General features: G+C 43.3%; 1 protein-coding gene across 2 annotated transcripts; it reads right to left on the bottom strand.

Annotated features, from left to right (window-relative positions):
• Positions 1–3968: 3968 nt before the first annotated feature.
• Positions 3969–43800, bottom strand: ZDHHC9 (zDHHC palmitoyltransferase 9). Of its 2 annotated transcripts, XM_074392017.1 has the most exons (11): positions 43590–43800; positions 43154–43221; positions 41655–41956; positions 29491–29651; positions 23562–23720; positions 15161–15298; positions 14178–14224; positions 13324–13428; positions 11698–11801; positions 11211–11307; positions 3969–7179 (listed from the first exon to the last, which is right to left on the bottom strand). In XM_074392017.1, the coding sequence occupies exons 3-11, from the start codon at positions 41819–41821 to the stop codon at positions 7063–7065; spliced, it is 1095 nt and encodes a 364-aa protein (XP_074248118.1). In that variant the 5' UTR covers positions 41822–41956; positions 43154–43221; positions 43590–43800; the 3' UTR covers positions 3969–7062. The 2 variants fall into 2 exon arrangements, with proteins under 2 accessions (XP_074248118.1, XP_074248119.1); XM_074392018.1 differs by lacking the exon at positions 43154–43221.
• Between the last annotated feature and the right edge of the window lie 17148 nt (positions 43801–60948).

Raw genomic sequence — 60948 nt, 5'->3', positions numbered from 1 at the left:
GACCATATTACACATTATTCAGCCAACAACACAATCAAGTGGGAAGGAACTGCCTCCCCTCTAGACTCAGCCAAGACTCCTCCTCCAGGAAGGACCTAAATAAATGGAATTCTATAGCACTTGATATGTAGGCTTCACCTTTTCCTATAACTTCACAGTGACCAATATAGCATTTGTATACCATTGCCGCTGGGACCTGCCAGAGATAGCGTCAGAAAGAGCCCAGAGCAATGGCCCTCACAAAGGGACAGCCAGTTTGACTGTGGGAACCTAGCAAGGCAACTTCCTGACTTTCTGTGCTAAAGAAACCACACCATCAGTTCAACCTAAATGCAGGGGTCTGGAGAGAGACTTAAGAGAGTTCAGTTTAAAACAAAAACCCAACAACCATTCTCATATCAGGCCCGACTATGTGTAGTCAGTCCTCTGTATGCTGAAAATGGAGAGCTTATCAGTACTAATTCATCCAAAATGGCAAATAATCCAAAAAATCACGGCTGTTCCTCAGCTTACAAGGGTTGGTAATGCAATTTCTCCTGAAGTTAACCCTAGCACACAGTCAGTCTTCACCAAGTATTTACTGAATGTTAAATAAATGAAAGCTTCATTTCATTCAAGTGTCATGTGCAGTTATTCCAACTCTTTTATCTGTCTACACCTGCTTGACAGAGGACCAGTGGGCTATGCCAGAAAACTCTCTAGACTGGGAGCCAGTACATCTGAGTTCCGGTCTTGGCTCTACCAGTGACTCTGTATGTGACATTGGGTAAGTTATAGTATTTAATTTGAGGGAGAAAGAGAGAGAGAGAAAAGCATAGACTACAAGATCAATATGATCCCTTAAGCTGTGCTGTTCAACAGAATCTGTGTTTTATGACAAATAATCATCATGTCTCCTATTTGGGCACAAAACTCCAACCCTTTTAACCAAGTTGAAACAGTTAAACAGCTGAAGATGGGCAGGGGCTGGCAGAAACAGCAGTGAGAAGGCAGGCGGGGAAGGGAGCGTGAAGAAAGTGAAGGGCTTGGAATGCCAGGGAGGTAATTCTACTCTGGGTTCTAGAGTTGTAAAGCAACTTCCAAATCAAGCACCCCTCATTTCCCAGCCCATGGTGAAGTGTGAGCTCTAAGGTCTAATTTATTAATCAATCAGAAAACCCCTTAACACCAGAGGAAAAATAGGCAAAAGATTTGGACAGACAATTCACAGAAGAAATACAAATGGTAATTAACCTAAGGCAGAGGAGAGGTACAGAAAGTGTTTAACTTCACTATTAACTAAAGAAATATAGACTAACACTGAGATAAAGTTTACAACTATCAAATTACCAAAGGTTTAGGTCAGGCCTGTAATCCCAGCACTTTGGGAGGCCAAGAGAGGCAGATCACTTGAGATCAGGAGTTGGAGAACAGCCTGGCTGACACGGCAAAACCCCATCTCCACTAAAAATACAAAAATTAGCCAGGTGTGGTGGCACAGGCCTGTAGTCCCAGCTACTCAGGAGGCTGAGGCAGGAGAATCGCTTGAACCTGGGAGGCGGAGAATACAGTGAGCCGAGATCGCGCCGCTGCACTCCAGGCTGGGTGACAAAGCAAGACCACATCTCAAGTAAAATTTCCAGAGGTTTAAATGAGATGGGTTGACTAGACTCTTCTCTGATATACTGCTGGCAAAATCAAGGGGGACAGCCTTTCAGTAAAGCAATTTGGCCATATTTATCAAGAGCTTTTAAAAGAGCATTCTTTTTGACTCAATAATTTCACTTCCAGGAATCTATCCTGAAAAAAATAATCACAGATACACCCATATTTAAGGAAGTTTATCACGTCATTATTTGTAATAATGAAAAATTGGAAACTCTTAAATGTCTGACATTAGGAGGGTTATGTACGTGTTACAAAGTCATTGAGAAGTATTTTCTGCTGGGAGCAGTGGCTCACACTTGTAATCCCAACAATTTAGGACATGGAGGCAAGCGGATTTTTTGAGGTCAGGAGTTTGAGACCAGCCTGGGTAAAATGGCGAAACCCCCATCTCTACAAAAAATACAAAAAATTAGCCAGCTGTGGTGACATGTGCCTATAGTCCCAGCTACTTGAGAGGCTGAGGCAGGAGGATTGCTTAAGCCTGGGAGGCAGAGGTTGCAGCGAGCTGTGATCGCACCACTGCACCTCAGCATGGGTGACAGAGTGAAACCCTGCCTCAAAAACAAAAGAAGTATGTTCAAATAATTTATAATGGTATGGAAAATACTAGGTTAAAAAAGAAAGTTTACAAAACTATATTTATAGTTGAATTCCAGTTATGTTTTAAAAAATGTGCACAGAAAAAAGGACTACCACAAAATGCACAAAACATTAATGGTGATTATTCCATCTTGGTGATGAAGTTATAGGTGATTTTTTTGAAATCTTACTATTCTGTACTTCTCCAATTTTCAACAATGAGCTTTAAATTTTTAAAAAGCACATTAAGGGTGTGAGGGGAAGAGGATGTTTATTTTCTCTCTAAGATTTCCAAATGTTAAGAGTTAGAAAGCAGCCCTGGCACTCCCTTGGTATATGTAGAAATTTTTTTTCTTTTTTTTTTTTTTATTTTCAGACGGAGTTTTTTGCTCTTGTTACCCAGGCTGGAGTGCAATGGTGCGATCTCGGCTCACCGCAACCTCCGCCTCCTGGGTTCAGGCAATTCTCCTGCCTCAGCCTCCTGAGTAGCTGGGATCACAGGCACGCGCCACCATGGCCGGCCAATTTTTTGTATTTTTATTAGAGATGGGGTTTCACCATGTTGACCAGGATGGTCTCGATCTCTTGAGCTCGTGATCCACCCGCCTCGGCCTCCCAAAGTGCTGGGATTACAGGCTTCAGCCACAGCGCCCGGCCCGGTATATGTAGTATTTTTAACACATCCTTTGCCACCCTGAAATGAACTTTATAGTGAATATGACCTGCTTTTGCACATAACTTCAAAAATAGCAATATACTAATTATACTATAAAGAAGAAATAAAAGGAAAGTAATATACAAATACCTAAGGCAAGACTACACTAAAGCATATAATACAGTAGTGAGATGCTTCTGCCTATATGTAAACTCACTGTGAAAGCAACCTCTATAAATGAAGATTCACACAGGTATGTTATATTGGCAACTTAAACACCTGTGAATGGCACTGTCATCAGTGACATGATTTTCAAAAGTTGTGAGTAACTCTTAGTAAAGTTTTGGACAAAACGAAATATCCTCTTCCCCAACAACTTCTCCACAGTTGTTGCTTTCCTGGAAATTCAGTGTATATATTAAAACTGTAAAAACATTTTGTGTTCATTTGTAAAATAATTATGTCTAGCTAATTCTACCAGGGTTTTCCACCTACATTAATGTATAGAACATTGAAAGTTTTACAGATAGAGATTTGTAAAACTCCCACTGCCCTTTCATATTAATCCCAAACATAAAGTTCATAATGATTCTCTTTTTTTTGTGAGCTGGACTTGCATCTTGTAAAATGAATGATATTCATATTTGTAGCCTTTGACAGTTTCTAAAGCCTATCACGAAGAACAGCAAGGGATTCCCAGAATGTATTCTCCAGATTGACACAAATGGTTCACTGGGAACATGACTCTTCTTTAGTAGCACCAAGGCATGAGAACGAATTATCATTTTTTAAAAACCATTTACTGTGCTCCCTTGGTGATTTTCCCTGGCCTGTTCCCAGCCTCAGGAGTATAAAATGAACTGAGCTGGAAGAAAAGGACTAACAGGGCCAGGCCACGGGGAGAGAGGAGGGGGCTGAGTTGCTAGGTTACCACTTGAGCTGATCCAAGTGGTCCTAGAGGGGTACCAGATATAGGTCCTTCTCTCTCCCCACTAAGTTGGGGGCCCTCTCAGAGGAAGGGGGTCAAAAGGTGGGGGAGGGAGGCCAATCACTCACACTAGGCAAAAGTAAAGAAATGAGGCAGAAGCACAAAGAAACAGACAGCCCTGTATTTCTAAAACCATTCAAGGCTCCTTCGTTAACTGGCTTCCCCCCAAAAGAAAGATTTCTTTATTAAGAAATACCAGAGAGTGAAAAACCCCCAACACATACACATTTGTAGGCTCACACAAAAGTGCAGAGATTTACATATTAAATTGCATTTAAGTTAGAAAATAGATTTAAAAACAAAATACTTTTTTCTCCAACAAGGTAAAGAGATTTGGTCAGTAGGAAAGGGGGCTTTAGCAGTAAAGGCAGGATGGTCAGGACAGGGAGAATGGAATTTAGCTGCTACAGAATCACAATCCACCTCTAACCCAAGCTCACTCCTAGGGGAAAAAGCAAAGGCGGAGACGATGATCTCAGCTCGGGCCAGGAAGGCCTTGGAGCTGAATGGACATGAAGAAATGGCTCAATACAGCCAATTTCCACCTGCCCACAGAGGTTTGGGATCAGTGCCAACCATCCTGGACTGGGAAAGTGGGGTGCATAGGAAGCTCGAGGAAGAGGGAAGAAGGGGAGAGTTGGAGACGGTGTCAGCCATTGAAAAGACTAAACAATTTAAGGCCCTTTTCCCCTGGAAAGATTGATTCTTTAATCTCCCCTCTGATCAGATAGGGACAGTCCCGGCTGGTGCATGGTATGAATGGGACAGATCTTCAGGCCAACGTCTTAAATACAGAAGATTTACTAGGGAAAAGAAAGAGGGCGGGGAGTACAAAGAAGCAGAAACCTAAAAAAAAAAAAAAAAAATCACTTCACACTAGAGATTTCCACTCTGACCCTTCCCATCAGAAAGAGAAAGCTTCTCTGTCTGACCTAAGGGTCCTCAGGAGCAGTTGAGGTAAGGTGAGGGAGGAGAGAGATTCATCTGAGCCCAGGAGAGGAGACGGGCTGAGTACTTACTAAAATGGGGTTCATATGAGTGCCAGGTTACCTGGGAAAACCTAACAACTTCCAAACTCTCCAGGTTTGGCTTCATAACTTCAAGAAAAAAACTGAGAGAACAAGAAAAAGAATAGGAAGGTAGAAGCAGATAGGAGAGGGATCTGAGTCAGCCTCTCCCCATCTCTCTTCCAACCTCTCTCTCAGGAATGGTCAACTTAAATCCTGCTACAAGGAAAATAGAAAGTCATGGAAAAAAGCCTGGGAGCAGCCAAATTTCATTAATTCCGATTAATTGGGAAGTATGAGATAGAAATTGACAAGGAGTCTTGATTATACACCATCTGAAAAGAAATATATACCATCACTTGTAAAAGACCACTGATCAAATATTTCCAAGCGGAGGCCACGATGAGCCTGCTTTAATAACCAAGGCTCATTAAAGACATATATCTGCTTCAAAACAATATCCTAACATAGAGCTTCTTCTCTTAAGTAAATATAATCCTTCTAACTTTCTGATCTTGTTCACACTGTGTTTCCTTGAAAGTCCTTTCTTCATAGTCCAGAATAAGCTAAGCTCCAGGCCAGAATGTAGTATAGATCAATGGAGAGTGTGGGAACTACCTCTCCAACCCAAGGGTGCCCTGGTTAATGGAAGTTTGGGGAGTAACGAGCAACCCCTTCCAACCCCCACCCCCACCCTAAACACAAACACATTCTTGAAATGGAAAGGGGAAGGAGGAGGCAAGAAGTTTGCATTAGATACAGTTTAATCACCTTCGAATAGATGAAAAGTTCTGGTTTATACTCCCCGCCCCATAAGTCATCCAGACAGGACCCTGGCTTAGAAAGAGAAAAACACAGGTGCTCTAGGAAATATAGCCACATATAATACATAAATCTTCTTCCCTGAAATAGAGCAGGTCCTGAGCAGAGCTGACTGGGGGGCCACAGCCCACCCCCAGGGTGAAGTGGCTCTGGGACTCTGCTGGTGGAAGTGCTGGAAGAGTGGGGCTTGGAGGAAGCCCCCAGTGTGGTTACCATAGCCGGAGGTGGGCCGAGGCCTTGGAGTGAGTTACCCAAGAGGGCAGCAGTGCTGGGCTTTCCCTCACTCAGCCGAGGCTTAATGGAAGAACTGGTTAGCCTTTTTTTTTTTTTTTTTTTTTTTTTTGAAGGTACATTGGGGGAGAGGAGAGGAGAGGAGAGCCTCTCTGTGCCTTGGTTTCCCATTTGTGCATTCAGGGCCTCTGCAGGCCTCACACCGGGAGTCTGAGGGTGTAGTGTTTAAGTAAGCACTCGGGCTTCCTCTGAGGAAAAGAAATGACCAAAGTGCAGACTTTTATTACTGCCATTCCTGCTCCTAATGGGAGCAGGAGTCAAAAGGAAAAACAAATTAAAAGGGGCTAATGAGAAAGGAGGAGAGATGAGACAGAGAGTGTGAAGGGCTATGCCATTGGCATCTCATCAATTCTTATTGAGAATGGCACAGGTATTAAAAAAGTCTCTGGGTAGTCTACGAGAAATGTCAATTATTATCTCCACTACAACTACTTACATACATCTAATGGGAAAAGAGTAGGGCTTGGGTGTCAGAGTGGATGAGAGACAAAGGAGAAGCTACACTAATAAATATAACAAGTGGAAGGTACCTGTCCCATTGATTAGTGGGCAATGCTGGCACTTGGTGGCCAGGAGAATCCTCTGACCCCACTCTCCCTCCTCTTCAATCCTGAAGACCCCAGGAACCCAGTTAGGATCCCCTGGCCAGAGGTCTCTATGACTGCCTCTGGACTCGGGAAATGCAGCAGCTTGGGAGGATTTGAGCCAGTCTCAAAAACCTTTAGCCCCAGAATGAGACCAGTGACCCCAAGCAAGAGGGCTGGGATCTGGAGGGTAGAGAGGGGAGTCCAAGGAGACCCTGTGGCTGAGGCCATGGAGGACCAGTGCCAGGGCCCAAAGGACCCATTTTTCCAGTTACCAGAGGTGACTGACATCTTCTGCCACTGCCTTGAGTTCAGAAATTTAAAAAAGCTTGCAGCAAGAAAATGCCAGTGTGCAATTGGGTGACTAAAGACCAAAGAAAAACAGTTAAAAGGGACAGCTTACTTGCTCTCTGTCTCAGGCTTATCTTCTCACCTGAAATCTCTCATAGCCCTAATTAAACACAAACAAAAGTCTCTTCCATAGATAGGCTACTTCTCAGCTTCAGCTGCCTCCTGTGGTGGCTCTGGGGGCTCTGGAGGTGGCATCTCTTCAGGAGTGCTGGATTCCTCCGGCATCTCATTTGAGTTCAGGTGTTCTGTGGGGGCCTGGGAAAAAAAGATATCAGATTCAACACAAAGCTGTTCCTCAAAATCCAAATGCGGATAAAGCCTTAGATGCTGAATTCTTCCTCTCAGTCCCCTGACCGTACTGATGCCACAGATATGCAGCCACCAATACCAAACTCAAAACCAACACCAGGCTACCATCTTCTCGGCAGAATGGAACTGAAGTTTATTTGAGTTCTTTCCTTAACTGACACTTGGGGACAGATTTTCTATTATCATTAATAGTCATAATAATAGGGACCACAAAGAATTACACAAGTCCTCTCCACTTCAGAACAAGTGTCATAACATACTTATCTCACAAAGCCTGACCCAAGGTCCTCAAATCTATTTCTGCCCAAACACAGAGCTCACTAGAATAGTGATTCTGAACCAAAGGCCAGCTGTCCAAATTTTCTTTCTTTTCTTTTCTTTTTTTTTCTTTTTTTTTTTTTTTTTTTGAGACAGAGTTTCGCTCTTGTTGCCCAGGCTGGAGTGCAATGGCATGATCTCTGCTTACCACAACCTCTGCCTCCCAGGCTCAAGCGATTCTCCTGCCTCAGCCTCCCAAGTAGCTGGGATTACAGGCATATGCCACCACACCAGGCTAATTTTTTGTATTTTTAGTAGAGATGGGGTTTCTCCATGTTGACCAGGCTGGTCTCAGACTCCCAACCTCAGGTGATCCACCTGCCTCAGCCTCCCAAAGTGCTGGGATTACAGGTATGAGCCACCATGCCCAGCCCAAATTTTCAGCTGGTCATATGTGGTTTGAAAATGTCCTCAAGTGATTCTAAAATATAATCCTTCGCCCCTTTCAACCATGAATAACTAACCTAGATTGTTACAATTTGAGTTCAGACTCATTTAAAAAATAATATTAAAAATGACAATAATATATAAATATGGGTTGCTGTACTATAAAAATAAATTCAAAATTTAGGAAAGGCAAAGTAGAGAACAATTATCTACCTTATAAAAAGCATTCACTTAAAATTAGAATTGTATTTTACAACAAAGTTCAAACTACTAAAAATGTATTAGAAGTAATGAACAAGGGCCAGGTGCAGTGGCTCATGCCTATAATCCCAACACTTAGGGAAGCCAAGGCAGGCAGATCACTTGAAGTCAGGAGTTTGAGACGAGCCTGGCCAACATAGCGAAACCCTGTCTCTACTAAGAATACAAAAATTAGCTAGCGTGGTGGTGGCTGCCTGTAATCCCAGCTACTTGGGAGGCTGAGGCAGGATAATCACTTGAACCTGGGAGTCAGAAGTTGCAGTGAGCCAAGATGGTGACACTACACTCCAGCTTGGGTAACAGAGCAAAACTCCATCTCATAAAATAAAAACAAAAACAAACAAAAAAGAACTAATGAACAAGTTTGGCAAGGTTTTAGGATATAAGATTCATATATAAAAATCAATTGTATTTCTATACATCCCAGTGAAAAATCCAAAAATTAAATTAGTAAAACAATTTCACTTACAATAACATGAAAAATAATCAAATACTTATGAATAAATGTAACAAAATAAGTGTAAAACTTATACTCTGAAAGCTACAAATGTTGTTGAAGGAAATCAAATCATACCTAAATACATGAAAACATAGTCCATATAAATGGCTCAGAATTTTTAATCTTGGCAGGATGGCTATATTTCCCCAAATCAATTCAATGAAATCCCCATCAAAATTCCAGCTGACTTCTTTCATAAATGACAAGTTAATCCTAAGATTCGTATGGAAATTTAAGACACCCCAAAGAGCCAAAACTAATCATGAAAAAGAAGGATAAAGTTGAAGAACTCACATTTCCTAATTTCAAAACTTACTATAATTCTACAGTAACGAAGACAGTGTGGTACTAGCATAAGAAGAGACATATTGAGCAATAGAATAGAGCTGAAAGTCCAGAAATGAACTCTCACATTTATAGATTTTCAACAAGGGTACGAAGACAATTCTACGGGAAAAGAATAGTCTTCTCAACAAATGATGCAAAGACAACTGGATAGCTACAGGCAAAAGAAAGAATGTGGACCCTCTACCTCACACCATATATAAAAATTAACTCAAAATGGATCAAAAACCTAAACATGACAGCTAAAACGATAAAACTCTTACAAGAAGACAGCGGCATAAATCTTGATGACTTTGGATTAGGCAACAGTTTCTTTGCTATGACACGAAAAAGTACAAACAACAAAAGAAAAAATAGACAAACTGCACTACATCAAAATTTAAAATTTTTGTGCTTCAAAGGACACTATCAAGAAAATGAAAAGATAACCCACAGAATAGGAGAAAATATTTGCAAATTGTGTATCTGGTAAGGGACCTGCACATAGATTATATAAAGAACTCTTACAACTCAACAATAAGAAAAAAAACAAACAATCCAATTAAAAAATAGACAAAAGCTCTGAAGATACACTTCTCCAAGGAACACATAAAAATGGCCAATAGGCACATGAAAAGATATTCAACAACATTAGTCATCAGGGAAATGCAAATCAAAAACACAATGAGATATCACTTCACACTTACTAAGATGGCTAGAAAAAAAAATGTCTGATAATAAGTGTTGCCAAGAATGTAGAGAAACTGGTATCCTCAGGCACTGCTAGTCGGGGTATAAAATGGTACAGCCACTTTGGAAAACAGTTCAGCAGTTACCTTAAAGGTTAAACATAGAACTACCATATGACCCAGCTATTTTACTTCCAGGTATATAGCCAAGAGAAATGAAAATACATGTCCATGACAAAAAAAAAAAAAAAAACTGGTACACAAATGTTCATAGCAGCATCACTCATAATAACCAAAAGGTGGAAACAATCCAAATGTCCATCAACTGATGAATGGATAAATGAAATGTGGTATATCCATATAATGGAATATCATTTGGTCATATAAAGGAACAAAGTACTGCTACATAGTACCACATAGACAAATCTTGAAAACATGCTTAGTAAAAGAAGCCAGTCACAAAAGACCACATACTGTGTGACTTCATTTACATGAAATACCCAGAAGAGAGAAATCTAAACTGAAAGGAAGTAGATTAGTGGTTGCCTAGGGGTGGGGCTGGGGAAGTTGAGGGGAAAGGGAGAGTGACTGCTAATGGGTACAGGGTTTCTTATGGTGGAAGGGTAATGAAAATGCTTTAAAACTGATTGTTATAGCCAGGCGTGGTGGCAGGCACCTGTAATCCCAGCTACTTGGGATGCTGAGGCAGGAGAATCGCTTGAACCCAGGAGGCGGAGGTTGCAGTGAGCTGAGATCGCACCATTGCACTCCAGCCAGGGTGACAATGCAAGACTCCATCTCAAAAAAAAAAACAAACAAAAAACAAAAAACAAACCTGATTGTTATAAGGATTGTACAACTCTGTGAATATTCTACACCGTGAATCATACATTTTAAATAGGGACCTATGGTATGTGAGCCATATCTCAATAAAGTTCTTATTAAAAAAGAAAGCTCAAATAGTAATTTTTAAGGAAAGTACTTTTTATGCTTTAAAGATATACTTTATATATCCTAAATAAGACAGCTGGGAGAGTTTCCACAACCTCTGCATATTCCAGTGAGGAAGCCCCCTTCTACCAAGGTAACCACGTCACAAACTCCAATACAATCCCCTGACCTCTGTCTTTGCCCCTATAGCATTTTATGCTTCCCTCATCAAAGCACTTTTCCCCATGTTGAGCAATGGCCCGTTTACTTGTTTCTTGTCCCCACTAGACAATGAGCTCCTTGAGAGCAGGGATGTCATTTGCCTCATTCATTGGTATATCCCCAGCAGCTAGTGCAGTGGCTGGCACAGAGTCACTGAATATACACCAAAAAACGACTAAATCTTAATCTACATCAAGGGCACAAAGATCTGAAGGCAATGTCAGGGCAGGTGTAGAAGCAGGGAAGCTGGGGTGGTTAGAATACAAAATTGCCTAATCATATTTTTCCAAGTTGTAAAGTTAGCCTCCACCCTATCATCAACCCAACCTTAAGTATGGAATACTTACTGGACTCTGTGGCAAGAGGCTGCTACTGGTCTCTTGAGTACTGGGAGGTCGACTTCCACTTTCCTCCAGTGGCAAAATACCCCTTCGGTCCAGCACACTAAAGGAGATAAGAGAGTTTAAGAAGCGGGCATTCACCCCTCCACCCACACAGCCCACTGAATTTTGCTACATAGACTGGAAAATATAAACCTGTCCTTTGGCAATCTAGACTGATCCCAGCACATGCCTCTTCTCTCCCATTCACTTTTTCTTCCACAAACCAGGAAATGCCACATTAACCAGAGAACAAACAAATGAAATAAGAATGAAAGATCATCCCTCCAAAACAACAAGCCCATGGTCTATGGTCCGTGTAGACATGGCAAGCCCTGGAAAGACCTATTTGACATCAAGAGGCCACATTCAGAAAAACGCCTCAGACCAGGTAACAGGATCAGGTTGAGCTGCTCATCCCAAGAGTCCCAGGACTTTTGAGTTCCCTGAGTACCTGGGGGGCAAGGGGCCACACAGTACTTCACAGCAGTTCTTCACAATGTTGCCATGACTGTAGGGATTCTGGACACGATTCTTCCCTGTCCATGATCCTTTAATCTGCAAGATAAAAGCCAAGGCTGACATCAAAAATAATATTAAAAAGGACAAATAATAATACTGAAATAAAAATAAAAACACAAAAAAGAAAAAATAATAACAATAATGTTGAAGAAATGCATGCAGCATGAGTTAATGAAAAAGTTCTGCAAATGGATGGTGGCAATGGTTACACAACCATGTGAATGTACTAAACGCCACTGAACTGAACATTTAGGATGTGAGGGCGATCTGGCTGCAACATCTGTCACCCCACTGATCGCCAGAGTTGAAAGAGACATTTAACATAGCACACTTTGTATTATGTATATTTTATCACAATAAAAAAGAAATACATACACAGCCATGAAAAAATGCTCACAATAGGGTGAAAAAAGCAGCTAACTGAAAGATATATATTATTTTTATTTAACAGTACGTAATATAAACACATAAATAAACATAGAAACAAGTCTAGATTATATAAATCATACTACTTAAAAAGGGTGATGTCTAAGAAGAGAAACTTACTTTTTCATTTTTGCTCATCTGTATTTTCTGATTTTCTTTTCTTTTCCTTTTTTGAGACAAGAGTCTGGGTCTGTTGCCCAGGGTGGAGTGCAGTGGTGCAAAATTAGCTCACTGCAACCTCCACCTCCTGGTTTCAATTGATTCTCCTGCCTCAGCCTCCTGAGTAGCTGGGATCACAAGTATCCACCACCATGCCTGGCTAATTTTTGTATTTTTAGTAGAGATGGGGTTTCACCATGCTGGCCAAGCTGGTCTCGAACTCCCAACCCTGTGATCCACCCACCTCAGCCTCCCAAAGTGCTGGGATTACAGGTGTAAGCCACCATGCCCGGCCTATTTTCTGATTTTCTATAATGAATGTGGGTTAATTAGTAACTTTTCTTTTTTTGAGACAGAATCTCGCTCTGTCATCCAGGCTAGAGTGTAGTGTGGTGCAATCTTTGCTCACTGCAACCTCCGCCTCCTAGGTTCAAGTGATTCTCCTGCCTCAGCCTCCCGAGTAGCTGAGACTTCAGATGTGCACCACCATGCCCGGCTAATTTTTGTATTTTTAGTAGAGATGAGGTTTCACCATGTTGGCCAGGCTGGTCTTGAACTCCTGACGTCAGGTGATCCACCTGCCTTGGCCTCCCAAAGTGCTAGGATTATAGGCGTAAGCCATCGCGCCCAGCTTAATTGGTAACTTTTTATAAAGCAACGACTCATCCAGTGCAACTGTCCCTCTCCATGCCAAACATAGGCACCAGCTAGGGTTTAAGAACCTATGAACAGTTAAAGGCTGTATATCCACCCTACTTTTCAACCTCTTCTTCCTAATGCTCCACAAGCATTCAACTCCAAACAAAGCCCTCTGCTTTCTCTTCCACACATCTGACTTAATAATCTTGCACACCACGTTTCTGCCTGCCTCAACCTCTCAGGCCCTGGAGACTCGATAGTTCTCTAGCAGATAGCAAGATAATAGGCTTTGGGGAGAAGAATACGTGGTGAGGAGAAGAGAAAGTTGACTCACATCTTCATTGGTTGTCTGGTTGAGAGCCACAAGGAAAGTGTGAAATCCAGTCAGTCCCACGACGGACCAGAGTGTAAAGAAGCAAATGAGGACTTCTAGAACAGTGAGGTGAGGTTAAGGAATATTGACGCACTCCACATCAGGAGACTTGATGCCTCCGCCCATATTCAGGGCACCAGTCACACCATCTTTACCTCCTGGAACGTGTATCACAAAAAACCATGTTTCCATATATAACAGATGGATTTGGAACTTGCTTGATAGATCCCTTATGAAGGGTAAAGAATTTGTCGTCTATCTAGTATATTTAAGGGTTTGCCTATTTACTTATCACTGGCTCTTGGAAGAAGATGTGTGGGAGGGACCAAAGCTAAACAATGTTGGCCATCACTGCCAATGGAAATTCTCTCAAAAAACAAATTCGTAAATGAAGAATTAGTGGGGGAAAAAAGAGGACATGATTTATAGAAATCTCATCTGAACCCCCTTTGCAGAAACGCAGCCACTGTCCAAAATAAGCCCTAGCTATAACAGAAAGGTGGGGCTTCCAGTAAGTGACAGAAGAGGTACACTGAGGTGAACCACAGCCCACTAGAGGAGACGGGACTGAGCCTGGGATCAGAAGGACTTGGGAGGGAGGCAGCTGAGCAGGGGGTGAAGGAAAGACCTCCCTTCGAGTCCTGGTCATCTTCCATTCTGGTTGCTACCACTAAGACTATATTGTTTAAATTATTTCAGACCTTGGCACTCGCTGATGTCTGAAAAACTAGATAGTGGGAGAACTGTGGGGAGAAAGCATGCTGGAAAGTAGCTTAAGAAGGCTTCACAAGGACATACTGCCAGGGAGGATATGTTCCAGGAGTTTCTTTCAACGTCTCCAGGAAGCCAATTTTCAAAGATTCTGTGAAATTGGGAGGAGGAGTAGAGAGAAAAATTAGTGACTTCAGTCAAAACTACACACTATCCTAGTGCCTACTCACGTCCTTCCCTCCCCATCCCATGTTACACACTGGCAGGAGCTAAGCGCTCCCTCGGGCAAGGGTGAAGAGCCTCATCTCTAAGCTGGTAGTCTCATGACTAAAGAGTTCACATTTCCAGTGCAGGACCAGGCCCTGGACTAGGCAGGTGGGCAGAAGCCAAGCAGCAGGCTCCCTTCCCCTTTCCCTAGCCCCCAACTATGGACATGTTAGGGGGATATTAACAGGTAAAAGAAATCAGAAATACCCAAGAAAAATCCTCTCTCCTTGCCAATCTGTGTCCCTCCCTTGTTCAAAATCCAGCTCAGAACACTTCTCTTTCCAGGAAGCTGTCTTAAGACCACTCCCTTCACTCCACATGACATCTGCCCTTAGATTGGGTGCTGTGTGTGTGTGTGTGTACGTTTGTGCACATGCACACATGTGGGTGTGCTTTCTATCTTCCAAAGTAGACCGTGAGCTACCGAAAGACATTTCTCAGGCAAAACCCTTTTCTACCCCTTAGCACAAGGCAAGTCTTATAAGGCAGAAGAAGAGAGGATGCTCAGAGACAAAATACATCCCCAACCTTTGGGATTACCTCAGAAATGCCCCTGTACTCTGGATACAGGCCAGTAATTATGGCCCCAGTACCCAGCAGCTGGCCAGAGAGAAGGCCAACACAGAGTAAATACTCATTGATGTGTACTGAGGTTTGCAACCCCGCTCAAGAGCAGATAATAGTGCTCATTTCTAACCTGTCCTAAAGTACCTTTCACGAAAGTACTTTTCACCAGGAAACCCAACCACCCACTAAGCTGTCCTTAAGTCTTCCCCCACCCCACCTGACTCCAACAACGGACACTGCCCTGCATACTCACTGAGAGCCACATAGACGATGTTGAAGGCGAAGACATAGATTGTGAGGAGGGAGAGAGAAAGGATGAAGAGGTAGAAGTAGCGGTAGTTCCTCTTTCCAACACAATTCCCCACCCAGGGGCAGTGATGGTCGAAGCGCTCTGTGGGAGAAAGAGAGAGTACAATGCCAAAAGCCTCCAGAACAAAAAGCAACCTCGCCATTCCCATGATACCTCATTCAAACACCCCCAGGATCATTGCCTATTTCAGTTGTAAAAAATACTGGGTTCCATTTTTTTACTTTTTCAAAATGTTTTCATAACCATCTCATTTGATCCTCACAATTTCCCTGGAACTTGGGCAAAAGGAGATACTCTTCCCAGCTTTACAGATGAAGAAACAAAGGCACAGAGGTGTTAAGTGATCGGCCTCACTCTGCTCATTAAAAGCAGGGACACTGCTTTTCCAAAGAAAATCTTAATTGGTGGGGCTACTAAGTTCAAGAAGAATAAGTGGAAATAGTCAAGGAAAATTTGAAAAATGACTAGTGCAGTTTTTCTTGACTTCCAGGTATTAAAAATGTAAAACTACAATACTTAAAATGGTGTGGCATAGATCAACAGAATGCAAAGAGCCCAGAAACAGATCCTAGAACATATAAGATTTTGTTGTCTAATAAACTCAACATGACAAAATCAGAGGTGAAAGGAAGTATTATTCCATAAACAATTCTGAGACAATTGGCTATTCGGTGCAAAATAAGGATCGATTTTTTTTGTCTTCATATTACTTGTCATAATATATTCCAGATGAGTTAAAGAGCTAAATGTAAAAACAAAGTGAATCCATAAAATAATTATAAATAATACATGTTTATTTGTCCTTTATATGCAGAAGGACTTTCTAAGCATAAAAGTACTGGAAGAAAACAGATGACAAGGAAAAACAGATTTAACTCCATAAACATTAAAAAAAATACTTTGTGGTTTTCATTTGCACTTCCTTGGTGATCAATGATGTGATTATTATACACTGCATGGCTGTATCAAAACATCTCATGTATGCCATAAATATATATGCCTACTATGTACCCATAAAAATTTAAAAAATATTTTGTGTATGTTAACGTTACCATAAAGAAGATTAAAGAGAAAAAAAACAATGGTAATCTATGTAAAGTTGTACCTGACTATATGAAAAGTTCTTAGAAATCAATAGGAAAATACAAATACTTCCTCAAGAAAATAATAGTCAAAAGTTACTTGAAATTTGCTAAGAGAGTAGATCTTAATTGTCCTCACCATACACGCACATGCACACACAATGGTAACTATGTGTGGTGATGAATATGTTCATTTGATTGCGGTAAGCATTACAGTGTATACATCTATCAAAGGCAGATACCAAAATCCACCCATACTCAAGTCACTCAGCAGCCCTGCAGAACCCACAGATAAAAAAAGTTGTCCCTCGTGTACACAGGTTTTGCATCTTGTGAATACTGTACATTTGAACCTTGAACAACTCAGGTTTGAACTGCATGTGTCCACTCGTACATGGATTTGTTTCAATAAATACAGTTGGCCCTCTGTATCAACAGTTCTGCACTCACAACTAAACGCAGATCAAAAATACAGTATTCACAGAACATGAAACCTGCAGATACAGAGGACTGACTTTTCATATCCATGGGTTCCACAGGGCCACTGCAGGACTTGAGAATGCATGGGTTTTGGTATCCAAGGGCAATCCCTGACACCAATCCCCCAACGATACTTAGGGATGACTGTATTTTGGATCCATGTTTGGTTGCAGATGAGAAACCCACTGATACTGTATTTATCGAAAAAAAAGTCATTATAAGTGGACCCATGCAGTTCAAAACTGCATTGTTCAAGGGTTAACTGTACATAAAACAAAAACAGAAAATAGCAAAAGGAAATAGGGCAAAAACTAATAAATATCATAAAACCTATGTTTTAATTTTTTTCCTATTCACCTACCTCCGCCTGCTGAGTTCAAGCAATTCTCCCACCTCAGCCTCCCAAGTAACTGGGATTACAGGTACCCACCACCACGCCCAGCTAATTTTTGTAGTTTTAGTAGAGATGGAGTTTCACCATGTTAGCCAGGCTGGTCTTGAACTCCTGACCTCAGGTGATCCGCCCACCTCAGCCTCCCAAAGTGCTGGGATTACAGGCGGGAGCCACTGCACCCGGCCAAAGTTCAAATTTTTAAATTAAAGTTTGCACTGTTTGGGAGGCCCAGGCAGGCCATTCACGAAGTCAGGAGTTTGAGACCAGCCTGGCCAACATGGTGAAACTCCATCTCTACCAAAAAATGCAAAAATTCGCCAGTCATGGTGGCACATGCCTGCAATCCCAACTACTCAGGAAGCTGAGGTGGGGGAATTGCTTGAGCTTGGGAGGCAGAGGTTGCAGTGAGCCAAGATCATGCCACTACACTCCAGCCTGGGTGACAGAGTGAGACCCTGTCTTAAAAAAAAAAAAAAAAAAAAAGGCCGGGCGCGGTGGCTCAAGCCTGTAATCCCAGCACTTTGGGAGGCCGAGGCGGGTGGATCACGAGGTCAATAGATCGAGACCATCCTGGTCAACATGGTGAAACCCCGTCTCTACTAAAAAAAAATACAAAAAATTAGCTGGGCATGGTGGTGTGTGCCTGTAATCCCAGCTACTTAGGAGGTTGAGGCAGGAGAATTGCTTGAACCCAGGAGGCGGAGGTTGCGGTGAGCCAAGATCGTGCCATTGCACTCCAGCCTGGGTAACAAGAGTGAAACTCCGTCTCAAAAAAAAAAAAAAAAAAAAAAAAAAGAAATATATATATATATATAAAATGGTAAAATATACATAACATACAATTTGCCATTTTAACCATTTTAAGTGTATAATTCAGTGGCATTAATTACATTCATAATGTTGTGGAACCATCACCATGATCTATTTCCTAAACTCTCATTACTCCAAACAGAAACCCTGCACCCATTAAGCAGTCACTCTCCATTTCCCCCTTCCCCGATCCCCTAGCAACCTCTAATCTTTTGTCTGTATGCATTTACCTATTCCAGATATCTCATATTAGCAGACTCATACAATATTTGTCCTTTTGTATCTGTTTTCTTTTCACATAGCATGTTTTCAAGGTTCATCCACATTGCATCAGTACTGCATTCATTTTTATGACTGGATAATATTATATATATGCCACATTTTGTTTAGTCATTCATCTGTTGATAGACACTTGGGTTGGTTCCACCTTTTGGTTATTGTGAATAATGATGCCATGAACACCCGTGTACAAGTAAGTTTTGAGTCTCTGTTGTCAATTCTTTTGAGTATTGCTATGGAATGAATTGTACCCCTACTCCCTGGTTTCATATGTTGAAGCCCTAACTCCCAATGTAGTTGTACTTGGAGGCAGAAACTTTAAGGAGGTAACTAAAGTTAAATGAGGTCATCTGGGTGGGGTCCTAATCCAGTGGGACTGGTGTCCTTGTAAGGAGAGTATGAGACACCGGTCGTGTGTTAGCACAGAGAAAAGGTCACGTGAGAACACAGCAAGAAGGTGGCCATCTGCAAGCCAGGGAGAGAGGCCTCACCAGAAACCAACCCTTCTTGCACTTCTATTTTGGACTTCCAGTCTCCAGAATTGTGAGAGAATAATTCCCGTTGTCTAAGCCACCCTGTCTGTGGTATTTTGTTATGGCAACCCAAGCAGACTAATATAGACATACACCCAGGAGTAGAATTGCTGGCTCATGTGGTAATTCTATGTTTAACTTTTTGAGGAACCACCAAACTGTTCCACAGCAGCTGCATGATTTTACATTCTCATCAGAAATGTATGAAGGTTCCAATTGTTCCACATCCTTAAGGTTAATAATTATGATTACAGTGTTATAACAATGAATAAAATGCAAAAGGGAATAATGTCTAATGACAGAAGACTGCCTAAATAAACTTGAATATAGCCATATGATGGATTATGCAGTCATTAAAATAATATATTAAAGAAACATTTATTAAAGATGCAGAAAAATGCTCAGGATAGAATGTTAAATGACAAAAGCAGGATTAAAAACTCTATCATGTTACAGTCCAATTTTGCAGAAACACTGGAAGGAAATACAGCAAAATGAAGAGTGAATTTAGAATTAAGTTTTATTTATACATTCTGCACTTCCCATATTTTCTACAATGAACATGTGTTATTTTGATGAATAGAAGACTATGAAAGAATAAAATACATCGATTTGAAAGAACAGTGAGCTGTGTACTGGTCAGAAAATAAGGCTGTAAAAATGGTTTATCCCCTGCTGAGGAGGCTACATCTTTTCAGGAAAGGGAAAAAAGGTATAGAGAAGAATGGTTAAACACATATATATTTTTTACAGTATTTTAAATCACATCTTTTCTGATAATACAAGTAATACATGCTCATTATAGTAAACTTGAAAAAATAAAAAGAAAAATGATGGAATCACAGTAAGGGAGGATGGCATATAAAAAATGAAGGAAAAAAATCACTCATAATCCCATAATCTATAGATAATAAACCATAAAAAATGTAGTATATTTCCTGTATTTCCTTGCATATTTCCTTATATATCATTATATTTTTTAAAAACAGGTAACTGACTTCACACTGTAAATGTAGCCTATCTCCTGCTTTATGTCATTTAGCTTTCTGGTATGAACTCTTCCCGTTAGTCTAATGTAGGAATGTCCTATAATTTATTTATTTATCTATTTTTTTTTTTTTTTAGAGGGAGTCTCGCTCTGTCACCCAGGCTGGAGTGCAGTGGCACAATCTCCATTCACTGCAGCCTCCACCTCATGGGTTCTTGATTCTTGTGCCTCAGCCACCTGAGTAGCTGAGATTACAGGTACACGTCACCATGCCTGGCTAATTTTTGTATTTTCTAGTAGAGACAAGGTTTCACCATGTTGGTCAGATTGGTCTCAAACTTCTGGCCTCAAGTGATCTGCCCTCCTCGGCCTCCCAACGTGCTGGGATTATAGGAGTGAGTCACTTCGCCAGGTCCTATAATTTATTTGACTACTCTCCTATTGTAGACGATTAGGTTATTTTCAACTTTTAATTGTCATAATAATCCTGAGTTAAACAATTCCACCCCTAAATATTTTACCACATCTCTGATTTTATGGGATAGATTCCCTAGAAATGGAATCACTGGCATCAAAAGGTATAGATGTTTTAAGGCTTTTGATTAATCTTAGGTTGCCTTCCAAAAAGTTTTGTTCCAATTTACACCCTTACTAGTGGAAGAATAAACATTATCAGGTTTTCCTTGCTTATTTTCTAGATTTAAAAAAGCATCTTGGGCTGGGGGTAGTAGCTCATGCCTGTAATCACAACACTTTGGGAGGTTGTGGATTGCTTGAGCCCAGGAGTTTGAGACCAGCCTGGGCAACATAGGAAAAAGCCACCTCTACAAAAAAATTAAAAAAAAAAAAAAAAAAATAGCCAGGCATGGTGGTACATGCCTGTAGTCTCAGCTACTTGGAAGACTGAGGTGGGAGGATCACCTGAGCCAAGGAGGTTGAGTCTGCAGCGAGCTGTGATCATGCCACTGCCCTCCAGACTGCGAAAAAGAGTGAGAGTCTGTCTCAAAAAAAAAAAAAAAAGCGTCCTGAAATCATTTCTTTGACTATTAGTCATTATAACTAGCCAATTATATTTTTATGAACTGTCTCTATTTTTCTGCAATGTTAGTGCTTTGAAAAAGTTGATTTGTACGAGTTGTTTATAGTTAAGAATATTAATAAGGAAAGGGAATTTTACCTCACATCAGATCTTTTTTTTTTTTTTTTTTTTTTTAAGTTCTGGGGTATGTGTGCAGGATGTGCAGGTGTGTTACATAGGTAAAAGTGTGCCATGGTGGTTTGCTGCCCCTATCAACCCATCATCTATGTATTAAGCGCAGCATGCATTAGCTACTTTTCCTAATGCTCTCCCTCCCCTCCCCACCCACCAACAGGCCCCGGTGTGTGTTGTTCCCCTCCTGTGTCCATGTGTTCCCATTGTTCTCAAAAGAAGACATCCTTGTAGCCAACAAACATATTTAAAAAAAGCCCAACACCACTGATCATTAGAGAAATGCAAATTAAAACCACACTAAGATAGCATCTCATGGCAGTTAGAATGGCAATGTTTAAAAAGTCAAAAACAACAAATGCTGACGAGGTTGCAGAGAAATAGGAACACTATTGTTGCTGGGAATGTAACATTGTGGAAGATGGTGTGGCGATTCCTCAAATACCTAGAACCAGAAATACCATTTGACCCAGCAATCCCATGACTGGGTATACACCTTCTTTAAATAACAACTTTCCTGCTTCATTCAAAATGAGTTTTTAATGACGAGGCTGTGGAGAAATGGGAATGCTTTTATACTGTTGGTGGGAGTGTAAATTAGTTCAGCCATTGTAGAAGACAGTGTGGCGATTCCTCAAGGATCTAGAACCAGAAATACCATTTGACACAGCAATCCCATTACTGAGTATATATCCAAAGGATTATAAATCATTCTACCATAAAGACACATGCACACATGTTTACTGCAGCACTATTTACGATAGCAATGACTTGGAACCAACCCAAAAGCCCATCACTGATAGACTGGATAAAGAAAATGTGGCACATATACACCATGGAATACTATGCAGCCATAAAAAATGAGATCATGTCCTTTGCAGGGACATGGATGAAGCTGGAAACCATCATTCTCAACAAACTAACACAGGAACAGAAAAACAAATACCACATATTCTCACTCATAAGAGTTGAACAATGAGAACATATAGGCACGGGGAGGGGAATAACACACACTGGGGCCTGTTGGGGGTGGGGTGAAAAGGGAGAGCATTAGAACAAATACCTAACGCATGCAGGGCTTAAAACCTAGACAGCAGGTTGACAGGTGCAGCAAACCACCATGGCACATGTATACCTATATAACAAATCTGCACATTCCGTGAATGTATCCTGGAACTTAAAGTAAAATAAAATAATAATAATAGTAATAAAATGGGTTTTGATTTATAAAAATCTTATCTACATTTTTTAGTATATGTGCTCCAAAGAGCGCACCATATAGCTTTTTTACCATATAAAGCAAAATGTCTCTCCCAATCTTTGTCTGAAGAATTGGCTAGTAAGAGGAAAGCAATGCCGTCAGAATCCCACATGGCATTCAGAAAGAATATTATCCAATCGTGGGAGCTCAAGAAAAAGGAATTTTAAAAAAGAGTGTTAGAAGTATGCCTAGTGACGATGTAAGCAACTGCACATATAGGCTTATCAACAGGAATTTTTTTTTTTTTTTTTTTTTTTGAGATGGAGTCTCGCTGTGTCACCAGCACCAGGCTGGAGTGCAGTGGCGCGATCTTAGCTCACTGCAACCTCCACCTCCCAGGTTCAAGCGATTCTCCTGCCTCAGCTTCCCAAGGGACTACAGGCGCATGCCACCACACTGAGCTAATTTTTGTATTTTCAGTAGAGATGGGGTTTCACTATGTTGGCCAGGATGGTCTTGATCTCCTGACCTCGTGATCCGCCCACCTCAGCCTCCCAAAGTGCTGGGATTACAGGCATGAGCCACCGTGCCCGGCCTCAACAGGAATCCTTATGGCCTGTTTCTCATCTTTACTAGCGTTCAGCACACAGTAGGTAGTGATTACAACAAAGCCACATATATGTGGCTGGAAGCACAGACCACTGTATTATGTGCACATACACCTGACCCTTTTGCAGCAGCAGCAGAAAGAAGAAAGCAGCATTTTGGAATCAGACCTGCTCTAGGCTTATCTCATACTAATTATGTGAACTTACATACTGGTGCTTCACCTATTTCCTCATCTGTAAAATAGGGATAATACCAATCTCACGGGGCTGTTACAAGTTTTAAATGAGAGAAAGGTAAATCACTTAGCACAGTGCCCAATATGTAGTAGAAACTCAATAAACGCTAGCAACTTTCCTCTTCTTGGGTTGCATCTTAGACAGGCCTTCCTTCCTCAATACTGCCCTCCAGTGGACTAGGAGTCTCCTCCCACTATGTAAGATGGGCCCCACATGAAAATCCAGCAGAGGAAAATCTAAATTTGAAAAACAGGTAAAGTTTCTTTTTCCCATTTACTGAAGAGGTTGCTGTAAATTTTAGGCTAGAGGATATCTAAATTGTGATTTGATGTACACAAGTACAGCTGATTTGCAGTTTTTCAGGAGCTTGTTGCCTATCTAAATTTCCTCTCTAAATCTAGCTCATTTCCCATCTAAATATCTTCCCTTCTCCACTGGTTTCTCCCAAGAATTGGTGACCACCCTGACTTTCTTGTTCAACTCAGCCTTTTCCCTAGGCAGTGTCCCTGTGGGTTTACTCACCCACACAGTTGTCACAGATGCTGCAATGAGAGGCCCGGGGAGGCCGGAAGATCTTGCATGTGTAACAGTATTTCAGTTTCACAATCTGGTTGTTTATCTGGAAATTCTTGATACGAGGGGGTGGCCGCTGGCCCTGGGGCACTGCACCATTGGTAGCTTCTGTAAACCAATAAACACAGTTAACATCGCAGCTAGCCATTATTTGAGCCCAAAAGTCTCACCACCTTTGCAAAACCAATGCGGGCATTCAAAGGTTCTCTAAGCCCACTGTCTTCTCTAGGCAAGCATTTACAGACTAGACATTCGACATCACAGAATATGCCCATAAAACTCCAATAAGTGCATGCGGTCCTGCTGTATACATATGAAAAAGTGTTTCTGGCTGGGCGTGGTGGCTCATGCCTGTAATCCCAGCACTTTGGGAGGCCAAGGCGGCAGATCAGAAGGTCAAGAGATCAAGACCATCCTGGCCAACATGGTGAAACCCCGTCTCTAATAAAAATAAAAATTAAAGAAATTAGCTGGGGGTGGTAGCATGTGCCTGTAGTCTCAGCTACTTGGGAGGCTGAGGCAGGTGAATCACTTGAACCCAGGAGGCGGAGGTTGCAGTGAGCCAAGATCACGCCACTGCACTCCGACCTGGTGACAGAGCGAGACTCTGTCTCAAATTTTTTAAAAAAAGAGAGAGAGAGAGAAAGAAAAAGTGTTTCTTCAAGGATTTTTTTCTGATTACAAAGAAAAGCATTCATTAAAAAATAGCTAAAAATACATTAAATGAAAACATCCAATTTCACTAATGATCAGAGAAATAAAAATTAAACCACAAAGATACCATTTCTAGCTATCACATTAAAAGATACTAAAAAGAATAAAAATATCTCATGTTAGCAAGGGTGAGGAAAGGTCATTCTTATACCTTATCAGTAAGCAATATGGCAGTGGCTACTAAACTTTTTTTTTCTTTTAAGACGGAGTCGCTCTGTCGCCCAGGCTGGAATACAGTGGCGCGACCTCAATCTTGGCTCACTACAACCTCTGTCTTCTAGGTTCAAGTGATTCTCCTGCCTCAGCCTCCAGAGTAGCTGAGACTACAGGGGCCCACCACCATGTCCAGCTGATTTTTGTATTTTTAGTAGAGATGGGGTTTCACCATGTTGGCCAGACTGGTCTCAACTCCTGACCTCAAGTTATCTGCCTGCCTCAGCCTCCCAAAGTGCTGGGATTATAGGCATGAGCCACAGTGCCCAACCAGCTACCAAAGTTTTAAATGTGTATACTCATTTACCTAGCGAGTCTACTTCTAGAAACGTATCAAAATTATAATGAGATATGCAAAAGATGTTTATATAAGGATATTTGTCACAGAGTTCCTTTCGATGGTGAAAAACTAAAAATAACTTCAATGTCACAATAGGAGATTGGTTAAGAAAATTATGTTATGTGCATAGAATGGAATACTATGCAGCCATTAAAAATGATATAGACAAAAAAATGGCGAAAACAGGAAAATACAATATACGGCAACATGAACATGTATGTTAAAAAGCAGTATGTTTAAAACAATTTGATCTTGCAAACATAAAATATATGCATGCAAAAAGACTGGTAATACTTACAAAAACAGTTACTGAAACAAAAGCAATGCTTGCTTATTGTAAAAATTTTAGGGAAAAAAACCAGAATAGGGCCAGATGTGGTGGCTCGTGCCTGTAATCCCAACACTTTGGGAGGCCAAGACAGGTGGATTACCTGAGATTGTAAGTTCAAGACCAGCCTAGCCAATGTGGTGAAACCCCATGTCTACTAAAAACACAAAATTTGGCCAGTCATGGTGGCGTGCATCTTTAATCCCAACTAATCAGGAGGCTGAGGCAGAAGAATGGTTTGAACCCGGGAGGCAAAGGTTGCAGTGAGCCAAGATCACACCACTGCACTCCAGCCTGGGTGAGAGAACGAGCAAGACTCCATCTCAAAATTAAAAAAAAATTTAGAAAAAACAGAAAATATAAATAAGAAAACATAAAAATCAGTGACAGTCTCTCAGCTCAGAGATATTTATATTTTTTGTATATTTTCTTCTAATCTTTTTTTTTTTTGGAGGGGGGGGGTGCGGGGGACAGAGTCTCACTCTGTCTCCGAGGCTGGAATGCAGTGGTGCAATCTTGGCTCACTGCAACCTCTACCTCCCAGGTTCAAGCGATTCTTCTGTCTCAGGCTCCTAGGTAGCTGGGACTACAGGTGCGGGTGCGTGCCACTACCCAGCTAACTTTTTTTTATTTTTAATAGAGATGGGGTTTCGCTATATTGGCCAGGCTGATCTTGAACTCCTGACCTTGTGATCCACCTGTCTCGTCCTCCCAAAGTGCTGGGATTACAGGCACGAGCCACCATACCCACCCTAATCTTCTATTAACAGGTAAACATTCATAATTTAAAAAAAAATTGAGATCATATTATAAATGCAATTTTGTACCGTGAAGTATTTACTTAATATTATATATGGTGGACATTTTCTCATTGTTAATTTTTTCTAAAACATAACACTGGTAATAGTCCATCATATATGATTTATTTAAATATTCCATATTGTTGGGCATTTGTGTCTGGTTTTCTGCCATTTAGGTGGCGTTACATGTAAAAATTTAAAACATTATAGATCAAAGCTTAAATCCCCTTGGATCACCACCTCAATCCTAGTCCCCTCCTCCCTTCCAAGAACATATTCATCTGTTAAAATTAATTCCTAAAACAGAAAGAAAAAAAGAAAATGTTGAAGTCTAAGCAGTAATACATGAAGTTGCCGGCATTAAAATAGCTACTCATATTTAAAAGAAAGAGAAAAAGAAAAAAGGATGCACCAAAAATCCTTCTACAGTAATTTGTAAAAATCTCTGTTTATCTCCTTTAGCTAAACCCTTAGAGAAGTAGAACTAATGGGCCGGGCACGGTGGCTCACGCCCAGCACTTTGGGAGGCCGAGGCGGGCAGATCATGAGGTCAGAAGTTCAAGACCAGCCTGGCCAACATGGTGAAACCCCGTCTCTACTAAAGATAGAAAAAAAAACTAGCCAGGCATGGTGGCGTGCACATGTAATCCCAGCTACTCAGGAGGCTGAGGCAGGAGAATCACTTGAACCCAGGAGGTAGAGGTTGCAGTGAGCAGAGATCACGCCATTGCACTCCAGCCTGGGCGACAGGGCCAGACTCTTCTCAAAACAAAATAAAATAATAGAAGTAGAACTACTGGGTCAAAGGCTACGACCCTTTAAAGTCCGTATTACTTATTGCCAAACTGCTTCCCAGACAGACCATATGAATTTGCATGCCTGCCCATCCGCAGCACATGAGAGTGCCTGTCTCATGGCACCCTCGCCATGCAGTATAATTCTAAAAACAGAGTATTTTTCAATTCACTTTGATTTTAAAAATATCTGCCATATGGAACATTTTTCCTTTTTTTGTGGAGTAGGGTGGATGCTGTGAAATCAAACAATAACAGTGTGTCACAAGTCTTAAAACGATGAGGACAGCTATTCATTAGAGGATAAGTACCAGCATGCCACCTTAATATTCTACGCACATGGTTTCCATGAGGGCACCTGGGAGACAGGGTTCATGGTTCACCTTCCCCAGGAGGCCGTATCAGGTAAGGGCATCACATGACTTCTCTCCCCATCCCCCACTCACAGCATACCCAGGACAGGACTGAATATAAGATGACAAAAACTTGCTAACATAAACATACATATGAACTGAAAAATGTACTCTTCTATTGCGAGAAACATGCTAAATGCAGAGGCCACAGTGTGACAGCTTGAGTCTGGGCCCCAGGCCCAGTGATCGGGCAGAAAAGAGCTAACTTTGTTAACAACCTGCTGTACGAGGCAAGAAACAAGTCAAGGTACTGCCTTGACCCTCAGTTTCTCCATATGTGAATGGGAAGGGAACTGGAAAAGAACAACCCAGATGGAGAGAAAACAGCACGCACCACTCTTCCTCACCATCTTGCTCCTAACTACTCCTAATTCTATCATGTCTCCCCAGAACTCCAGCTGTGCCAGCACATGTCGCCTGTGCTCTCTTCCCACTATCCCCACCCTCACCCCACCCCTAAAGAGTTCTAGCTCACATGTGCACAAACCCATTTCTCCTTAGCTCAACTAAAATAGGCTGAAATTTTTCAAAATGAAATCCATTCAGAAGCCTAAGAGAAAACACAGCTAAAATAAACAAAAGAAATACATGGGCCAGTGTGGTGGCTCACATCTGTAATCCCAGCACCTTGGGAGGCCAAGGCGGGAAGATCAGTTGAGGTTGGGGGTTCAAGACCAGCCTGGCCAATATGGTGAAACCCCTTCTCTACTAAAAATACAAAAATTAGCCAGGCGTGGTGGCGGGTGCCTGTAATCCCAGCTACTCGGTAGACTGAGGCACGAGAATCACTTGAACCTGGGAGGTGGAGGTCGCAGTGAGCCGAGATCATACCACTGCACTCCAGCCTGTGGGGCAGAGTGAAACTGTGTCTCGAAAAGAAAAAGAAAAAAGAAATACATAGAAGCCTTCAAAGCACTGTCAAAGAACTAAAGGCTAGCCACAGATTGGTGCTCTACTGGCACAGCTTCTTAGTCTTACAAGTCCTGGGTCCCTTTTATTTCCTCTGTCTACCTTGGATGCTGACTCAAGCTACCTAGTTATCAAACCTGAGAACGACTTAGGTAGGCACTGCTGTTGATCTGGTGGGCTCCCACTCCCTCCCAGTACTTGCATCATAGTCTTTCTTCCTCACTGTGAGCTCCCAGGATATCTTCTCTTCTGGCCCTGGGATGGTTCTGCTTCAATTCATGAAGCTACCCTGGCTCCTAGATAATGTAGCACTTCATCTGTGTACCAAAGATCCTTATCCTGAATGGCAGTCTGAACTCTACAGAGCCTGCAATTGCTTCTTGTACCCTTCCTAGAATTCTCAGTGGTTCTTGGCACCACAGCTACCCTCTTTCATGTTGCATGTTCCCCTAAAGCAGGGGTTTTTGGTTTTTCTTTTCTTTTCTTTTCTTTCTTTTTCTTTCTTTCTTTTTTTTTTTTTTTTTTTTTTTGAGACAGACTCTCACTATGTTGGCCAGGCTGGAGTGCAGTGGCGCAATCTAGACTCACTGCAACCTCTGCCTCCCGGGTTCAAGCAATTCTCCCGCCTCAGCCCCCTGAGCAGCTGGAATTACAGGCATGCACCACCACGCCCATCTAATTTTTGTATTTTTAGTAGAGATGGGGTTTCACCATGTTGGCCAAGCTGTCTTGAACTCCCGACCTCAAGTGATCTGCCCACTTCAGCCTTCCCAAGTGCTGGTATTATAAGCATGAGCCACCGCGCCAGGCCTAAAGCAGGACTTCCTGGTTGGGAGGGACATGAATGTACTTCAGAAGACCTATGAATCCCTGAAATTACATCCAAAATTGTGTACATGTACATGCATATAAGGACATTTTTATGGGAAGAAGGTTTACAGCTTTCATCAAAAAACCTAAAGTGGCTCTTGAGCCACTTGCTCAAGCCCCCTCCCACTCTGTGGAGTGTACTTTTGTTTCAATAAATCTGTGCTTTCATTGCTTCAAAAAAAATGTGTTGGTGACCACCTCCCCCCAAAAAGTAAAAAAAAAAAAAAACCCTCCTCTTGGGAACAATACCGCAGGACCTTGGTAACAAATCCTTCCTGAAATCTGACCCAATGCAGCAAAGGACAAAGTCTATGACTTTAGACTGCTGCTAAACCTGCCTTACCAAATTTACAAGGTGGTCATGATCTCAGATTCAGAATCTGAGAGAGAAAAGGCTAGAAGTGACTATTAATCTGCAACTACTATTATGATTCCTTTCTCTTACTGATTAGAGCCACCCACTACACAGCACCTTGCCAACTGGTTGGGAGACTTACCTATCTCCATTTCTATGAAAGCTGCTTCATCTGGTAGCGCCCGAGGAATCACTCCAGGGTCACTGAAGCTGGTCCTCAACAGCGTAGCCATGGAGAAAAGGAAGAGCATGGCAGCAAACACAGGGATGGCAGGAGACAGCTGAACAGCCAGGTAGCGGCACCTGAAAAAAGGAGGCAATTCAACATTTAATGATACCTACCCTATGTTGATCCCCAATTGTTACCAGTATGTCAGTCTGGCCTCCACAATAGAATGAGCAGCACCTCAAGAGCAGGGACCATGTTTCTTCTCTTGAATTACCCAAAACTCCTAACATATGTCTCTACCTATAGTAGAAGCACAACAAATAATTGATGGCTGCCACCTATAACATAAACAAGACAGTCTCAAGGACCCTCCCTTACCCTCAAGTCCAGTCTCTCCTATCAGCCCACTGGGAGGTACATTTCCTCTGCCTCAGAAAAGGCTCACACCTGCTAAGAACAGGGAAGCAACTGAGCCTGAATTTGTAAGCAATGCAGGTTGATCTCACTCTGGGAATGTCCAAGGATTTTCATATCCACTGATCTGGCATTCAGGTAGAGCTTGATGAGGAGAGAGAAAAGATGAGGACCAACCAGAAAGCAGGTTCACAGTCTCAGACAGAGAGTATCTCAGCATGCTTCAAGACCAGTGAAAACCTTCGGGGCTGTTCACTGACTCTGCAACATCCATTCCTCTGGTCTCCTCAATTAGCTCAGCTAATAAGTGGCTAATGACCATCAGCAAGAGAATAAGAAAATCATTTCTCCTTAGTACCCCTTCCCAACATCACGTTCACTCCCCACTTTCCTCATAATGCACCTGGCAAGCTATTTCTCTTCCTCTCTGGATATCCCAACTCTACTCATCTTTCCGGTGCCAGAGACATCAATATCATCATTGTCATCATGGCGACTATAATTTATTGAGTGCTCACCATAAGCCAGGCACTGCAATAGGCTCTTCATCTATATCATCCGCCCTCCCATCCAATTCTCACACTAAATTTATGAAATAGATTCTACTATACCCATTTGATAGATGAAGAATCTGAGATCTGGAGAATTCTTACCTCCTCCAAAAGGCTTATGCTAAGCTGCACTAATCTCTCGCTTCTCTACTCCCTGTGGTCCTCACTTTCAGAGTCTTGCATTATTTCCTAGCTATTTCTCAGTATGTTGATGGCATGTCCCTCAACTGGACTTCCTAAGAGCAAGGACCTAGTCTTATTGGACTGGAAATGCTCTGGTTTGAATTCTGGCTCTACCAGCTCGTAGTTGGATGACTTAATTAACTTCAGTCACCTTATCCATAAAATGAGGATACTGACAGTACTTGATGAGGTCACTGTGTGGATCAAATGCACTAGTATAAATAAAGTGCTTAGAACTGCACTTGACACACGATAAACACCAAACAGTAAGTAAAATGTTAGCTATTAACGTTATCATCATGATTCTGTACCTCTCAGAGCTTAATACAAGTAAGGGAACAAAGAAGTTATCAACAAATACTTGTTGATCTGAACTGAATTTCAAACAAAACAAATAGGAATATGTAATGAGAGTTATCACTGACCTATTTTTGTCCTCCTCCTCCTGAGGCACATTTCCCCTTGAAAACGGAGTTTTCACTTGGAGGCAGACTTTAAGTGGATGAGCAAGGAGCAGAGGGAGAGCAGAGAAAGTAAGCTAAGAAAAACGCTTACCTCATCAGCATGGGGGTTAAGTAAACGTTTAACCCCCGGTTATATATTCACCGTAGTTTCGGAACAACCCTCCTGAGGTCCCCCCTAGCTCCCTGCCACACACACAATTGCGTGGGGGAACACAAGCCAAGTTTTATATCAGGCTAAGCATTTTGTCATGAAGGTGAATATATGCACTGAACCTGGAGGATGCTTTTAGTGCCTTTCTTGTTTGCTTGCTTGCTTGCTTATTATTATTATTTTTTTCTAGGTCAGTGCAAAAGTATGCTTGCTTATTTTAAACAAAATCCTTCATTTTAAGTTGCTTTTTAATGATTTGCTTCCTTCTCCTAAAAGCCAAGAGTTGGGGGGGAAAGTTGGAGAACTGAAGGATCTGGCAGGCGAGTTCAGGGTAATTAAGGCTCTTACACATCACTAGCTTGTGGATTACCCTCTTTTCCACTACTCCTTTTCACTGGTACAGATTAACCAAAAAGGAAATTCAGAAGCAAAAATCACCACTTATCAGGAACCCAAAGTATGCAGGAGGAGCATGAGGCTTCATTTCATGAACAAGCCAAGTGAAATCACCACGTTAACAGCAAACAGGCATCCTCCCAGCCACTGCCCATCTCTAAGATAATTCTTGAAAACAAAGAAGTAATGTCTCCAGGACTCAAACTACCGTGGATGTATAGTCTCCAATCAAAGGCCTTAAAAGAATCAGATCTATCTGATTGGCCACCAAAGAGAGTTTTATTTTTTTATTAAAGGTAAAAGATACAGAGTGAGTAGAACGACCCTAAAAAAATTCTACATTAATGCCGCCTGGCTGCACAGAAGGACCCGAGCTTAACTAAGTCCAGTTCCAACACCTGCTTGTAGGCCAGACAAAGGCCAGCTTAGATTTCAATTACGCTACGCCATCAAGGATAAAGGTCTCTGTAATCTCCACACAGACCATCTTCTGCACCTGCTAAAACAATCCACTCTGTATGTCAACAAGTACACAACAGGCCTATTGTATTGTTCTCCTCCAGAGATGAGGCTATTGGCAGCCAATCGTCTCTAGTGAGTGGGTGTGGCTGGGAAGCCAGATGTGGAACCAGCAGGCCTTTCCACTCTGAGTAAGGGGAAACTTCAAGCGCCAGCCACTAAGACGATTGTGAACTACAACCCATAGTGTTTGTCTTCAAAAGTTATGATTTAAAAAAACCCTCACCGGGGGTATTGGGAAGGGAAGTTTGGGAAGATGTGTGTCAAAGGACATAAAATTTCAGTAAGGAAGAATAAGTTCACGAGATGTATTGCTCAGCATGGGGATTATGGTTAATAACACTGCATTGTACACTAGAAAATTGCTAGGAGAGTAGATTTTAATCATTCTCACCATTAAAAAAATGATAAGTACGTAAAGTAATACATACGTTAATTAGCTTGATTTAACTATTCCAAATGTATACATGTATCAAAACATCATATTGTATACCAGATATAGACATATAAAATCTTTGTTGTTTTAAAAATACTTCAAAAATATCACCTGAGGCTAATCCCATAATTGCTATAAGCTGGAAGTCTGTCTCTGACAAGAATAAGCTATGTGAAAGTCTGTGGTAATTCCCAATATAGATGTCCAAAGTCAGGAGTATCCTCAAACATCACTAATTTGTCTTAGATAAAAACTGGATCAGCTGGGCTCGGTGGCTCACTCCTGTAATCCCAGCATTTTGGGAGGCTGAGGCAGGTGGAACATCTGAGGTCACGAGTTCAAGACCATCCTGGCCAACATGGTGAAACCCCATCTCTACTAAAAATACAAAAATTAGCTGGGCGTGGTGGCACGCTCCTGTAATCCCAGCTCACTCAGGAAGCTGAGACAGGAGAATCGCTTGAACCCATGAGGTGGAGGTTGCAGTACGCTGAGATCGCACCACTGCACTCTAGCCTGGTGACAGAGAAAGACTGACTCAAAAAAAAAAAGAGACTAGATCAGACATGTAAGCCCCAAACACAAGTTAATTGTTTTTGAAACTCCCTAGAACATTCCATCTATGTCACTACTTGGAATAATAATATCCATATACTTAAAACAGAACTCTCCTGTCTTCAAAGTACTAAGAGGCCTTCCTCCTTCTTGGGGATTAGAGTTCCTTTTCTCCCTTGTGAATTTTATAAATGCAACCATGTCCCAACTAAGTCTTCCTTTCTGCCACCTGAAGAGATATCATCATTTTAAGTCATCCTCTATCGACTTCTTGTCTGTCCTCAGGCTACCATAGCTGGACTAGACAACTGGCCTCCCACATGTTCCCTCAGGCGGCATAATGGTACTGACCAGCAGTAACCATCAGTGCCAGGCTGGGCTGGTGTGTCACGTCCCATCCCCCATCCCTAGCATGCTAGTTCGCTGGAGGGGTGATGATAATGACACAGACTTCAATTCACATGAAAACACTCAAAAGAGATTCATGAGTAGAAGGGGTAAGAATCCAGACAGTAAGCTATGCCTTACAGATTGGCAGCTTGGATTGGTGTTCTGTACAATACTCTGCTTCTAAGTCTCCCTAATAGCTTTCCTGCTATGTTTTTGATTTTTTGTTTGTTCTTTTCTCAGTGTAATCAGTCAGCCAACAAGTATTTGTTGGTCTAACAAATGAAGAACAAGGGAAATAGGAGTTAATTTTGTTGGGGAAAACATAACTGACACATGTAATAGCTAAAGAATAAAATGACTGTTAAGTGTAAGAATGGTGACTCAGCCTCTACGGGCTGTAAGTGGTCAGAGAAGAGCTCTGCAGGGGAGCTGCTGACTGCCTGAAACTGCTCCAGAAGCAGCTGGTAAGTATGGCTTTAAGGAAGAAGGCCCAAGGATCAAAGCCCCATGGTACTCTTTGGTCACACATGAGATAAATAAGCCTTTGCCATAATACCTCCCGGATATGGATGGCCATCTGTCCTCTTACTACCTACCTGCTACTGGCTGAATGTCTGTATCCGTGCAAAATTCATATGTTGAAATCTTAACATCCAATGTGATGGATTTTGGAGCTGGGGCCTTTGGTGAGTGATTAGGTCACCTAAGGCTCCACCCTCATGAATGGGATTAGCACCCTTATATAAGAAACCCTGGCAAGCTCCCTGGCTCCTTTGGCCATGTGAACACACAGAGAGAAGACAGCCATCTATGAACCAGAAAGCAGGCCTTCATCAGTCACCAAACCTGCAGGCGTCTTGATCTTGCACTTGCCAGCCTCCAGAACTGTGAGACATACATTTCTGTTGTTTATAAGCCACCCAGTCAATGGTAGTTTCTTACAGCAGCCAGAACAGACTAAGACATTACCTCCAGAACACAATAAACATGTAGAACCACCCATAAGACTGTTCCAAGATTCTTCTGATGACCCTCAGAGTCTGCTGAGAGGGAAAGCTTCCCTTAACACTAACAACATAATTTACAATCAGCCTCCAGATTTACTTCTATGTGAAGGTCAGAGAAAAATGTACAATGCTCTTTTGCTCCGGTAGCAATAAAGAAAATTAACCAAACAGGGACATTTTCAATTCTGAAGTGAGAAGCCATCCTCTCAGAGAGGAAGATCAAAATCTCTATCCAGGCAAACCTGCTCAGTAGTTTCCAAATTTCGGTTATGATAACAAAGTTACAATTTCAATTACAATATATCCCTGCTTGAGAACTTAGAACCTTTCACTGCTGCCTATTATATTATGCCCCAAACTCCACAGGTCAGTATTCCCAGGCTCTCCATTAACTGACTTTATCTAATCACCATCAAAAGGCCCCTGTCTTCTCCGCTCCATTCCAGAAGCATCCCGCTAATTGATTATCCTGAATTAGCTAGCTTCTTGCTACTGCAAGTAGCATAAGGTACCTCCTTTGTTCTTAAGCACAATACCAGCTCCAGCATCTCTGAGGAGAGATTTAGGAGTCTCTTCTTTCCCCCAATTACATCTCAACTGATGTCAGCACGTTGAGGAACATCCCTGTTCTCTGAGCTTGCTTTTCCCAAAACAGAGGATCACTATATTTAATTAAGACTCATCCTCAATAGATGGGAGAGGCATTCAGTGGAGACTGACAATGTGAAACTCATTACCACAAAAGGTAATAGAGGCTGAAAATGTAGAGAAATTCTGAATGATAGAACCATAAAGGATTATTAAAGGAGCCAGGCGTGGTGGCTCACACCTGTAATCCCAGCACTTTGGGAGGCCAAGGCCACTTGAGCTCAGGGGTTCAAGATCAGCCTGGGCAGTATATCAAGATCCTGTCTCTACAAAAATACAAAAGCTAGTCAGGCATAATGGCTCATGCCTGTAGTCCTAGATACTTGGGAGGCTGAGCTGGGAGGACTGTATGAGCTGAGGAGGCGGAGGTTGCAGTGAGCCAAGATCATGCCACTGCACTCCAGCCTGGGCAACAGAGGGAGACCCTATCTCAAAAAAAAAAAAGAGGAAAAAAAAGAATTATTAAAGGAAAGCAAACTGTTCAGGAGACACAACCCAATTCTTCCTCAAGGAACATACTTTATTGGGAAGTTAAGTTTAGCTAAGTACTGTAACAGACTGATATCAAAGAGACAACTATGCCTTTCCAAACTCATTTGGTTAGCCAAGTCACAGACAGAATTCAAAGCTAGATAAAGCCAAGACTGACCTCCATAGAGCCATTCTCCAGAGAATGCACTCTTGGTTAGAGAGCACAATATAGTCGCTTTTTCCTCTTCCCAATCTCACCTAAAGATGCTTTTCAGGAACCTGGACCTTGTCACTGTGGGCACTAACATTCTGGCATGTCAAAGTTTGGCTTTGGTCTGCATAGTCTTATGTCTCCTCAAACCTAGTAAGTTCGTATTATCAACTCTGCTTTTCCTATTCCGTCTGTCTGCCAGGACACGCTGCCTCTTTCGTTTCATGTCGTTTCTTTTCTTTCTTTCTTTCTTTCTTTTTGTGATGGAGTTTTGCTATAGTTGCAAAGGCTAGAAAGCAATGGCACGATCTCAGCTCACTGCACCTCCGCCTCCCTGGTTCAAGCGATTCTCCTGCCTCCGCCTCCCAAGTAGCTGGGATTACAGGCGCCCACCACCACGCCAGCTAATTTTTTGTATTTTTAGTAGAGACAGGGTTTCACCATGTGGGCCAGGCTGGTCTCTAACTCTGAACCTCAAGTGATCCACCTGCCACGGCCTCCCAAGGTGTTGGGGTTATAGGCGTGAGCCACCATGCCCAGCCCACACTTTCCCTTTCATCAGGATAACTCACAAGGTAACAATGTATGGAGCATACATTGCTTGACTTTTCTCCAAGACATCCTCATCTTGACAGCAGGGACCAGGAGTGGCTACAGCAGTGATGATCCCTCGTTAACTCACAAGGCTTCTAATGGGCTTCCCTGTTCCTGCAAGGCTGCCACAAATGCCACGCCATAATACCATCAGTTCTCTGCAAAGATGCCTTCATTTTCTAGGAGCACAAGCTTGAGAGACCCAAAGAGCCTAGATGCCATTGGGTAACACACACACTAGCTCCCAAGAATCCAGAATATGCTGGTCTAGTATTTGGTACTATGTATGCTTTACCAAAGCATGTGCGTTTGAGTGTCTTCAGGATTCCATAGCCAAAAGGTAACAATGAACAATGAGATGAAAGGTAGAAATTAGAAGAAAAAGCCTTGAAACAGTATAGAGACATTGGCTGGTCAACTCATCTTGATGAAGGAACCTCACATCCGTGGGCCTGGTTTCCTCACCCACACAAGGATGGAGATAAGTCTCCAAAGCCCTTTCCAGCTTTACCATCCTATGATTCTGTGGGTCAGGATTGTGAAATTTTAAGTAACATCCAGAATGTTTTAATTCAGCAACACTTACTGGCCATCTACTCTACGTAAGGCATGGTAGAGAGCACTGCAGGGGCTACACAGTCATGGGACGTAGTCTCTGACCTTGAAAGAGACTAGCTGCAGGGGACAACAAGAGTGAGAAATATAATCACCATAGAGATCCAAAATATAAGAAACGTCAGATGATTATTTGTTGAATGAGTGGTGTGTACAATTAGCCCAATGAAGGCAGAAATTACTGGAAAGATTTCGTGAAGAAAGACTCAAGAAAGAATCTGAAAGAGGGGTGGCATTTGGATAGGCTAGAAAAGTGGGACTATTGATTACCAAGCAGTGTTACAAAGCTGTTTTCAGTTCATCCAATTCAATGACTCTTCTGCCAATACATACATCAAAAGCCCCAATGAGGATCAATCTGACAGAATCTGGTCTAACAGTGCCTTGATAAGATCCCCTTTATATACAGAGGACACAGTGAGAGCGTAAGCACTGATTATAGCAGCAAACTGCTTCTGCTTCAGGAGTCAAGAATAACTCAGTCATTCTTGCCACAGGAAAAGTCTGCGGACCCTGACCCCACTAGTGGCCTGGTCAGAAAGCTAAAAGAGAACGCTGGACGCCAATTCCAGGAGACAGTGCACTTATTCCTTTCTCTGGGCTCACACTTTATCAGGAAGTTGAATTTGACTGAATACCACGATAGCCTTTCAGTAGCTGGATCGCTCCTAGGTTGTCAATGTCATTCTGTTAGAGTGTCCTGACACTCCAAGCGTAGCTGGCAGCTACGTGTTCATCACACAAGCTGGACAGAGCTTGAGCAGAAAGAACTGGAAATTGTTCATGTGATCAAAGCTGAAACTGGCAATACACACTCACATTTCCTAAATACCTCACCCTAAGAATTAATTAGAAAATCCTTTGAGCATTATACCATTTCGCTCTGCTTTTAAATTAAAATACGTTTACCATTAATACAAGTATATTAAATATAGCTACCTACTGGTAATCTATAATCTCCTGTTTGAATCTTCCAGACAGACACAGAGTTATACAGAATTTCAGGTTCTTGGAGTTGCAAGAGGCATAGTATTCACAGAGTAGAAATTTGGCCAAATTTCTACTCTGTGACAGCGGCCCTGAGAGAGGCCCCGACAGCCTCTTCAGAAACACTTCTAACAGGCTGGGCACGGTGGCTCATGCCTGTAATCCCAGCACTTGGGGAGGCTGAGGCAGGTGGATCACTTGAGGTGAGGAGTTTGAGACAACTCTGGCCAACATGGTGAAACCCTGTCTCTGCTGAAAATACAAAAATTATTTGTATTTGGCACGTGTCTGCAATCCTAGCTACTAGGGAGGCTGAGGCAGGAGAATCACTTGAACCCAGGAGGCAGAGGTTGCATGAGCAGGGATCATATCACTGCACTGTAGCCTGGGTGATGGAGTCAGATTCTGTCTCAAAAACACACACACACACACACACACACACACACACACACACACACACTAACAATACAGAGCTAACTGTCCCCAGGATAGACGACATTTTTTTGTTTTATGTATTCAGTCTACCGTCTGTCCACTGAAAATCACAGGTTACTCCTTTGAAAGTCTTCTAGATGATATGTAAAGGCATAATCCAAAAATAAAAGGACATCCGCCAGCATGGCTAACACTGTGCGTTCTTCATTAAGGGGCACCCACATGCCTGACCAAGCTTCTCAAGCCATCTGGCTGGCCCAGAGCTGTGCTGCAGGCAGCTATAAATCAACTCACACTTGTTCCCAAGCACCTGCTGGAAGCGGGACCCTGCTACTAAAATGCAGATCCAGATGTGCCTCAAGATTTGGACTATCTTCCCACAAGGCAAAAAATACAGCAGCCAGAGGATGTGGAGTCTCTACTCCTGGGCAATATAAGAATGAAAATAGATCACCATTTGTCTATTCAGACATCTTCACCTGCCTGAAGGCAAGGGCCTAGATGAGCTGATTTCCTGAGGCCCCTCACTAAGTTCTTTTTTTTTTTTTTTTTTTTTTTTTTGAGACAGAGTCTCACTTTGTCACCCACGCTGTGATCTCAGCTCACTGCAACTTCCACCTCCAAGGTTCAAGGGATTCTCCTGCCTCAGCCGTGCGAGTAGCTTGGACTACAGGCACACAACATCCACACCAGGCTAATTTTTGTATTTTTAGTAGAGACAGGGTTTCATCATGTTGGGCAGGCTGATCTCAAACTCCTGACCTCAAGTGATCTGCCTAGCCTCCCCAAGTGCTGGGATTACAGACATGAGCCACTGCACTAAGTTCTAATACTGACAAAGGAGCCTACATTCTGCTCCCCAAACCCTGCTCCTACTATGTGGTGGATAGGAAAAAGGCCAACCAGAAAGAGACTTCATTCCTCAGAGGCATGCTCGTGTACCTTACACAACCTGTCACTGGCTAGGCACCAGGCAGCCACCACCTAAAGTGTCTATGTGTCTCTATATGACAGACACACACACATACACAAGCACGCACATTCACAAACACAAATTCCACCATTCTCAGTACAAAGTATTCATCAGCAGGGTCCTCTCCTCTTCAGTCATATTTACACCTCCCCGCTCCACTCCTCTGCTATCACATTCACTTTCTTCTCCTTCTTCTTCCCACGACTCCCTCCTCCAGCCCTATCTTCAAAAATACTTAGTCTTTCACACAGACAGCTGGAACTCAAGGAAGTTTTACTAACAACCCCGCCCTTCAAAATGCAAGAAATAACCTGGGGGGAAAAAAGTCATCATGGTGGAAAACTCAACCTGCCTCTGTCAAAGGTAACTTGGTTAATTACAAGCTTCATCCCACCAGCGGTATTCTTCAGAAGCCTACAGGAGGCTCAGTGGAACAGATTCTAATCAGATTCTTCTGCTGCCTCCCAGATACAAAAAGGGACAAATGGCAATAGATCCAAATTTCAAGAACCCCTGGCCAGTCAAACTAGAGGTCTCCTGGGCCCAGAACTACCAACTAACTCAAAGCCTGGGAACAAGGCTCATCTCTGTTTGGAATGGTTGCAATAATAAAAATTTAACCACGGGGTGGGGACAAAAAGAGCAAAAGAGAGGATGAATGATAAAGAACAGAGGTCAGCTTTGCACTTCCAAGAAGAAGCAGGGCAGGGATGAGGCAAGGAAAACTTGGAGAGAAGGATGAGGAGAAGGAAAAACAATTTTTAATGCTAGGGGCTTATGCCTGGCTGACTACACAGGCTCACTGGTGCCACACACAAGCACGTGAGTGCACACATGCACACACACACACACTCTCAGTCAGGAAACTCAAACTGGAAAGCAAATAAGAACCTTCAGCAACCTGCCTGACTTAGCCAAATACTTCCCAAAGTCAGCAGCAGCAGCAGCAGCAGCAGCAGCAGTAGCAGCAGCAAAAGGACCTTTAACAAAGAGTTCCTCTGACCTTACTTTCCCAGCCCCGTTATAAACTGGGTCCCCCTCCTCCCCCTGCTGTTACTCAAGCCAGCTGCAACCATCCAAAAGTCTGGCAAAGCAGCCTGAAAATCACTCTGGGTGCACCGGAAAAGCCTGAAGCCCTCACAGAAGGACAAAAATGAGCCTCAAGGGACCAGAGCTCATTTTAATTCCTGACTAAGGCTGGCCAAGGCGCCCCCTGCTACCTCCCATGGCCACACCCCAGCATGAGGGCTCCATTTCCAGGTCACTCATGTACACACACCATAGCAGGCTCACTTCAGGTATGGCTCACAGTCTACACGCACACCTATTGGCTCTCAAGGGCCTGCTCACAGTAATCCCAAAACAATTAGCAATGCTCCCGTCCCTAGAGTGTAGAGCATTCTCAGCACACCCAGGAGACACGCCACAGTGCCCTAGAATCCACCAGCCACCTCCCCTGGAGACATGACCTACACAGACTTCAAACAGTGGCTCGAGTACTAGGTATTACACCACAGAAAAAAATCACTCCAAGGCTGGTACCAGGCATACACAGAGCATAGAGTTGTTTATATTGAGCGATTTTGAGGGAAAGAAAGAGCAGCTCACTTCAAATAAGCACATATGTGCCACAAATACAACCAGCATGTGGTCCAGCTGACGCTGGAACCAATCCGTAGGTTCCCAATTCAGTTGGCTTTCCACTGTAACTAGCTGAGAGCCGAGCCTTAAGGAAACAGGACCCAGAATAACAAAATAGGTGAGGATTGCTGAGTGATGTAACAATGAGAGGTGGCCTTAGGTCTGTGTGCGGGGGAGGCAATCTGTCACTCGGCTCCTAAGGGGACCACTAAAAGGGAGAGGTGAGTAATTAAGACAAACTTCCTTATTTCTCAAGTCTATCAAGGGTAGCCCCAAATCAGTACTGTAAAATTGGTATCAAAAATATTGGTCTTTTTAGGAAGCGTATACTCTGCAATGACCACGAAGCAATGAATTCAGCTGGCATCATCTACAAACATCGCTCAAGAGGATGGTAAAGTCATCCAAGGACCAGCCCCAAACTCCCCAGAAAGCAGGTTCTTCCCCTGGACCCAAAGTAACCATAATTAGTCAACTCTGCTCAACCGAAACTCACTCAAAGGCGAAGAAGAGTGTACATGTCCCCAGGATGAGAAAAAGGGTCAGGTAGAAAATGCCCTTTTGCCGGGCCATCATGACGCGGCCATCACAGCAAAAGGTGTTCCTGCCTGGGAGTTTCTCCCATTTCCGTGTCACCTTCTTTCTCACCACCATCACAGACATGATTGGAATTCCTGCTCCAAAACGCGTTTTGCGATTACGCGAGAGAAGAAACAGAGGCTGAGCCCAGCTTTGAAATCACGTTGCCTGCTATTGCTGCCGCTGGATCAAACATCATCAAAAGTCCAGTTGCTACCCCTAAGAAAAAGCATAAAAAGAAAAAAAAAAAAATGAGGCAAGAGTAAGAAAATACAGTTCAACCCTCCTTTCCCAGAGGCAGAAAGTTGAAAACTGGCTGAAGGGGTGGGGATGGGAAAGTGGGAAAAGTTTATTTCCAATTCGTGTTTGTCCTCTAAAAGAAGAAATGATTAAAGGTTCTCAAAAAAGGGAAGAGGCTAATATTTCTTCTTAAATAAGCCTCTATGCTTCCAATCTAATGCTGATGATTCATTTGATTATTACAGAAACTTGGAATTAGAAAGGATTCTATAGGTGATCATGCCAATTATTAATACTATGTTTTGCAAATGAGTAAACTGAGGCCAGAGAGAAGAAATAATTTATCCAGGGTCACACAGCAGCTATGCTGATCCAGTCAAGGGCATGTCCCACTATGCCACAATGTTCTTTCAACATCATTAAAAGGGCTCTAAAAATAATAGTAGAGTTTCTGTCCTTATAAAGCCTCCCTCCCTTCCTCCCTTCACCTTCTTTCTTCAATTAGCCACTCGAATATGAATCACAGCAGGGAACAAGTCACCCTCCGGCGGGGCCAGGAGGTTCAGGACGCTCTGTGCACCTACGTGCATTGTATTTACACAAAACAGATTTCCCTTCAACAAACCCCCTGCAACTTCCTGAGTCCGGGAAATGAAACAATCTGGCTGGTCTAGCCTAACATTTGTGGGAATCTTAATGAAACCACATCAGAGACCTATAGGTGAAAGGCTGACTTAGGCAGGAGAGATTCTGGAACGGTTAGTGACTGCTGATGGCTGGTTGGGGAGGGGGGGAGGCGGGGTGGGGAATGGCAGCAGCTAAGAAAAGTCACAAGGGCGCTTTCTGGGACATGTCCTAAGTACCATCTCTACTCAGCATCCTCAATTCCCAGGCCCAGCCTTTCCCAGCCCCTGCCACCCTTCTCCTCCGCTCCGGTGTGGTGCTGTGGCCTCTATTTACTGACACCACATGCCCCACGCTGGCTGGACTGAGGCGGAAGCCTGCAGCCCGACCGACGGAGGGAGAAGCAGCCAACTCGAGATCATTCCCGGGCTGGAGAGGGCAAAGGTCCAAAAACAGCCTAAGAGCGGAGCAGGGAAACAAGAAGGTAGAAGGCTCCGGGAAGAGGAGGGGGCCCAGAGATGCAGAAAACCCCGTCCTTTGTGTAAAACTAACCTGAAAGACAATCTCCTCCCGATAAACCGGCTCAGCGGGAGAAGGAAGACCAGGAAAGGGGAGCTGGCCTGGAAGAACAAAGATCAAAATCCGTCGGGAAGCAGCGACCGGCTCCCCAGCCGGGGGCCGGGGCCGGAGGCCAGAGTCCGGGGCCCGGCCGCGGGCGCCGCCTCGCGAGGCCCGCCCTGCCTCCGCCACGCCGCGGACCACCGCCCCAGGCAGGTTGGGACGCGCGCCACATCCACACGCACACGCAGCCACACGCCCGTACACACTCACACACGCCCCGCCACGTGTAGTCACCCCGGGCCAGGGGCTCGGCGGCTGCCGAGTTGAGAAGGGCGGTTCCGACGTCCCCGCGTGCCGGCGCCGCGGATGGGGAGGCAGCCCACCCAGCAGCCGAGCCCGGGAGACCCCCGCCCCCACCCCTCGTTACCTGAACCTCGGAAACCCAACTCGGCCGGCAGCTGATGGCAGGAAACGGACCGTCCCAGGGGATCGCGTCGGCCGCCAAAGGTGACAGCGACTTCTCCTCCCTGGGCCAAGAGGCTGTCTGTTCCTGACAAGGGGCCCCAGTGGTCGGGGCCCTAAACCAGCTGTGGCTACCGCCCACCGCTGGCCGTATGGAACGCTCCTCACGTCACCAGGTCGCTCCAGTAGTTGCTCACCCTCCATTGGCCGATCGGCCTCGGCGCCTCCGCCCCGGCCTCCCGTATCCCGAACTGCGATTGGCTACGCTGAACGCCACTCGGCGATGTCTCCGCCCACTCCTCCACCCATCTCCCTGCTGCATGCCCACCTGCCAAGCCACTGCCAGCCTCTCTTTCGGGTCTGAGCGCCAGTATGTGAAGTGTTGCCTTCTATTAATATAGTTACGCAGAGACGGAGGTGAAGGGTAGTGCCAATGGGACAGCGAAGGGTGGAACCAGCCTACATACACTCGCGCGCGCGTGCACACACACACACACATACAGTGAGATGCTGAAGCAACACTAGCTCACAGATCCGGGTGCCTACCCCAAACTAGGTCTGCCGTGGGCCTCTCCAGCCCTATTTGCATTAAAATCAACCGCAACTTGAGATTTTACTCTTTATCGCCATAAAAACAAGCTGTCTGCCTCCCAAGTCTCATTCAGTAGCCAGGGACCCCATATCTCTCCCAATCACCCTAGCCTCCATCTGTAACGCTTTCACATCAAAACACACAAACAAGCATTAAAAGGATGTTGTAAAGGATAAACGTCCCCAAGAACATATCATTTTGCGGCACCTAAAACAACTAATTGACACTAATGGACTTAAAGAAACTCCACTGAAAGGATATAAATTCTTCCAGGTAGGTAATGAAGTAAAGATTGCCAAAAAGGTTGTAAATTTTTATTCGGTTTGGAGAGCTTATGATAATTAAGGGGAGAATCCAACGCAGAATTCCCACCCGTCAGATTGATTCTTTCCTTCTGCCACCCAGCTCTGCATGACTGCCACCATGAGCCACTGTTGCTGATCCGAGTGAGCTGCATGCATTAAAAGTTTAGATCGGGCCGGGCGCGGTGGCTCACTCCTGTAATCCCAGCACTTCGAGAGGCCGAGGCAGGTGGATCACCTGAGGTTAAGAGTTCAAGACCAGCCTAGCCAACCAAGCGAAAACCCGTCTCTACTACAAATACAAAAGTTAGCCGGGTGCACTGGCACTCGCCTGTAGTCCCAACTACTAGAGAGGCTGAGGCAGGAGGATTACTTGAACCCAGAAGGTAAAGGTTGCAGTGACCCAAGATCATGCCACTTCACTCCAGCCTGGGTGACAAAGCAAGATTCTGTCTCAAAGGAAAAAAAAAAAATGCTAGATTGAAGTGGGGAAACAACTGAGAAGCACAGTATTTTAGAGTGACTTTAAAAGACACTAGGTCTGTTTTCACTAGTATAGCTCTTGCCTTCCAAATATAAGAGGAAATATGAGAAAAGGTTGAAGGTTGCATCTCCTTTCCAAATGTAAGAAGAAATATGAGAAAAGGTTGAAGATTTGAGGAGAATGCCTACATTACCAGCCTAGGTTTTCCTAAGCATGACAAAAATGTCAAAGCTTTAGAAATTTGGTATTTGGAATTAGTACAGAAGAGACTGCCAAAGCTCTTCCTGAGGCAGTTGTTTGTCAGTTGAAGGACCACATACCTGGTCAAGAACTATTTTTCCTTTATAGTATTTGTGTCCCACACGATGTGAAACAAAAAGCTACATAATAATTGCATTTGACACTTTCATGGCACCCTTCAAACAACACTTTAAAAGGATTTTAAAAATGACTAGGTAATTCTGAGATGTGTAGTAATTAATTTGCAGGGAAGGTTTGTCTTTATAAAGCTTCCATTGTTCCTTAGCACTCATGCTGATTATAATCATCAGTTTATTCCTCACGGAGCGTATGATCAGTATCATTGCCTCCAAATCTCCCGCTTCGAATTCTGGAGGGTGCTGGTATTGCATACACTTGGTATGGGAGGGAGAAGAACCTCCCTAAACCTCATCAGCTCTCTGGATTTCCAAGCCTGTGGACATCAGATGCCCTGAGGAATAGTATGATCACCCCAGCTGCCATCCTTCTGACTATGGAGCAGTGAAAAATAAGCCTCTGCAGCAGTCAAACATATTTTCTCCATAGCTCAGGTGCAGGTGAAGCCTGAGGAGTCCTGGAATCGATGTGTCATGGCAACGCATTCCTGAGCTCTGCCCCTCCCTGCTCTGGGTCACATTCCCTCTGGGATTAAGTGGCTATGTGAGTCAGGCTGGTATTATTACAATCTGTTATTATTTGTGCTCACCACTCAAAGAAAAATAAGGAAAATGTATATGGACAAACATCTCATAGTACTTCCTTCTATGTAATTACATCATTTTATATAATCCTTAAAGTCTTAATACACACACACAACTAAATTCTGACTATAAACTGAGACTGCTTTTTCCTATTCTTTTCTCTTCTCTTTTCAACAGACTTCCCACTTTTTACATCCAAGTCAGCGTTGGCTCTTTCAAAAAGAGGTTATAGGTTGGGCGCAGTGGCTCACCTCTGTAATCCCGGCACTTTGGGAAGCCAAGGTGGGCGGATCATTTGAGGACAGGAGTTCGAGACCAGCCTGGCCAACATGGTGAAACCCCATCTCTAATAAAATAAAAAATTACCTGGGTGTGGTGGCAGCTGCTGGTAATCCCAGCTACTCAGGAGGCTGCGGCATGAGAATCACTTGAACCTGAAACGCAGAGGTTGCAGTGAGCCCAGATCACACCACTGCACTCCAGCCTGGAGGACAGAGCAAGACTCGGTCTCACAAAAAAAAGAAGAAAAAGAAGAAAAAGAAAGAAAGAGAGAGAAAGAAAGAAAGAAAGGAAGGAAGGAAGGAAGGAAGGAAGGAAGGGAAAAAAGGAAAGAGAAAAGGGGTTATAGTAATGTGACAAGCACTAGAAACACCAGAAGAATCAAGGTATAGCCTTCCAATTTATAAGTCAGCTCCTTGTGTTATCATACATATTCTGGAGTAGTACTTGTTTAAAAATACCTGTCTCCATATTTATGCTGTGTGTGTGTGTGTGTGTGTGTGTGTAGGTGTAATATTCTGTTTTATCCTGAGTGCCCCCACTGGGTTGAAGCTTTCCTCTTAGTGTTGCTTCAAAGACTCTCTTCTGCAACCACCCGGAGACCCATTCAGTACAACGTCCAGGAGCAGACACAAAGCATCAGCCCCCTCCTGCATTTGAGCTCATGATGGCGCCTTTTTTCTTTATTTTCTGTAGCCTCGAACTTGCCATGTTCCCTTGCCCTCCACCCCACACACACAGCCCTTTCCACCCCACCTTCCTGACTTGCACATCTCACTCTCTGCTTTCTGGCTATAAATATATGTGTGTGTAGAATGAATTGATGAGCAAAAGAATGAGCCACGGAATGCCCTACCCACTTATGATGAGCTAGTATTCTTAAGCAACATCTGTTTCTCTGAGGCCTGGGCTGCTGTCACTGACATAGAAGAGACAGGATGGTAGGTAGCACAGAAAGCACATAAGTCTTATGGCCAGACAGGCCTAGGTTCAAATCCTGGCTCTGCTACTTAATAGCTTGTATAACCTTTGGCGAGTAATTTATCCTTTCTGAGACTATTTCCTCATCTGTAAAATAAAGCTAATACCTACTTCATAGAGTTATAAAGGGAATTGTGTGCTAACCGTCTGGCATGGAAGAGAGACACAGTCAATGCTGTATGTTATGATGACATCTCCATTACTGCCCCCTCCCAAATCCCTCTTTTAGCCACCCTGCTGACTGGGGATAGAAAGGTAGAAAAAATGAGACCCATTCTTCACTTTGTAGAATGCTTGTCATCCGTGTGTCACCATGTCTTCATAGCCTCTAAATTAATCACTGAATTGAATCCTTATCTGACTGGGTTTCCCACTTCCCCACCCGACCCAGGACCGGAGGAAGCCTGGATAGTAATCTTGTTCTAGTAGAATGGCTGATCCTTAGCTTCGTCTTCTCAAGTAAATCATTGACATTGCTGCCACATTATCTGTTTCAACAGGCAAAAAGTAAATGGGATTCCTTTCACTGAGCACCACCTATGTTCGCAGCCCTGTGCTGAGATTGTTGGCTTCTCTTGCGGACTGAGCACCACCTTAAAGACATCCTCACATGGCCAGGCACGGTGCCTTATGCCTGTAATCCCAGCATTTTGGGATGCTGAGGCAGGCAGATCACCTGAGCTCAGGAGTTCAAGACCAGCCTGACCAACCAACCTGATGGGGTGAAACCCTGTCTCTAATAAAAATACAAAAATTAGCTGGGCTTGGTGGCAGGTGCCTGTAATCCCAGCTGCTCGGGACAATGAGGCACAAGAATCGCTGGAACCCAGGAAGCAAAGGTTGCAGTGAGCTGAGATTGCACCACTGCACTCCAGCCTGGGCAACAGAGTAAGACTCCATCTCAAAAACAAACAAAAGAGATAGCCTTGCATGAAAGCCAAACACGCAGAAAGCCCCTCAAAAAAACAGCCTGGGATGGCCAGAAAAGTGTTCATCACAATGCAGCTGAATTGCCCAAACCCAGGTCTCTGTTTCTGCCTCAGATGGCGTTGCTGCTCCCACTGGTTCCCAATGCTACTTCATCTCTAGCCTGTGGATTTCTGACTCCACCTGGGATGGTTTTAGGTCCTATGCTTGACCTCTCAACACTAGCCCTAAGACAATCTTCTCATTAAACGAGCACGATAACAGCAATAGAGACGATTTATTAGGGAACTCCTTTGAGCCAGAGATTGTACTAGGTGCTTTATACAATTAGATTCTCAGATTACAGTCTAAACTTGATGTGCAAGTGAGAGCATCTGATACTGACCTGGCACAGCCCTAGCCTCTGACTCTGCCCAGCTCTCTCATTCCAGGAACTGACCTCAATCACTGTGCAGCCCAAAAATAGAACCCGTTTATCAGTCAATCATGAAGTATGTATTAAGCAGCCACAGTTTGCCCAACCTATACTGGGCACTATGGGAAATATCAAGGAAGTAATGACATGATCCCAGCCTCCAAGGATTTAGTAACACCTACGAAGTTACTAAAGATAAATACAAAACAGTGCAGAGTCAAATTCTCAACCATGCATAGCAGAGTCTCCAACGTCTTAAGGTGATCTTGCCTCAAAAGGTTGTAGCCTCTCAAATACTATTGTTAGAAGAGTAAATTGGTCAAAGTCTTTCAGAGGGGCTACTTGGCAGTATCTCAACATTTTTTTGCATTACGCAACCACTGACGCAACAATCCTACTTCTGTCTAGAAATACTAGCACAAATGTTCAAAGATATATGTTCAAAGATGTTTACTACACACATTGCAATTGCTTGTGAATGTGCATACTTGTGTATATGTAATTGCAAAAATTAGCAAACAGAAAAGGCCATTAACTATTGGAAATCCATATCGTGGAGTACTATGTCACTATTAAAAATAATGGTATATAATATTCATACAGAAAAGAACAAACCACTGCCTTTCTGTATGAGAGTATATTTCAATGGAAATTTTACATTAAAATATTTTCTTGAGGCCGAGCACGGTGGCTTACTCCTGTAATCCCAGAACTTTGGGAGGCTGAAGTGGGCAGATTGCTTGGGGTCAGGAGTTCAAGACCAGCCTGGCTAACATGGCGAAACCCCTTCTCTACTAAAAATAGAAAAATTAGCCAGGGTGGTGGCAGGTGCCTGTAATCCCAGCTACTCAGGAGGCTGAGGCAAGAGAATCGCTTGAACCTGGGAGGCGGAGGTTGCAGCGAGTAGAGATGTCACCATTGCACACCAGCCTGGGTGATAGAGTGAGACTCCGTCTGAAAAAAAAAAAAAAGAAAAAAAAAAAAAAAAAAAAAAATCTCTACTAGCTTCCTGAAGCAGAGGCGGGGGAATGGGGGGAGGCTTAGCCCGGACGGCAGCAGTGACAGAGAAGCCCAAATACCTAAACGTGCCCAACACCATCATCACCAGGATCAACAAGGAGGCGCTCCTGGACGGTGTCAGCGTCTCCAAGGAGGCCCGGAGCACCATCTCCTGCGCCGCCAGCGTCTTGGTGCTATACACCACATCCTGTGCCAACAACTTGGCAATGAAAGGAAACTGCAAGACGCTGATGTGCTCTCAGCCATGGAAGAGATGGAGTTCCAGTGATTCGTTACCCCATTTTTTCTTTTTTTTTTTGAGAAGGAGTTTCACTCTTGCTGCCCAGACTGGAGTACAATGGCCTGATCTCTCGGCTCACTGCAATCTCCGCCTCTCGGGATCAAGTGATTCTCCTGCCTCAGCCTCCCGAGTAGCTGGAATTGCAGGCATGTGCCACCACGCTTGGCTAATTTTGTATTTTTAGTAGAGACAGGGTTTCTCCATGTTGGTCAGGCTGTTCTCGAACTCCTGACCTCAGTTGATCCGCCTGCCTCGTCCTCCCAAAGTGCTGGGATTACAGGCGTGAGCTACTGCGCCGGCCATAGTCTTTGACGGTAGTAGCTTACTAAGACTCGTCAGAATAGTAAGCTTTAGGAAACTACCAAAATGCTGTGGGGGAATAACAAAATCTGTTCTTTTTAGTTGACAGAAGCATTAACTGAATTTTGTTTTTCATAGAACCACTTGGCTCGAAATCTTTCTATATTGCCTGTAGATGTTCAGCCTGCTGGGGTGGTGGTAATCTGGTCACAAGTGTTCTTAAATCAGCAGTTTAGAGTGGTATTAGTCAAGCAGGGGTGCCAGTGTCTTACTTTTACAAAAACAGATGGCACCGCATCAGACGTACCTTACTATCTGCCACTGTACATCTTTAGGATTTGTCATCACCTCCTGGAAGGTGTAAAACCCCGGGCTTCCTCTTCTTATAGTCCATCTCCCAGATTTGTGACTAAGCCTTTTCATTCTTCAATTCATGATGAGTTCCAAGCTTTATTTCCTTTAGGCACACAGCTTTCTCCCTCCGTGCCTCTTGCTTCCTTTCTCTCTTCTGTCTCTCCTCTGCTCCCCATCCCACCTTCTCCTCTCCCTCCTTTTCTCACTTCTGTCAGTCTAGGAGCTTTGATTACCTGCTTAATACTCCAAAGTACGAGTCCCTCGCATCTCTTGATTCCTTAGTTCTAATCTAATGAGTTTTTGTTGTTTTTATTTTTAAGAGATGGGGTCTCTCACTCTGTGGCCCAGGTTGGAGTGCAGCAGCATGATCATAGGTCACTGCATCCTTGAACTCCTGGGCTCAAGTGATCCTCCAGCCTGAGCCTCCTGAGTATCTGGGACTACAGATGCATGCCACCAAGCCTGGCTAATTTTGTCTCATGTCTTCTAAAAATTATTTTGTGAAGCCCCTCTGAACCTTAAGGGAAATCTGATGGTGCCCAGGAATCTAACCATCCTCTTTAACTGCTTCTAAAATAGCTCTGTTGGCCTTTCTTAACCTTTTTTTCTGTTTCCATTCAGTGCCATTCACTTTTTGTTTGTCTCTAAGTTGAGTGCTTGGGGTTTGACATGTAGCTTGGTACTGTTAGTAACTTGTTAAATACAGTGAAAAGTTTGTGAGTGAAGAATGCTGAGAAGATTGTAATGCTTTGTACAAATAAAGAACACTGTTGTTAAAAATACATATTTTTTCTCAATAATTAACTATGTATGTGCTGACAGGCAAGTGTCCCCTATATATTAAGTCTAAACATTTATATTAACAAAATACAACTTTTAGGCCAGATGTAGTGGCTCGCACCTGTAAGCCCAGTACTTTGGGAGGCTGACGTGGGCAGATCACCTGAGGACAGGAGTTTGTGATTAGCCTGGCCAACATGATGAAACCCCATCTCTACTAAAAATACAAAAATTAGCCAGGCGTGGTGGCAGGTGCCTGTAATCCCAACTACTCAGGAAGGTGAGGCAGGAAAATCACTTGAACCCAGGCGTCGGAGGTTGCAGCAGGCCCAGATCATGCCACTGCACTCCAACCTGGGCAACAGAGCAAGACTCCATCTCCAAAAATAAAATAAAATAAAACAAAGAATTAACACAGGAAGTGGGCTTCGAGAAGATGAACTTTATTCTGAGCAATAGACAAAATAAGGAAGAAGCTAGAAGACAGTCAAAATATGGTAAAGAAAGCATACAGATAGTTTATCTGCAAAAAAAACGCAATCAAGAATGCCATTTTCAATAACAAAGGCAGCTAGAACATGGAATGATATAGAGTAATTGACAGAGGTTGTGACATTGGAACTATAAAGAAGAAAATACAGGCAATGCAATCAAGGCACATCCCTTGGCTTTACACTGAAAAATATTGACATGATTATAATAATGTGAACACTATCTTTAATGGTTTTCAACTTTTGGAATCTAACCTAGAGACAAATCACAGGAAACTTAATTATGATTACAGAGTATAAAGGAAATGTTAACTTAATGTAAAAGCATAGCTTATAGAAGTTGGAAAGTAGACAGAATTAGGAGAGGTGGAAGGATGTGTAGCAGCATTAATACTTTAATTTTAGAAAGTGTACAATCAAGAGATACTGTCTATAGATGAACAAGAAATAGAGTTTTATGTACCTTATACCAAGGCACAAAGAGGCCAGGCATAGTGGCTCATGCCTGTAATCCCAGGGCTTTGGAAGGGAGCCTGAAGTGGTGGATTGCTACGGCCCAAGAGTTCAAGACTAGCCTGGGCAACATGGTGAGCCCTTGTCTCTACAAAAATAAACAAAACTTAGCTGAGCATGGTTGTGCAAGTCTGTCATCCCAGGTACTCAAAAGGCTGAGGTGGGAGGATCACCTGAGCCCAGGAAGTCGAGGCTACAGTGAGCTGTGATCACATCACTCCCCTCCAGCCTGGGCGACAGAGCAAGCTCTTGTCTCAAAAAAAAAAAAAAAAAAAAAAAAAAAGGCACAAAGATAACCAAAAAGGCATACAAATAAAAAGGTACCATTAGAATGATCGCCTCTGGAGAAGGAAAATAAACAGAGAAACTAAAATTAGTGACATATCGGCAAGAAGGAAAAGGTGGTGCTGCAGCAGAAGTGAGCTAAATCCCCACCTATCAGAGCAGGAGGTCAATAGAAGATGTCTAGAGCTGGCAAACCAAGGAAGGATTCAGAGAAAATGGATTATTGCAACATCCATCCCCCTTACTGGTCTCCCTGCTTCCTCCCTAACCCCCCTTTAGTCTGTTACTAACAGACCAGCTAAAGAGATTCTTTTGAAAGCGAACTCGGACCTTTTCACCCATGACTTGTCCAATGGCTTGCTGTCTCGCTCAGAACAAAAGCCAAAGCCATGACAATGGTTTACTAGGCCTTATGCCATCATCTGCTTCAGCATTCCCCGACCCCTGCAGCTCCTGCTACTGCACCTTGCTCATTCCGCACCAGCCCCAGGAGCCTCCTTGCTGTTCCTGGAGCAAACTGGACGTGTTTCCATCTCAGGACCTTGGCACCAGCTGTTCTTGCTGCCTGGAATTATCCTTCCCCAGACATTTGCATAGCTTTCTCTGTCACCTCCTTCAGGTCCTTACTCACATGTCCACTTCTCAGAGAGGTTTTCCTTGGCTACTCTATTCGTTTTGTTTTTGAGACAGAATCTTGCTCTGTTGCCCAGGCTGGAGTGCAGTGCTTCGATCTCAGCTCAATGCAACCTCTGCCTCTCGGGTTCAAGGTATTCTCCTGCCTCAGCCTCCCAAGTAGCTGGGATTACAGGCACTCGCCACCATGCCCAACTATTTTTTGTACTTTTAGTAGAGATGGGGTTTCGCCACGTTGGCCAGTCTGGTCTCGAACTCCCAATCTCAGGTAGTCCACCCACCTCGGCCTCCCAAAGTGCTGGCTGGGATTACAAGCGTGAGCCACTGCACCCAGCCAAGAGCAGATTTTCATCTATTTTGTTGGTTGCTCCATGCCCTGTGTTTAGAACGGTGAGTGGCATACAGTAGGTGCTTGTTATGGGTTGAATAGTGTCCCCCAAAATTCGTATGTTGAAATCGCAGCCCTCACTACCTCAGCATGTAGCTATGTTTGGAGATAAGGTCTCCACTGAGGTGATTAAATTAAACTGAGGCCATTGGGATATGGCCCTGCTCCAATATGACTAGTGTCCTTAGAAGAGGAAGAGACACCAGGGACTCACATGCACAGAGCGACAGCCAGGTTTGGGGGCAGCAAGAGAGCAGCCATCTGCAAGCTAAGGAGAGAGGCCTGGAACAGATCCTTCCCTGATGGCCCTCAGAGGAAACCAGCCCTGCCAGCACCTTGATCTTGAACCTGCAGCCACAAAACTGTGGGAAAATCAATTTCTGTTGTTGAAGCCACCCAGTGGCATTTGGTGATGGCAGCCCGAGCAAACAAACACGATGCTCAACAAATATGTTGTTTAAGTAAATGGATAAACCGGTGAATGTATATGGCAGAAATCATTAGAAAAACCCAAACCAGAAACAATTAAGTGGCAGCTCTTAGAGAATGGGACTACAGGTAGGTAGGGGCAGGGTAGGAGATAGTCGCTTTCTATTATGAGTGATTTGTGTCTACGTGAATACATTACTGTGATGATTATCGTCATTATTACTATTTTAGGGATGGGTCTTGCTGTCACCCAGGCTGCAGTGCAATGGCACAATCATGGCTCACTGCAGCCTCAACCTCCCAGGCTCAAGCCATCATCTCTCCTCAGCCTCCTGAGTAACTGGGACTACAGGTGCACACCACCACACCCAGCTAATTTTTAAAAACTTTTTGTAGAGATGGGAGTCTCGCTATGTTGCCCAGCTGGTCTTGAACTCCTGGGCTCAAGCAATCCACCTTCCCTGGCCTCCCAAAGTGCTGGGATTATAGGCAGAAGCCAGCTTTCCCAGCCCAATGCATTATTTTAATAAAGATTTTTAAATGTTAATGTTTTGAAACAGGGTCTTGCTATGTTGCGCAGGCTGGAGTGCAGTGACTATTCACAGGCTCAATCATGGCACACTAGAGCCTTTAATTCCTGGGCTCAAGAGATCCTCCCACTTCAGCCTCTGGAGTACCTGGAACTACAGATGAACACCACCACATCCAGCTTAGACGTTAATCTTTTAAAAGGGGGGTTTACAGAACAAAAAACATAGGTTTGTGAGGCTTTATATTAGTGGTGCTCCATGAGGGTGATTTTGCCCCCTTCCTAAGGGACATTTGCCAATGTCTGGAGACATTTTTGTTTGTCACAACTTGAGGGAGTGTAACTGGCATCAGGGACACTGCTAAGCATCTTACAATGCACAGGACAGCTTGCCACAACAAAGAATTCTTCAACCCAGAATGCCAATGGAGCAAGGCCAAGGAACCCTGCTTTACACAGATGATCATAGATTCATAACAAGTTATTAGGGAGCGTTACGGCTGTTTAGTAAATAGAGTCAACCTGTGAGAAGAACATAATGTAGGAAACCTACCATAGTACAGCACAATCCATTCTTTTTTTTTTTTTTTTTTTCTTTTTTTGAGATGGAGTCTTACTCTGTGACCCAGGCTAGAGTGCAATGGCACGATCTCAGCTCACAGCAACCTCCACCTCCTGGGTTCAAGCAATCTTCCTGCCTCAGCCTCTGAGTAACTGGGATTATGGGCACATACCACCATGCCCGGCTAATCTTTGTATTTTTAGTAGAGATGCGGTTTCGCCATGTTGGCTAACCTGGTCTCGAACTCCTGGCCTCAAGTGATCCACCCGCCTTGCCCTCCCAAAGTGGTAGGATTACAGGCGTGAGCCACCGTGCCCAGCCCCACAATCCATTCTTTGGTTCATCGGTAAAGAGAAAAATTCTGGACCAAGTGGTAGTTCCTAAGGCAGTGCCAGGAATATAGGAAGCGTAGTAAATACAGAGTTCTTTACTGCCTTCTGTCCACATGTCCTATACAAGCTTTCATTATCTACAAATGCAAATCCCATATTGCCTCACTCTCCCTTCACTGCCTCTCCCTGCCAATCTGATTCCTCCCCTTGCTCTTCACGAGTCAGCACTCAACACTACAGCCTTTCTATTTTATCCTAAACCCCAATTCCAACATTTCTCCCAGACCACAACTCATGCTGTAATGCCTTCTCTGCACCTCCGTTCTGTCATTTGCACAGCACCTCTTTGATGAAATCCTCTCCAACTTCTTGGAAAACAGTGAACAATTTCTCCCTGATTCCATCTTGCATAAAACCACAACCCCCTCCTTGCTCAACAACCTACCAAAAGCACCTACTTTTTTACACATCGGCACTAAATAAACATGAAACGTCTGGATGTGTTAGGTGTTTAGTTTCTTATATACTCATGATAAAGGTGTCTGTGTTCATGTTATGTCCAGCTAGAAGTGGTTTACACAAGTGTCTGCTGATCCAATCTGGGAATGTGGTTTCTAAGGAGGGGTTTGAGAAGGAACAAGGGGGTTCACTGTTCCATGCTACTACTCGGAACATTAGTTTTCACCTTAAACAGCAACATTTTTTTGCTGCCGGGTACTGTGAGCTTGCTAAGGAGGTGGAAATGTCCTGTTTCAGAATCAATGCACTGTGGAATATTTGTAAAAGGAAATACAAAAAAGTTGTAATAGTGGTTACCTTCAGGGGAAGGGACTGGAGAACTTAGAAATAAGAGAAAAAGAGAGATCTAATTTTCAGTGTATGCCCTTTCATAACTTTGGAACTTTGGTCCATGTGCGTATATTAGCTATACAAAAATATTAATTTTTATATCAGTATATCGTACAAAACTATACTTTTTCTTGAAACAGAGTCTCACTCTGTCACCCAGGCTGGCATGCAGTGGTGCGATCTCAGCTCACTGCAAACTCCGCCTGCCGGGTTCAAGTGATTCTCCTGCCTCAGCCTCCTGAGTAGCTTGGATTACAGGTGCATGCCAACACACCTGGCTAATTTCTGTATTTTTAGTAGAGACAGGATTTCGCCATGTTGGACAGGCTGGTCTTGAACTCCTGACCTCAAATGATCTGCCCACCTCAGCCTCCTAAAGTGCTGGGATTACAGGCATGAACCACCTCGCCCAGCCGTGGCATGAGCCACTGCCCCCTGCCAAGCTATACTGTTTGGATCTTAAACCAAACATCCACACAGCTACAGTTGGCCATAAAATTATCATATTTTTTTATATTCAAAACTGAAGTATTAGATATGTATTTCAGCAGTCTATTAGACTCTGAATCCCAAACTGTGAAAAAACTAAAAAAAAAAAAAAGATCAGGTGCAGTGGCTCACACCTATAATCCCAGGACGTTGGAAGGCCAAGGCAGGTGGATCACTTGAGCCCAGGAGTTTGATATCAGCCTGGGCAACATGGTGAGATCCCCATCTCTACAAAAAAGTCAAAAAATTAGCTGGATATGGTGGTGCACACCCGTAGTCTCAGCTAATTGGGAGGCTGAACTGGAAGGATTGCTTGAGGCCAGGAGGTCGAGGCTGTAGGCAGCCATAACCAACACCATTGTACTCCCACCCAGGAGACAGAGGGAGGCCCCGTCTCAAAATAAATAAATAAAATTGGAGCTCTGAAAAAGTTGCAGTGACAAAATTTTAATTTCTTTTTTTTTTTTTTTTTTTTTTTGAGACGGAGTTTCGCTCTTGTTACCCAGGCTGGAGTGCAATGGCGCGATCTCGGCTCACCGCAACCTCCGCCTCCTGGGTTCAAGCAATTCTCCTGCCTCAGCCTCCTGAGTAGCTGGGATTACAGGCACATGCCACCATGCCCAGCTAATTTTTTGTATCTTTAGTAGAGACGGGGTTTCACCATGTTGACCAGGATGGTCTCGATCTCTTGACCTCGTGATCCACCCGCCTCAGCCTCCCAAAGTGCTGGGATTACAGGCTTGAGCCACCGCGCCCAGCAAAATTTTAATTTCAATATATGACATATAATTGATTGATCAAGACTTTTAAGTACTCTAATACAGATGACAAGTGAAGACCAATTTATCAAGGAATAGTTTCCTGTCTTGTTTTAATTTAGATATAATAATAACAGAGACCAAATACTTTGGAGTAAAATAATGCTTTATTGAGAACTCCTTTTCCTCAAAATTTCTGCCTTTTCCCAGTGACTGTAAGACCAAATGTCACATTTTTTTTCTTTGAAATGGAGTCTTGCTCTGTCACCCAGGCTGGAGTGCAATGGCATGATCTCAGCTCACTGCAACCTCCGCCTCCTGGGTTCAAGTGATTCTCCTGCCTCAGCCTCCTGAGTAGCTGGGACTACAAGCATGCACCACCACACCCAGCTAATTTTTGTATTTTTAGTAGAGACGAAATTTCACCGTACTGGCCAGACTGGTCTCGAACTCCTGACCTTGTGATCCACCCACCTTGGCCTCCCAAAGTGCTGGAATTACAGGCCTGAGCCACTGCACCAGGCTGAATGTCACAAATTTTAAATACATACACACACATCAAAATTTCCCTTGTCCAAACTGAGCCTCTAATATGAAGACACACTCCTTTTTCATCTGACCTCTAAGGCATGTCTAAATTTGAGAATGTCTACCAAACCTCTGGTCATCCAAGAGAAATCTCTTTTTTCTTTATTTCTTCTAAAAAACAAACAAACAAACAAAAAACCAAAATGGAATACACGTGCAGAATGTGCAGGTTTGTGGAACCAACCCAAATGCCCATCAATGATAGACTGGATAAAGAAAATGTGGTACATATGCAGCATGGAATACTATGCAGCCATAAAAAGGAATGAAATCATGTCCTTGGCAGGGATATGGATGAAGCTGGAAGCCATCATCCTCAGCAAACTAACACAGGAACAGAAAACCAAACACTGCATGTTCTCACTCATAAGCGGGAGTTGAACAATGAGAACAAATGGCCCCCATTCTGATATATCTTCCCCTGGTAAGTCCAGGAAATTGGCTTTCATTCCCATTGATGAGCCTCACCCTATTGGCACCTCCCAACACATCTTACTTCTAATCTCTGAATTTGCACAAAAGCTAAACTGAAGGCTAATTTTCAAAAGGTGATGCGAGTATGTAAAAAAATAGAAGAAGAAGAAGAATGTGCTTTTTAACCTTTTTCCTCAAAATGAGGAAGGTGTCAGGCTAAGTAGAATCCCAGCCATGCTATCTACCTTACCTGGAGCTATTCAGTATGCTTTCTGTCCCACTACTCTCTGTTTTTCTGTTCTGGGTTAGATAGATATCCCACCAGTTATTAAATTTGTCTGTGGAAATTTAATCTCTCTCATCCGTTTTTTTGGTTTGTTTGTTTGTTTGTTTGTTTTGAGACAGTCTTGCTCAGTAACCCAGGCTGAAGTGCAATGGCGCAATCTTGGCTCACTGCAACCTCTGCCTCCTCGGTTCCAGTGATTCTCCTGCCTCAGTCTCCCAAGCAGCTCAGATTACAGGCATGCACCACCATGCCTGGCTAATTTTTGATTTTTTTAGTAGAGGCAGGGTTTCACCATGTTGGTCAGGCTGGTCTCAAACTCCTGACCTCAAGTAATCTGCCCACCTCGGCGTCTCAAAGTCCTGGGATTATAGCTGTGAGCCACCGCCCCCGGCCTAATCTCGCTAATTCTAAAATAAAAATATCAGGCCAGGCATAGTGACTCACACCTATAATCCCAACACCTTAGGAGGTCGAGGCAAGAGGGAGTTCAAGACCAGCCTGGGCAACATGGTGAAAACCCATCTCTACAAAGAATACAAAAACTAGCCAGGCATAGTGACACATGCCTGTGGTCCCAGCTACTTGGGAGACTGCGATGGGAGGATCACTTGGACCTGGGAGGTCAAGGCTGATGTGAGCCATGATGGCACGACTGCACTCCAGCCTGGATGACAGAGAGACTCCATCTCAAATAAATGAATACATAAAATAAAAAGTCATCTCTTCGCCCTTACAAAGTCTATTCCTATCTAACAATAGCTTAATTGATTGTGCATGTACACTGACTGGTGTATAATCTGCTCAGGCTGCTGTAACAAAATGCCACAGGCTCAGTGGCTTAAACAGCACAAATGTATTTTCTCAGAGTTCTGGAGACTGGAAGTCCCAGATCAAGGTGCCAGCCAATTTGATTGTTTGAGAGTGCCCTCTTCCTGGCTTACAGAAAGGAAAGAAGAAACAGCAGCACTCCATTCTCACATCCTTTAAGCAGGGAAGTGCTGAGATGCTAGTAAAGTCTTGTATCAAAGCAAACAAATACCACAACATTGATTTGTCTTCTTTGAATCCCCATTCCTCATGTCCACTAGGTCAAAGCTCTGCCTGGGGGCCTGGAATACAGACATTAGCCTAACCTGTCCTATTCTGATTGCAGGCTCACAGGAAAATGGCAACTGTGTCCATTTAGCTCACTCTCTACAGTACTGTTGAGCAAAGAAGCATTTAAATGCTTTTGATGATGATGATTATAGAGAAAAATGAAATATAAATGGCTACTGACAAGTTTCATTGAAGCAACTTTTATAACCCCATTATTAAGGAGATGAGTATCTTCATATTCCTAAACAAGAGGTAATAACATGTCTAAAGCCTTTTTGCCCCTCACTTATTTTGTTAAAATGCTATTCTCATTTATTCTCCATCTTTTCCCCCTTGGTGTGCATTAGTTACTATGGAAACATCAGGATACCATGGTTTGAGCTTATCAACATTCTCAAGTTCTATTAGAGTATGAAAGCAATTTATATCAAGGTGTTAGAGAAGAGGATTGTTGCTAAGGCTTACAAATGAATGAAAGAGAAAATAAAATGTATGGCACAGCCAGACAAACACGGGCCTTAATCAGACAGCACCAGAGAAGGGTTAAGAGTTCATCTCACCTGCCCAATTTATCTACCAGAATCCTGACCATAATCAGTGAGGTCTACCACATAAAGATATTTATGCATACCACCACCGCCCTAGGTTCTTTCAACTCAGAGCTTTAGCGGAACAGTCTTAAAAATTAGTCAAGAGTGACTGAACCACACACACTGCGGAATTTATTATATGCACGTTACTGAACAATTGATTTCATTATAAACAAATACACACCCCCACAAACACCCCCCCCCAGGAACATCGAATATGAAGTCCACATTCCAACCACCAAATTAACCAACCTACATGTATCTGTATCTATTCTTTCTGCCTTTCTTCCTATTACAATACATGAGAGTCCTAGAAGAGTTCAACCACTTTTATGATTTCAACTATCACCCATAAGCTGAAGATTCCCAAATACATATTTTGATCCCAGACCTTTCCCCACTTGTGTGTGGGTA

This window comes from Saimiri boliviensis, chromosome X, assembly GCF_048565385.1.
Source record: "Saimiri boliviensis isolate mSaiBol1 chromosome X, mSaiBol1.pri, whole genome shotgun sequence".
In the NCBI taxonomy this organism is placed as follows: Eukaryota; Metazoa; Chordata; class Mammalia; order Primates; family Cebidae; genus Saimiri; species Saimiri boliviensis.
This window is presented reverse-complemented; position numbering and strand designations above follow the sequence as displayed.

Excerpts from the sequence above, each read along its gene's own strand:
- ZDHHC9 (XM_074392017.1), bottom strand. The coding sequence starts at position 41,821 with ATGTCTGTGATGGTGGTGAGAAAGAAGGTGACACGGAAATGGGAGAAA. Across the intron at positions 29,652-41,654 it reads ACACTCTTCTTCGCCTTTGA|GTGCCGCTACCTGGCTGTTC; the intron begins GTGAGTTTCGGT and ends TCCTTTTTTCAG. Across the intron at positions 11,308-11,697 it reads TGTGGCCCCTTGCCCCCCAG|TGTGCTGGACCGAAGGGGTA; the intron begins GTACTCAGGGAA and ends TATCTCCTTTAG.